The sequence below is a fragment of the Chlorocebus sabaeus genome, chromosome 21 (genome assembly GCF_047675955.1).
Source record: "Chlorocebus sabaeus isolate Y175 chromosome 21, mChlSab1.0.hap1, whole genome shotgun sequence".
In the NCBI taxonomy this organism is placed as follows: Eukaryota; Metazoa; Chordata; class Mammalia; order Primates; family Cercopithecidae; genus Chlorocebus; species Chlorocebus sabaeus.
In genome coordinates, this window is record NC_132924.1 from 9,217,252 (window position 1) to 9,289,340 (window position 72,089).

Genomic DNA, 72,089 nt, shown 5'->3' on the forward strand with positions numbered 1-72,089 from the left:
AAACAGATTACTTTTCAACCTCCAAAACTTCACTGCTAAAGCAAAAAAGGTGGGCTGATTAATAGGTCCAAGTGGAAAATATTATAGTAATGCCACAGTTCAACCAAAGGTGCAAAAAAGGGATATGAGATACTGCACTGTCCAATATGACAGCTACTAGCTCCATGAGGTCATTGAGCACCTACAATGTGGCCAGCTCAAAATAATAGTTGTGGCAAATGTAAAGTAAATAACACGTTTCAAGACAAATGACAAAATCAGTTAGATGTTAAAATGGTAATACTTTGAACATCTTGGATTAAATGAAATACATTATTTAAGTTAAATTTAACTATTTGGTTTTCTTTTACTGTTTTAACGTGGCTACTAGAACATTTAAAATACATTTATCACTTGCTTCTATTGGACAGTGCTACTTTAGAGAAAGGAGGGTTGGAAAATACATTAAGGACCAAAGTCATTTATACATATATATAAAAAAATGTATGTGTGTGTGTATATATATGTATATGTGTATATATATGTATGTGTGCATATATATATGTATATGCATATATATATGTATGTGTGCATATATATATTACATATAGATGTGTGTGTATATATATATTTTATATATATATATGCTTCTATGAAATCTACGAAGACTTTCACTTCCCTAGGTCATATCCCTAATAAATACAGTGACCACAGAGTTTAATATCAAATGGTGACTGTTTTGGGAGATAATGGAGGTGCTATCATTTATCTGGGACCTTAGGCACAAACTGCAAATGTTCTTGGAAACAAAAGGATGCATTCATTTCCCTAGACGTACCCCCTTCCTTCGTGATCTCCTTTAGCCATAGTGCAATTTCCAGTTCCTTGACTGCTCTCCCCTGCTTCAAGTCCTTCACACATGCTCTTCTCTCCATTCGGAACCCACTCTGCACCCTCGTGTGCCTAGCTAACTTCCACCGTGCCAGGCCTTTGAGCACACTGATGTATTTAGGCCCTGCTGTCTTATACTATACTAACAACACAAACCTCCATCCTGAAACTACACACAAATTAATTCTTATTCGGTGTCTGTTTTCCTATTAAAATGCAAAGTTCATTAGAGCAGAAGTCATATGTGTTCGTATCTACACCAATACCTAGGCAGCTTTAAGTGTGTAGTAAGCACTAAAGAAATATGATCTACATGAATGAATAATTGTATGGTCCTTAAATACCTATATGTACCTGATGGCTCTCTTATTCCTAAGGTATAGAGTAATTCCTGAATACCCACTTATTTTCTCCTCCAAAGGATTACCATAAAGCTTTAGATTTTTTTTCTTTAAAAAGCAATTTTCATTTGATATTATGTAAGTAAACTGCATTTTAAGAAGTAAAATTTACATTGATAGTAATGGTTATTTTATTTTATTTTTTCTTTGATACAGCGGAACTGGTCACATTGTCTTCCATGGGTTTTGTCAAAAATAATGTATATGTATATATTGAGATTAAATAGTTTCTAACTATGGAATGTTCCACTTATGAGAATTTAAATAAAAAAAGAAAATCAGAAAAATAAAGAATAAGGAGTTTCTTCATATGCCTTTACTTTGGGTCTCAATTCATTAGAAACCAAACTAATTAACAGCATGGGACAAAGCCAATATATTGGCTTTATTCAAAATACAAGTAAGGTTTTTATATTAAATTGTCTTGTACCTTAGTAAAATGCTCCTGTACTTTGACACATCCTGGAAGAGTCTTGGAGGAAATATATATTTCCTAACAACAAAATCACATAAGTTATGAGAAACAATCACCTTCCAATTTATATATATATATACACACACACATGCACACACATGCACACACACACATATATATATATATTTAAATAAAAGACCCTATTGCCCTTTAAGAGTAGTGAGTTTTCAGTAACAAAGCAGGAATTATCAGTTATCTAAGAGATATATTTTAAAAGTTAAGTATGTTTTAGAACAAGTAATTTTATACATTAGAAACTGTTTCTTACTGTTCATAGAATGGTAATGAAATGGTAGAGCATATGTACCATTATAGGAGCTTCAAAAATATAATGTCACTGCCAAATTATATTACTTCTCTTCTTCAGTATTTCTTCATGCTTTGAAAAGAGCTGATCTGAATACAGTGATATGTTCATAGCTATAAAATAATTCTTACTCTACCCTGCCCTAGCTTTTATCAAGATATAGAATTTTTAAATTAAAATAATAATATCTAACATAAATAGGCAACATTTCTTGAGTGTTTGCTGTGGGCCAGATACTATTTACACCATCTGTACACCTTTAATCTGTGAATAATTCTGTGCAGTAGTTTGACTGTTACACCTATTGCTGGATGACAAGACTGGGGTTAAGTAACTGTCTCATAGATGTAGAAACCCATACAGTAAGATTTTGGATCTACACATAAACATTTAAATAAGACGTTAGGGTTCAAATAGAAATTTTATTGTTTACATATTGTATTGTATTGAAATCAGGGAATAGAAATTTTGAAGTCGCACTACGGAGTATTTAGGGAAAGGTCATTGCTGCATTGGAAAAAGCCACAAATCACATTTTAAAAAATTACATCAGACTTGTTTTCATTGTATCTTTCCTTGGAATCTCATCATGCACCTTCAGTCTCACCGAAACCGAAGCTCAGTAAATGCAAAGTAAGTGAATGACTAGAAGCATATCTCAATGTTGACTTCACTGTTACCTCTATCAGCTAGTTAGCTGGATTACAGAGTCTCTAATAAATGAGCTCTCTTCCCACTTGATAAAGCACTGATAAAATTGTTATATCAAATGATAAGAGAGCTCATTTATGTCATTTTTATGTTATCACTGAGTTGGAGGTCTTCACACCACTTATAAGGTATATTCATATAGAACATCTACAATATAAAAAATGTATTAATACTATACTCCAAAGACCCAGCACTTACCCGGAGATGGGTCTATCCCCTCACAAGCGTATTTCCATAATCACTTCTTCCTGCTTTCAAACTAGGTCTTCTTTCAAACTGTCGATACCTTTAAACATGTTTCCTGGCTTTGATATGCAGTGGCTGAATACCTACCCTTCCAGAATCAGTATACAATCAATGATGAAACATTTTACTTGGATGTATAAATTCTAAAATTATTACATGGAGAAAAAGACAACGTATGGCAAACATTTTTCTGAAAATCTCTTAGGAAGGTACCATTTTAGATAACAACATACTTTCTCTTTAGTAAGTCCAGCAAAGTAAAGTTTCTTACAAGTTTAGAAATGGCCATTGTTTTTGCTGCTTACAAACTGCAGATTTACTTGAGAGGATTTTCTTTGAAGAAAACACTTTAAATATTAGACTTATTAAGACTGGTTAGAAGCACAGATTTTGAAAGGCCCTTGGAAGCTGAGACCAGCTGCGACAACAACTTCACACTGTACACCTTAACTTCACTGAGCAGTCATCTCCACTATCTGCATCTCTATCTCTAGCTAACTCTACATGTCTCTATACTTTTTTGTGATTATTTTAGATTGTATAAAGTATGCTCAAAATATGTCATTCCAACACATCAATTTCCACCTGATGCTTTTCCCTACCTTACCTGGAATAATCAAGCCCTTTTTCTTTATACTGTTATTGTAGCACTACCAACTATTCCTCATCAACTGCATCCACTACCGCCCGAGAGGCAGTGTAGATGCATCCACTCCTGATGTATGCATCAAGGCCCATGGGACTTGGAGAGTTGACAACATTTTTCGTGAGTTGCAAACTTTCCTCTACACCTTAGACTAGGAGTCAGCAGACTATCAACCTTGGCCTGATTAATTTTTAGACCCATGAGCTAAGAATGGAGTTTATATTTTTAAAGGGTTGTAAGTGTGTGGACACGCATGTGAGTATATAACAGAGGCCATACATGATCACAAAGTCAAAACCCTTTACTATTGCGACATTTAAGAAAAATTTGCTAACCCTTACCTTAGATCACTATCTTCACAATTTAATTTAATTGTTCAAATATTTGGCATTCCTGTAAGAAAATATTTGATTTGAGGTGTGATGAACAGTTTTGCTATTTATTTTCACCATTGACTGCCAGCCAGGGGTGGGTAGACAACCCTGAAGACCTCAATAGCCTGGAAAATATTGCTTATGGACATCCCCAAAGCACCTGCAGGAAGCTCTAGTTAGCATTTATTTATATATAAATTCTTGTCCTTAACTTATTGTTTTCGTGCTTTTCTATTTCACTAAGAGTCCCCTGAAGGTACAGATTGTAATGAAATGGAATACCTCCAACATGGCTCACTCTAGAATGAGTTTTCTCTTCCACCCACATTGTTTAGGGATAAGATTCCTATATGACTCAGTGTCTCAAAAACATGTCATAGGCAATGTCAAAGTCAGAAAACAGAAAGGAAAAAATTTTCCTACCACATGAGGATAAAGTGATGTACGTCAAAATGCGCTAATTAAAAATTTTAGAACTGGGAAAGAACCAGGAGGAAATGTCTATAGTAAGACAGAAAGAGTATCTTAACATTTGTTGTAAGTAAATTCTCTATCCGGAGATATGTGTGTGAAAAGTAAAAATGAATTTTTCTAGAACCCAGTTTTAACACCCGTGCTGCATGTGTGATGGAAATCTACACTCCATCATTTGAGGAATTGACCTTTCTTTAAAGGATGATTTTTTCTCAGGTCCTGGGCCTTATGCAGTGCCAGTGCAGTGTAGATCCCTGTGCAGACACACACAGTCCTGCCTTGCAGGTGCCCTCAGCCCAAGGTGCCTTCTGCTGTTCTGGACCAGGAATGCCCACGGGAGCCCTTTGTGCAACTTGTGACCTGTTTGTGACCTGGAAGTTTGGAAACCACTGGTTTTAATTTTACTTGCTTTGATTGTTAAACTTTTTCAACAGCAACACATTTAACATGATTATCTGTGGCCTGCTGTGATAGTACCATTGATTTATTTTGTAGTTGGTTTTTTTTCTATTTCCTAACTATTTTCATTAAAAATATTGCTTGATAAGAACACTAGAGCTAAGAAAACAAAGGCCAAATAATAACTCCTCCCATATGAGGAAGAGCTCAGGCATCCTGCCTTTTTCCCACCTCAGAGGAGACTGCAGTACTGTGTGTTCGAAGCCCGCTTCTCTGCACAATCCTGTGAATTAGAGGAACAGGAAGTCTCGAGGCACAAGTAATGCCCAGTTCGTATGAATCCTAGTCCTGAAGCATCACCTTACTCAGTGTGGGCCTGTTCAAATGCTGCAGTCGCTTCCCCACTGATCCCTGGATCTTTCTCTAGCCATGTTTCTCAGAGTCATTCATCTTTCTTGCTGATTCATCCTTCCCCAAACCTCAGATTCAGATGAGTTCCACTTGTCAATTTCCTAAAACTTTAGGAAACCAAGTTCTTTCAGATACTCAAATTTATCTGTTTAGGTCACAATGGCTTTCTATAATCACTCTCAGAAGATAATTTATCTGTAAAGGTAGAGATCCACGTGCAACAGAAACGCAGGAGCCACTGAGATGCCCTTCAATGTCATTAACGTTTGTCTCTTTTCATCTCATTGTTCTGTTCTTATAACATTTATCTCATGGAAAATGGGAATAATACCTAATTTAAGAATATATTTTACATATTAGTCACACTTTAATCAATCACGGTTTCTAACATAGTTAAGTTATTGATGCTGACATGAAAAATAAAATCCGTATCGCCAAGAATGACCAAGGCATCGAAGGTTCTGGTTACATTTGCTTTGCTCTAATCAGATAGAAATTTTCGTCAGAGATGCGCCATCTCAAGAGTGTGAATTTCGGTAGTTTTCTTAAAGCGAGGTCATGAGGACAGAAGGTCGTAATTCAGATAGTTTATTGTGTTGTGAATGGTATGAATTTTTTCTGTAGATTATGAAGTTTTGATATCTTTAAAAAACCTTTTCTGGCTGGGGAGAGACTGACTCTCTTGGAGCTGGAAGCCTTTGATATGTAAACTAAACAGTCACCAGCCCTCCCTCCTCTCTCTGACCGTTACACCCCAGGGAGCAACACTCCTCTGCTTTAGTCATCGCAGGATCAGGTATCAGGCAAGCATGAATCCCCTCTATAATCCAAAGCCCGCCACCATTACTCAGACTAGCCATTTCTAAACTCTTCCGCCTCCTTGCCTTACCTTTCCCATGGAAACACAATGAGGCACTGGCCTAAGCCTTCTTGTCCTGTCTTTCAGCTGCTGACCACACCCGTGCCTTCCCTATGAGGAACCGCATGGTGCTGTGCCCGCTGTTCCGAGGACCTGTCAGCATAATAAACTTTGTTTTTTCCCTCAGTCTATTTTGTTTCTCCTCTTGTGGCTGCATGTGACTCTCTCAAACAATAATATAGAGCATGTCTAAGTTATTTGCATTTTTTTGTTAAATATTGAAGAAGTTCTACCTGAAAAGTCTCTGAAGTTGTTATGGCCGAAGACTTAAGGTGCCCCCCTAAAAATATATGTAAGCACATATTTGTATTGCAGTGTTTATAGACAGTAAACTTGTGTGGGATTATGTATTACTGATTGATTTACTGAACATAAATGTAATGTAAGCGAAGAGAGAACTGCTAACTCTCTGCAGACAATGCACTGTGCCTAGGATGGGGTGCTGGATGAGACACAGTTCTGCCCTCATTAAGTTCACAGTGGAGCAGGTGCTATACAGTGAGTGTATAATAATTCTGAGTGTAATAAGTACTTCAAAGGAGCAGTTCGAGGCATCACTGACAAGAATGTCCAAATATTCCATATTCCACGTATGTGTGAGTCCACATAGGTGTTCTGTGTGGTCCAGCTTCAGCTTCCCAAGGTCTCATATGTTCCTGGTTCTTGCCAATAGCCATTATCTTCCAATTCTACTTATGTTCCTGGTTCTTGCCAATAGCCATTATCCTCCAATTCTACTTTAGGTAGTTTATTAGTTTCAGTGGTAGCTTAATGCTTCCGTTTCTTATTGATCTTCTCATCTCTTTGATCTTCTCATCAGTTGATAGGATTTGCTTCTATTTCAAAGTAAAAGCAAAGGAAAAAAATAAAGTTTATTTTGTTTTGTGTGGTGATTACTAAAGTCAAGCACCTTTTTCTATACCTGTGAGCCATCTGTATGTCTTCTTTATAGAATCGTCTATTCAGGTCCTTAGCTCATGTTTTCTTAATAGAGTTATTTCACTTAGCATAATGTCCTCCAGGTTCTTCCATGTTATAAGTGTCTTTTTCTAAGGCTAAATAATATTCCAGTGTACACACACACACACACACACACACACACACACACACACAATGACATTTTAAAAGTCTGTCAAGGGATATTTGTTATTTCCTTATTTAGCTATTGTGGAAAATGCTGAAATGATGGGAGTGAAGATATCTGTTTGAGATCCTCATTTCATTCCCTTAGGATATATACCCAGAAGTGAGATTTCTAGATCATAAAATAGTTATATTTTTAGTTTTTTGAGGAATCTCTGCACTGTTTTCCATAATGGCTGTACCAGTTGACATTTTTTCACCAACAGTGTACAAGCATCTTTGACTACCATATCTTAGCAGAAACACTTCAGTATTGTTTAGTTTTTTCCATTGATTGTGATGATAGCTGTGAGATTTTCACATGTGACCTTTATTATGTCGAGATAGTTTCCTTCTATGCCTATTTTTTGGGAGTTTTATTCATTTACAGATGCTAAGCTTTGCAGATGCTTTCTCTTCATCTATTGAAGTGATTGTGTATTTTTTTCATCTTGTTAATGTGTTATACCACATTGATTGATTGAAGTGTGTGGAGTCTTCTTTGAATCCAAGGGATAAATCCCACTTGGGGCTGGTGAATGATCCTTCTAATGTGCTGCTAAATGTGGTTTGCTAGTATTTACTGAGGATTTTTCATCTGTATTTATAAGGGCTGGTGTACTGTAGTTTTCTTTTTGTGTGCTGTCCTTGGCTGTGTTTGATATAAGATTAATGCTAACCTCATAAATGAGGCAGACAAATGATCAGATGAAAAAAATGTAAAGTTACATGTCTGTATTAAAAACAATACAAACAAACAAAACAACTAGATTTTAAATGGAGAATATGTTAGTCTGGTGGCATATAAATACGTATGTAAGAGTATGTCAAACAAGAAAGATTACCATGGGAAAATCACATCTTTTGCTAGTGACAGCCTAGTTCAGTTTATTTAGACCAAAATTCTCAAAAAGAACAACTTAAAAGCCAGAAAATTTTAAAATCATTTTTAAAGACGTTAAATAGCTAACAGGGTAATTAACAATTATCTGACCAGTATGTAGGGACAGTTGCCAAATCCTGAGAGAGAGCTGAGAAGAAGAGGCCAAGTCACTCCTTTAGGAACCACAGCTCAGCTTTCTATCACCAGAATCCCCTTTTATGCACAGCTTTGCTTTCAGTAGTGTGTTACCCATAGCCAAACTTGGTTTAAAAATATTGCATGGGGCCAGGTTGCTGTGGCTCACGCCTGTAATGCCAGCACTTTGGGAGGCCGAGGCCAGTGGATCATGAGATTGAGACCATCCTGGCCAACACGGTGAAACCCCATCTCTTCTTAAAATACTAAAATTATCCGGGTATGGTGGCATGCACCTGCAATCCCAGCTACTCAGGAGCCTGAGGCAGGAGAATAGCTTGAACCTGGGAGGCGCAGGTTGCAGTGAGCCGAGATCGTGCCACTGCACTCCAGACAGAACGAGACTCATTCTCAATATATATATATCGCATGAAAAATTCCAGCTGTACACAATTCATATGTTTTTAATTGTGCACCATTTTGTGTAGCGTAATAAAGTCTCATGCTGCTCTGTCCAGCCCTACGCATGAATCATCCTTTGTCCAGTGTGTCTGTGCTGTGTGTGCTACCTGCCCATTCTTCACTGACATCATCTGTGTCTGACATCCAGCCATCCACATCATCACAGCGTGATGATCTGGGATCTCCCTAAGCAGATTATCCTGCTTCTGACATATCCTATGAAGGTCAATAGTAGCTTAATGCCACATCACAGTACATGCAATATTCACCCCACTTATTCACATCACACAGGCATTTTATTATCTCATATAATCACCAAAATAAAATGGAGAGCACAGTACAATACATATTTAGAGAGAAACAGAGAGAGGGAGAGAGAGACCACATTCACATAAGTCTTATTAGAGTATATGATTGTGATTCTTCAGTTAGTTATTGTTGTTAACCTCCTCTGATGCTAATTTTCAATCACACCTGGTCATAGATACATATGTATAGAAAAAGCTAAAATATATATTGAGTTCTATACTCTCTACAGTTTGCAGGCATCTGCTGGGGATCTTAAGACATATTCTGTGTTGATGGGGGAACTACTGTATTCCAGTTGCTAAAATAAGATTGAGTTGATGATGAGTATTATTGTTTATTGTTACTGAGTGCTTGCAGGAAAATGTTTTCTATCCTAGTTTAACATATATAAAACCTGTTTTACAAATACAATTTCATCTAAAAATAAAAAATAATAAAGTATAAGGGAAACATCAACACACGCTGCAGAAACACCAAATGAAACACAACCACAAGAGACTGGGTATAGGGATTATCAATAAAGGCTTTAAAATGAGCATGCTTCCTACGTACAAAGAGACAGGGAAAATTTTAAGAGTTTTGGTAGATAACTGAAAGCTATGAAAATGACATGAAATTAAGAATTTAATGGACAGGTTTATAGCAGATGGAACAAAGCTGGAAGAAGAATTAGTAAACTGGAAAACAGATCACAAAAATATTCAGAAAAAATCACAAGGATAAAAAAGAATGGAAAATTAAGAAGAGGAAGTAAGAAACATAGAATAAGCATGTCAAGAAACATGGAATTTGAAAGAGAGGAGAGAGCTGAAGATTCAAGCAGTGTACATTTTTAAATTATTCACAATTCGTCAAAGTAAAACTTTTGATAACCAAAGACAATTAGGAAAGTCCTCAAAGCAAGCAGAAGATGTGAAAAACAAAAAGAATTATCTTCAAAGGAGTAGTGATTAGAATTACTACTTCCTTTTTAACAGAAATATTACAAGTATAAAGATAAATGAAATTTAAAGTGCTGAAAGCAAATAACTGTCAATTTAGTATATCTATATCCATAAAAAATATCCTCCATGAAGAATGTGAAACAGATATCTTTTCAAAAAATAAGAGCATTCTTCACTGGCAAACACCGACTAATATTCAGAAAGAACAAAAGGACATCAGTGTACATCCCTCAGCTGTTTAAATGATAAGATAATATGCATGAAAATTTAGTTAAAATCAAAACAGTTCTAAAATATTAAAACTCTGTCAAAGTGACATAAGAAATACTTGAAAACTTAATGAAGATAATTGCATACATTATTAATTTTTCATATAAATAAAAGTTTATAATTCATTGAAAACTGTATAGATAGCATTTAAAGAAGAAATAACATTAATAAAAGAAGCTGCCAAAAAGAAACATTGAAGGTGTTATGAGGTCAGCGTAAATGTGACAAGAAAATCTGAAAACAATAATATTAGAAGGCGTATGTCCTCATTTATGAACGTGGCAGAAATTTACAACCCTCTCCCAAAAATATTCAGGTCCTGAAATCTAAAATCTGTGTATATATATTACTTTTCACTGCAAAATTAACTTTACAGATACAAGTAAAGTTATAGATCTTAAAATAGATTTTCTTGGGCTACCTAGCTGGACTCTATCTAATCACATAAGTCTTCAGAAGCAGATAAATTTCTCCAGCTGAAGTCAGAGAGATTTGGCAGAGGGTGAAGTCAGAGAGATGTGAAGTGAGAGACTCGACCTGCTGTTACAGGATCATAGCCACACGGAAAGCATGAGAAGGAATCAGGCAGGTCCTAGGAGCAAAGACTGGGCCCCTCCTGATTATCGGCTAGCAACAACCACCTTTATCCTACAACTGCAAGAAACTGAGTGGGCCTACAACCTGAATCAACTTGAAAATGAATTCATCCCCAGAGACTGCAGAAGAGAATGCTGCGCCAACACCTTGATTTCAATAGCTTGAGACTCAGGAAGACACAGCAGCTGAGTCACACTGTACCTGGACTTCTGACCTACTGGACTAGGAGATAACAAATGGGTGTTGTGTTAAGCCAGTGAATTTTGGTCACTTGTTATGGCAACAGTAGAAAACTAACACAGAGACTCATGTATATGTATATACGGATGCTAGATTTATGACAAGGATGGCCTTGCAGATCAGTGGTGTGGAAGTTATTTCAAATAAATGTTGCCGATATAACGGTATACCTATATAGAAGAAAGAAATGAAAATATGTTTCCAATCTCATACCATGCATACAGTTCCACAGAGATTGCAGATCTAAAGATGAAAGCAAAACAATAAAGCATCTCAAAGACAATGTGAAAATACACCTGTCATTTGCAGATATGAAAGACTTTTTAAAAAGACACAAAATCAGCCGGGCGCGGTGGCTCACGCCTATAACAGCACTTTGGAAGGCCAAAGTCGGGGTATCACAAGGTCAGGAGATCCAGACCATCCTGCCCAACACGGTGAAAACCAGTGTCTACTAAAAATACAAAAATTAGCAGGGTATGGTGGCACATGTGTGTAATCACAGCTATTTGGGAGGCTGAGGCAGGAGAATCGCTTGAACCCAGGAGGCAGAAGTTGTAGTGAGCCAAGATGGCGCCACTGCATGCCAGCCTGGTGACAGAGCAAGACTCCGTCTCAAAAAAAAGGAAAAAAAAAAAAAAAGGATGCAAAATCTATAACTGCAAAGGAAAAGATTGATATTTTAGACTCTGTTAACGTTAAGAATTTCTGCTCATTAAAAGGAAGCAAAAAGGAAAGGTGCAGACTGGAAGAAAACAATGGTAACTCATATAAGAGACAAAGGACCAAGACAAAAGTCCTACAAATCAACAAGGAGAGACAAAATACTCAATACACAAAAAAAGGGGGGCATAGACTTGGATAGAAAATTAACATAAATAAATTACACACCAGGGACAAGGTGCTCAATCTCAGCTGTAATCAGAGAAAAGTTAAATCATACTACATTGAGGTGCCAATATATATACCCTGAAGAATGGCTTGAAGAGGCGATCTGATGTGTAGGAAAGGAATTTGATTGTCATACGTGGCTGCAGGGAATACACTTTTATGCAATCCCTTATGAAGAAGAACAATTGAAGAAGAATTAAGTGGGCAAGAAAGTGTTAACAAAGATGCCAGGTAGTGGTGCCTTTGTGGGTGGCTTAGGAATGGTTACAGAGGGGTTTTGTGTTGCTATCAAATATTCTATTTTTTTTATTTAATTCATGATTACAGAAGTGCCTGCTTCTTGGTAAATCTTTAAGCTTTTGATTTTTGTTCTGTACCCTCGTCTGTAGGCATATATTACTTCATAATTAAATAGAAAAGAAAAGTTCTTTCACATGACCTACAAATAATTTTTGCAAATTGCAAAGTATAATATCCCTTAGTATATCTGTGCTAATTTCCTTTGGAAATAAGATGGTATGATATACATTGGTCACTAATATGATACATATTTTGTCTCAAAATTGTTTGGGGATCTTTAGTTATAACTAAAATTTGGGGTCACATTGATGTGAGGGTAGTCATCACTGTTAAAGAAAAATCTCTTTAAAAGAAGATCTCCACTTTAATCCACAGTCTCACTGGAAGGTTTTGTAAAGATCACACTGGGCAACAGCTTTCAGGCCCTGGATTTGTGGATGAGAAATTAAGTTTAGTTAATCTAGAAGGAAAGTTTTTTCTCAATTTATAAAAAGAGAATTACCAAAAGGCTTAGGTAAATGGGATTGGTTTTGCTAATTTGAACTGGGACTGTTGTTAAAGATAATGGTGAGTCACACTAAATCAAAGTAGAAAAAAAAATACAGCAAATTTAGTTTTCTTGTAATATTAAGATGTTCTTGCTAAAACGGCAATGAGGTATATTTAAAATATTTGACATCCAATTCTCCAGGCTCATGCACTATTTTTGCTGATGACTGGGTTGTGACTACAACTTCCTAATTTTGTGTTGTTGTTTTTAGTCTTTCCTTCCTTCAGTTCACTTTTGTGTGTGTTTGTGAAACATAAAACATTGACAAAAGTGAATTTATACACACATACACAGAGAGTTTAACAAATATTTATAAACTGACACCTGTATAACACTCACACATGGTAAAATACAATAGTTTAAGCTCCTGAGAAGATTCTTGTTTCCTTTTCCAATCTCAATTTATTCATCATTACAAATATAGTAATTCTTATTACTTTCACAGAAAATATTTCCCCTATTTTCTTCACAGTTTTACCATCTGCATGTGATGTATTTGTCAGCCTTGTCTAGAGACAGAAGCAATAGGAGATAACCACAAAGATAAAGTTGTAGATGTAGATATGGATGTAGATATATATAGATAGATGATATAGAGTAGATATATAGAGATGATAGCTATAGATACATATAGATATACATACAGATATAGATGTAGATATAGATATCTAGATAATAAAGATATAGATTATAGATATAGATGGTGATATATATATAGGTGATATAGATGATATGGAAGGGAAATCATTAACAGAATTGGCTCACATGACTAGGGAGGCTGGGAAGTTCCACCACAGACCGTTTTCAAGCTGTAGACCCAGGGAGCCAATGGTGTAACTCTCAGACTGAGGTTGAAGGTTGAAGAACCTGGGGTCTGTTGATGCTCCTCCCAGAGTCCAAAGACGAGAGAACCTGGAGTGCTCGTCTACAAGGTTAAGAGAGGAAGGGGCTGGATGCGGTGGCTCACGCCTGTAATCCCAGCACCTTGCAGGGCCGAGGTGGGCGGATCACGAGGTTAGGAGATCGCAACCATCCTGGCTAACATGGTGAAACTCCGTGTCTACCAAAAATACAAAAAAATTAGCTGAGTGTGGTGGCCGGCACCTGTAGTCCCAGCTACTTGGGAGGCTGAGGCAGGAGAATGGCGTAAACCTGGGAGGCAGAGCTTGCGGTGAGCAGAGATCCCGCCACTGAACTCCAGCCTGGACGACAGAGCAAGACTCCATCTCAAAAAAAAAAAAAAAAAAAAAAAAAAAAGGGCAGCTTCAGAAGAGAGAGAAACTTTGCCTTTCCCTCACCTTTTTGTTCTATCTGGGCCCTCAGCTGATTGAATGTTTCCTGCCCACACTGTTGAAGATGGATCTTCTGTACTCAGTCCACTGATTCAAACTTCAGCCTCTTCCAGAAACAGCCTTACAGACACACGCAGCAATCTCAGATTATCAGCTACCTGGCTCTCCCCTAAGCTACTCAAGTTGACACCTAAAGTTAACCATCACATATGGCTATATCCCTGAACAATATAGCTTAGATTTGCTTGTTTTTGAAGTTGATATAAATATTATCATACTCTATACATCCCTTTGGATCTCCTTTTTCTTTTCTGATGTGATTGTATGATTTACACATGTTTTTACTTATAGTTGTAGCTCATTCATTTTCATTGAAATACAATATTCTATTACATAAAAATATAAAATTTTAATTATCTGTGTTATTGTTGGTGACTATGTGGTGTTTTTCCATTTTGAGAAACTCTGAAGAGTGTTTCTATGAGTCTTTTTACACATGTATCCTATCACAGGTAAAATCAGCCTTTGTAAAGAATAAACCTAATATTTGAATCTCCAGGCATAGAGTACAGATGTCTTTAATCTAATAACTAATAACACACTGCTTTCAAAGTGGTTCAACAAATTCTTCTCACAGTAGCAATCTACAGGAGCATCTGGTTCTCTAAATCTTGGCCATCACTTGGTATTGTATAACATTTAAGCATGTATCACTCTGAAAAGGATGTAGAGGTATTTGTAGTTTTATTTGTACATCCATGAAGATTGTGTTTATATGCTTATTAATTATTTGGCTTTCCTTTTCATAAAGTGCCTGTTTATGTCATTAGCCTATTTTCTTTTTCTTCTTTTTTATTCTTATTTCTGTCTCATTCTGTTACCCAGGCTGGAATGCAGTGATACAATCACAGCTCATTGCAGCTTCAAACTCCTGGGCTCCAGTGTTCCTCAGGCTACAGCCTCTTGCATAGCTGGGATCACAGACATATGCCATGATGCTCAGTTATTTTTTTTAAGTTTTTTAGAGACACAGGATCTTGCTATGTTGCCCAGGCTGGTCTCAAGCTCCTGGTCTGAAGGGATCCTCCTGCCTCAGCCTCCTAAAGTGCTTGGATTATGGGCATAAGCCACTGAGCTTGGCCATTGGCCTATTTTCTTATGGGATATGTTAACTACTTCTTACTGATTGGTTGTGGTTCTTTTTTACATACCAGCTATGAGTTATCATTGTCAATAAATACTACAAAATCATTTTCTGACTGTGTAGGTTATCTTTCACTTTACTAAAACCATATTTTTTACAAGCAGACATTCTCTTGTGTTTTTCAATATATCGGTAGTTTATTTTTAGTAGTTTTGTATTTTATTTTAAAAATGTGTTTCTATTTACCAGAATGTATCAAGAATATATTCTCAGATCTTTCCAGCAAAAAGGTTTGGGAATTCCTCCGTACAGGATGATGGCACGAATGTACTTTTCACTCTTCCTACCACTAAAAACAACTTTCAACTCTTGAAATTTTATATAAAACCAATGAACGAAGACTCTGAAAGGTGGAGAGAAGAAGATAGGCAAGCTAGGGACCTCAGGACCCTATAAATGGCCGGTGGTGAATTCTGTTTTTGTTGTTGTTGTAACACTACTGGGTGCAGACAAGAAAGCCCCAACAAAGCCTCATCTTTATATCAAAGGAGAAGGCAAGAGGCAGCCCAGAAGCACAGAGCACTTTAGATAACAACTGCTCTACTGCAACTAAACTGTGACTACACACTCAGGCACAATAGTGGAAGGGGGTGGGGACTCTGGATATCTCCCATGCCAGGCTGCAACAAGGGACCCAAGACCTCCTGCCAGAATGGCGTCAAGAGAAGGCCAAGTGGGGATCCAAGCCTTCCTCCCCTCTAGCCACAATGGAGCCACTTTCATTCATGGTGTCTGTGGAGACCATGTGGAAACATTGTTTCAGTGGCTTCCGGCAAGGCCAGAGAAGGCCAAGTGGAGAGTCAGGGTTTTCACCACTGCCAAGTGCTAAAAAGCTCATTTGGGCCGCAGTGGTTTTGCTGGAGAATTTTACCAGATGTTTATGTTGCATGTGCAGAGCAGGCAAACACACTCGGCACACTTACAGACAGTTGTAATGTGTAGTTTCCATCACATTTTATTGTCTTTGATTGAGGCTTATGTAGATAAACTAAATTTTATCCACATAATTATCATCTTTCATCACACCCAAAATTCCTTGTCCTGTGGTAGGAACATGATATGTCATCAAACAGGATTTTTTTCTCAGTTAGTAATCAATATATTAATTTTAGAACAGTTTTTGAGTGCTCACTATGTGCATGCATTGTTCTAGGAGCTTGGTAAACATTCATGAAGAAAACAGAAGATCTCTCTCTCTCTTCAGGAGGCTCTTGGTCTAATGGAGAGGGGTAGGAAATATTCCATAACATTACATTAGTCATACAAAATGATAAAAGAGGACAATCAATATGGCAAAGCAAACCCATAGACAAGGGGCCAGGTGGCAGTGCCTCAGTGTGAAGAGGCTGCCTGGGCATAGGTGCCAAGCTGGAAAGGAATTCCACCCTGAGGATGTTCAGATGAGGATGGCTGGCAGTGAAGACAGGCATTCGGCCTGAGGATGTGCAAATGAGGACGACTAGCAGTGAAGACAGGGATTCAGCCCTGAGGATGTGCGGATTAGGATGGCTCGCAGTGAAGACAGGGATTCAGCCCTGAGAATGTGCAGATGAGGACAGCTCTCAGTGAAGAAAGGCACTCAAAGACCCCAAAGAGGGAGGACCAAAGGCTAGTTTGGTATTGTGATGAAGGGAGCAAGGGTTGGGGTAGCAGGCAATTTGGTAGAAGGATGACTAGGGCCAGATCCCAATGGACAGGAAGTCATGGTGAGTTCTTCAGCTTTCACTTGCAGGAAATAAAGTTATGGCAGGGTGTGCACAGAGGACTGATGTCATTTGACTTCCTCTGTGAAAATGAACGGAGGAAAAGGGCAACCAGGTGAGAAGCACTTACAGTTATCCAGGCAACATTTCAGGAAAGACATTTCAGGCCAAGCAACATTTCAGGAAAATGGACAATTAAATATATTTAACCATAAATACTTAAAACAGAAACAATTTCTGTGGGCAAATAAACTCAGAAGAAAACATTTTTATGAAAGTAGGATTTGCCTGTTAGTTCTCTCATTTCATTTCATTCTGGCTCACAAGCACGCATCAAAAAAGAGAAGACAAGAGACGCAGAGGCAGCAAATACTATGAAGGATTGCGTTCCGTGCTTGACTGCACTTACCTTACGGAAACCCGATAGGTAATCCACTCAAGTCAGCCTCTGAACTAGTGAGAGATTACAAGTACAGGCATTGGAAGATGAAAATGCTTATAATCATGTTTCCTCGTGGTTGAGTTTTTGATCACTTGTTTCTAACTCCCCGACAGATGTGGATTAGGTCTTTCAAGTGCAGAGATGCAAGTATCATATCTAAGCCTGGTCAAGGAGATTGAAATGATGTGGGATGCTTTTGGCCATCACTTCTCAGAAATTCGCAGCATGCATGGGCTGGCTTTTGATAATGGCAATGGCAGCTCCTGCAGGCATAAGTACTATAACTCTCTGTGTCTTTGAGGTTAGTCAGTGGGAGTATTTCCTCTCAGACTAAGCCACTGATCTCATATTTAAATGAGACTGATTGTCCCACCCCTGGAGTGTGTACTGCAGTAACTGTGAACAGATCGCCCACATATTTATTGATTTCACTTCATAATGTCATCAGAAGCAAGTAGACCAATGTTTTAAGTATTTATAACTGCCTGCTACAGAGATTTTTCTCCTGATTCAGAGTTTCAGAATGCACACCTGTCTTTTGTGTGACGTGTGTTTACTTGCAGCCTGCGGACTTGCAGGTGCAATCTCAGAACTGGAAGGAAGTGCAGTAGAGTTCACTAGGCCATGCGATATATGATCAGATCTCTACCTTCTCTGCCTGGCCATCTTCCAGTTTTTGCTTTGGCTTTTAATGTGACAGAGGCTTGAGGTCTTTGCTATGCAGTGTGTCCTATTTACCGATTCTTCCAGTAGTTGGACATAATTTTTCATTGGTCCTAATTCTGAGTTCTGGAATCATGTGGAGTATTCGAGCACTTCCTCTGTTTGAAGGCAATAGCTCTCTTATCCCCCAAGTAATTAAAACGTTTGTTTAGAAATCATGTTAAATAAAATTCCTATGGCCTGGTCATTCCTGTATGGACAACTTTTCGTCCTCTAATGACCCTCTTAAGTACTGTGGATAGACTGGAGCCAGCCAAACCTCTGAGGGTGGAGTCCTGTCCGGCCTTATTGCCGGGTCTTGAATTCACCCTCCTTAGGACTGAGGCCCCATGGCCTCCTGTTGGCTGGGCTAACAGCTGAGTCCATCAGGTGGCCCCGAGAAGGGACATGGGACATTACTGAATCTCTGCACCGTGTCTTAGGACTCAGGCCTCTTTGGTTAGATCCATCCCGCTAGAGAGTCCATAAGGAGAGGCCCTATTCATGTTTTCTTTTGTCTCCCATTCAGAGGATAAACATTAAAAAGAATCCTGTAGTTTCTGAGCACTTTTGAGGCTCCTGCTCAATATTATACCTGTTTTTCAAATGAGAAAACAGAACAAAGTTATTGAGTTGCTACATATAGAAACAAAGTTTTAATTTCATTCTGCATACTTGCAAAGGTTGTCTTATAATTTTATCCCTGTGCCTCCCATTCCTAAATTGTCCTGCCAGCATTTGCAAAGTATCTCATATATATTATCTACCTCTTTCTTATTTTGCATACCTCTTTAATTTAAGAGTAGATACTTTGTATAGTATCATCGTTTATAACTTTTGGAAAACAATTGTGTATTCTAATGTTAAAAATACCTAGTCATTGTTATACATGTGACAAAATAAAAGGCTATCAATACTGGGGAGAAAGGGGACCTTGTGGTCCCTGAAAGCACTCCACCTCCAGCTCCAGACTCCTTGTCCTTCATAGCCACCTCTCAAAAGAGCCACCCATACTTACTGTCCCTGGCTTCACCCCATCCCTGCTCATCCGACCATGGAGGCTTTCCAAATTCAACAGTGTTGCCAAAACCAACATTTTCTCTTCTCATGATCCTTGATCGAACTGCTGATTCAAAACATCTGACCTTTAAGAAACATACACTTATTTTGTCTGTGCCTCCTTTCTGTTGATTTCTCCTTGTCCAGTTTCACGCTCTCTTCTCTGATCCCTCCTTTTTTCTCCTCTGTGGGCTTTCTCTCCTGAACGTTTGGTAGTAGTCAGCCTTGCTAGCCTTTATTCTCTCCTTGGGCCATCTCATGCATGGCTTAAATTTCAGTTATTACGTGTATTTAGAGAATTATTATAAAACGTGGTGACTTCAGTGAACAACCATGTATTTTGAAAATCACTAAAAGTGTAGATTGTAAGTGTTCTTACCACCAAAATGATGAATATGTGAAGTAATATGTATGGTAATCAGCTCAATTGTAACATTCCAAAATGTATGCATATATCAAAATATCATGTCGTGCATGGTAAGTTTATGCAATCCTTGTATCAACTATGAGACAAAGATTAACCAAAACATAAAGAATTAAAAGAAATGAACAAAGTCTCCAAGAAATAGGAGATTATGTAAAATGGCCACATATAAGAATCATTGGTGTTCGTGAGGGAGAACAAAGATCAAAAATTTGGAAAATGTATTAGAGGCAATAATTGAGGAAAACATCCCTGGCCTTGCTACAGATTTAGACGTCCATATACAAGAAGTTCAAAGAACTCCTGGGAGATTCATTGCAAAAAGGAAATCAACAAGGCAGAGTTGTAAGTGTGTCTAAAGTCAACATGAAAGAAAGAATTCTAAGAGCAGTGAGACTAAAGCATCAGATAACCTATAAAGGAAAACCTATGAGACTAGTAGCTGACTTCTCAGCAGAAACCTTACAAGCCAGAAAGGACTGAGGTCTGATCTTTAGCCGCCTTAAACAGAATAAGTCAGCCAAGAATTTTGTATCCAGCAAAACTAAGTTTCATAAATGAAGTAGAAATAAAGTCTTTCTCAGACAAGCAAATGCTGAGAGTATTTGTCAATACCAGCAAAACCCTACAAGAAATGCTAAAAGTAGTTCTAAATCATGAAACAAAAGGTTGATATGCACCAAAATAGAACCTCTTAAGAATATAAAATTCACAGGCCTATAAAACAATGACACAAGGAAGAAAACAATGTAACTAGGTAACAATCAACACAATAACTGGAATAATATCTTACATCTCAGTATTAATTTTCAATGTAAAAGGTACAAATGCTACACTTAAAATATACAGATTGGCACAATGGATTAAATACATCACAAGCCAAATATTTGCTGTTTTCAAGAAATGCACCTAACATATGAGGATTCTTATAGACTCAAGGTAAATGGGTAGAAAAAGATAATCCATGCAAATGAAAACCCAAAGCAAGAAGGAGTAGCTCTTCTTATATCAGATAAAACAGACTTTAAAGCAACAACAGTAGGAAGAACAAAAAGGTTATTACATAATGATAAAGGGTTCAATTCAACAGGAAGATATAATAATCATAAATATATATGCACCTAACTCTGAAGCTCCCAGATTCACAAGACAATTACTACTAAACCTAAAAAAAAAAAAAAAGATAAACAGCAACACAATAATGGTGGGAGACTTCAACACTCCACTAATAGCACTCAACAGATCATTGAAAGAGAAAGTCAACGAAGCAACACTGCACTTAAACTACATTCTAGCACAAATGGACTCATAAATATTTACAGAACATTCTACCCAAGAACTGCAGGATATACATTCTTCTTATCAGCTCATGGAACATTCTCCAACATGGATCATATGGTAGTCCATAACACAAGTCTCAATAAATCTGAAAAATATTAAATTATATCAAATATCTGCTCAGACCACAGTGGAATAAAACTAGGAATCAACTGTAAAAGGAACCCTCAAAACTATAAAAGTACATAGAAATTAAACAATCTGCTCCTGAGTGATTTTGGAGTTAATAATGAAATCAAAATGGAAATAAATAATTATTTTAAATGACTGATAATAGAAACACAAGCTATCAAAACCTCCAGGATACAGCAAAAGCAGTGCTAAGAGGAAAGTTTATGGTGTTAAATGCCTTTATCAAAATGTTGGAAAGATTACAAATCAACAACCTAATGTCCCACCTCAGGGAACTAGAAAAAAGAGAATAAAACAGTCCAAATCTAGCAGAATAAAAGAAATAACAAAGATTAGAGGAGAACTAAATGAAATTGAAAAAAAAAAATACAAAGGATCAATGAAATGAAAAGTTGTTTATTTAAGAAGAGAAACAAAATTGATAGATTATCAGATAGATTAAGAAGAGAGAAGATTCAGGTGAGGTCAAATAGAAATGAAAATGGGTACATTACAACTGACATCACAGAAATACAAAAGATCATTTGAGACTACTAAGAATAGTAGTCTATGCACACAATCTAGAAAATCTACAGGAAATGGATATATTTCTGGGACCATACAACCCTCTTAGCTTGAATCAGGAAGAAATAGAAATCCTGAAAACACCAATGACAAGCAATGAGATTGTAAAAAAAAAAAAAAAAAAGACCGGGCACGGTGGCTCACACCTGTAGCCTGTAATCCCAACACTCTTTGGGAGGCTGAGGTGGGCAAATCACAAAGTCAAGAGATTGAGACCATCCTGACTAACACGGTGAAACCCCATCTCAATTAAAAACACAAAAAATTAGCTAGGTGGGGTGGCGGGCTCCTGTAGTCCCAGCTACTCGGGAGGCTGAGGCAGGAGAATAGCAGTGAACACGGGAGGCAGAGTTTGCAGTGAACCAAGATAGTGCCACTGCACTGTAGCCTGGGCAACAGAGCGAGATTCCGTCTCAATAATAATAATAATAATAATAATAATAATAATAATAATAAAATAAAAATTTAAATTAAGAAAATTTTAAAAAATAGAAATAAAAATAAAATAAAATTGTCACCAAAAAAAACACAAAAAAACAAAAAAAAGCCCAGAGCCAGGTGGATTAACAACTGAATTCTACTAGACATTCAAAGAAGAATTGGTACCAATCCTAATGAAACCATTCCAAAAGACTGAAAAAGAGGAAATTGTCTCTAACTCATTTTGTGAAGCCAGTATCACCTTGATACCAAAGCCAGGAGTGGACATAACCAAAAAAGTAAACCACAGACTAATATCTCAGATGAATAGAGATGCAAAAATCCTCAACAAAATGCTATCAAACTGAATCCAACAGCAGATCAAAAAGATAATTCACTGTGATGAAGTAGATTTCATCCCAGGCATGTAGAGATGGTTCAATATATGGCTGTCAATAAATTTGATTTTTCACATAAAATTTTAAAAAACATATGATCATCTCAACAAATGCAGAAAAAGTATTCCATAAAATCGAGCATTGCTTTATTGCTCAACAAACTAGGAAAAGAAGGAGCATACTTCAAAACAATAAGAGCCATGTATGACAAACCCACAGCGAACATAATACTAAATGGAGAAAATTTGAAACATTTCCCTTAAAAACTAGAACAAGACAAAGACATCCACTTCCACCACTTCTATTCAACATAGTAATGGAAGTCCTGACCAGAGCAATCAGGCAAAAGGAAAAAACAAAGGGCATCCAAATTGGAAAACACATAGTCAAACTATCTCTGTTTGCTGATGACATTGTCATATATCTTAGAAAACCTTAAAGAATCCTCCAAAAGAATGCTTACATCTGAAAAATAAATTCATTAAAGTCTTCAATTCCAAAATCAAAATACATAAATTAGTAGCACTGCTATTCATCAACAACAACAAAGCTGAAAATCAAATCAAGAACTCAATCCCTTTTACAACAGCTGTGAAAAATAAATACCTAGGACTATACTTAACTAAGGAGGTAAAGTATTTCTACAAGGAGAACTACAAAACATTACTGAAAGAAATAATATATGATACAAACAAATGGGAATACATCACATGCTTATTGACTGGAAGAATCAATATCATAAAAATAACTATACTGCCCAAAGCAATCTATAGATTAAATGGAATTTCTATCAAAATACCTATATCATTTTTTACAGAATTAGAAAAAAATACTACAATTCACATGGAAACAAAAAACAGCCTGAATAGACAAAGCATTCATAAGCAAAAAGAACAAATCTAGAGGCATCACATTACCTGACTTCAAGTTATACTACAAAACTATAGTTATCAAAAAAGAATGGTACTGGTATAAAAGTAGATACATAGACCAATGGAACACAATAGAGAACCCAGAATTAAAGCAAATGCTAACCAACTGATCTTTAATAAAGCATACAAAAACACAAACTGAAGAAAGAATACCCTATTCGATGAATAATGTTGGAAAATCTGGATAGCCACATGTAGAAGAATAAAACTGGATCTCTATCTCTCAGTGTGTACAAAAATCAACTCAAGATAGATTAAAGACTTAAATCTAAGACCTGAAATCATAAGATTTCTAGAAGAAAATCTAGGAAAAACTTTCAGACAATGGCGTAGGTGAAGAATTTATGACTAAGACTCCAAAAGCAAAAGAAAAAAAAAATAAATAAATGTATACACATTTATACAATTCATTAATGTAACCAAAAATCACTCCTCCTAAAGCTATTGAAATAAAAGCTAACAATAAAAATCTAAATAACCTACCACTTTAAATATTTATAAGTATACACACAAGTATGCACATCACTTTGGACATATCTTATTAGTTAAACCCTGAATTAGCATGTCTATTACATTTAATAAAACATTTCACATATAATTATGTATGTATTACATATTAATGGTTGCAGTATTTTTATTCTACATATATATACACACATATATACATATATACACACACGATAGTTGATATCAAACAATTCCTTATGAGGGGCACTTAGGGTGCTTATAGTTTTCCCATCATGAAATAACACTGCAATTGAAAAATAATTGTCTTAAAATTTTGCATATGTCTCTGATAATCATAGAAGTTGAAAATTTTGTCAAAGAATATAAATATCTTCAGAGATTGAGGATAATGCCAAAATGACCTTTCAAATATTTATACTAAATCACACTCCTACTTATAAAATATGAAGGTCTATATCTTCCAAAATGTTTGCATCTCTGGTTGATAAAATTTGTCTTCATTTTTTCTAATTTAACAAATAAATTTTAATTTTTGTTGTTCTAAATTTTGTGTGCTTCAATCAGGAGTTCTATTAATACGTTTCATTTTTTAGTTAAAATTATAAATTTTTTAGATGTACTTTTCATTATTAAGTACTTTTGTTTTTATTAATTATAATCAATTTATTAAGGATATTAGCCCTACACACACACACGCACACACACACACACACACATTTAAAGTCATTATTTGTCTTCACAATCTTTTCTTGTTTACTTATTTATTGAAGTTTTTATACTGTGCATTTTAATTGGCTTGGGTATTTTTGCCATTTTTTTTTTATGGAGCTAATTATGTATAGCATAATGTAGGGACTGTAGACTATAAATATAAATTAAACGAGTCTGTTTATACCTGAGGCAAGAAACTAGGGAAGATGATGAAAATATGCCCAGCATCATTTGCTAGTGAAAGTGTGGGAAAAGTGCCAGTTCAAAAGCTTTACAATGGCACTAGACCTTGACATCTCTTGTACAAAGACTCATTGAAGAGTACTATTGCAAAAGTGCCCTGCTGCTCCAGCAGGCAAATCCCAAGTGCTTATTAACTTTGAATTTTGTGCTGAGAGGAAATATTGCACAAATATACTGAGAGTCTGTTGAATCAACAAACAGAAGTTTATTATATTTGGTACAATTCAATCCATGGCCCTTATCTCAGCCTGCATTAATTACACGTCTACCTCCAGTCTAAACTAAGTTTAGTTCATTTGTTTTTCTTTTTCTTTTTTTTTTTTTTTTTTTTTTTTTTTTTTTTTTTTTTTTTGAGACGGAGTCTTGCTCTGTCGCCCAGGGTGGAGTGCAGTGGCCGGATCTCAGCTCACTGCAAGCTCCGCCTCCCAGGTTTACGCCATTCTCCTGCCTCAGCCTCCTGAGTAGCTGGGACTATAGGCGCCCACCACTACGCCCGGCTAGTTTTTTATATTTTTAGTAGAGACGGGGTTTCGCCGTGTTAGCCAGGATGGTCTCGATCTCCTGACCTCGTGATCCGCCCGTCTCGGCCTTCCAAAGTGCTGGGATTACAGGCTTGAGCCACCGCGCCCGGTCAGTTCATTTGTTTTTCTAATGTAGTGCTTGTAAAAATCTGATCTTGTTTATAACACATTTTGTTTGTCATCCACTGATGAACACTTGGGTTGTTTCCACGTTTTGGCAATTGTGAAAAATGTTGTTATGAAAATGATGTATAAATATAAGGTAAATGTGTTTTAAAAATCTCTGCAATAGGTATACTTGGCAACTTCCATTCATTTTTTTAAATGTATGTAACCCATAAATACATTTTTGTTCTTCAAGATTTAAACGATATAATGTATAGACAGCAAAACATAAAATTTCCATTCATTCTCTTACCCCACACCCATCTTCAATAACTAAAGTTAAATTTGCCGTATGACCTTCCACCTGTTTAATATATCCTTTTAAAATATTATTTATTTTAATGGATCACACAGCACATCTTGATCTGCATTTTCCTGTCTTTTATTTAGTAATGTCTTAGAGATCTTTCCAATCTTATTTTTGTTTTCTGTTTTTAACAAATGTGTGTATTGCACAATGCTGTGTTAACTAACCATGTGCTTATATATTTACACACATTGGACTCTTTCTGCAGATCAGATTCCTAGAAGTAGAATCCCAGGCCCAATACTTTATTAAACTATCAGATTTTCTTCCTTAAGATCCCTTGTGGCTTGATTATTATTTTTCTTCAAAATGTATTATACAGTTCTATAAATTTGGAAAACTCTTGGAAATCGTGTTCTGAAAAACTTTTCTGATGGTGTATTTGTTTCTGTTGGCCAACATATTGTAAACCATGAGTTTTATAATCTTAATGAATTTATTTGTTTTAATGAAAATTATTTCTTACTCCAGGCCCTTTAGCTGGCACATGGGAGATATGACCCTTATCTATGGAACAATCTGGGATGATTTTGAAAGTGTAATGAGAAATGACTCTTGAGAAATGTATTATAATGAAGAGGCTATTTTTACAGTGGAAACAGCACCTTATCCAGTGAACAAGTTAACATCACATGCAATAATCTTGTTGATCTCGTGCAGTGAGATGGGGCATGAGCTCTGTGATATTTATTCCCTAGAACCTATTACCCCAGTTCAGTCATGAGAAAACATCAGGGAAGCCCATTTGAGAGACATTCTAGAAAATAATTGACCAGTACTCTTCAAAAGCACAAAAGTCAGCCAAGACAAGTAAAGACACAGTACCTTTCACAGATTGCAGCACACTAATGAACGAGCCAGTGAGAGCTAAAGGCACCATGATAACCTGGGTTGGACTCTGGGACAGAAAAAAAAATGCTAGCGAAAAAAGTGATGCAGTAGGAAAGCAGTCTGTAGTTTAATACTGTATCAACGTTAAATCATTAGTTTTGTTAACATACCATGGTTATATAAGATGCTAACATTTCCTTTGCTTTTATTTTATTTATTTTTTACCTACCTTTCTATTTATTTGTTTAGAGACAAGATCTCATTCTGTTGCCCAGGCTGGAGTACAGTGGTGTGATCATAGCTCACTGCAGCCTTGGACTCTTGGGCTCAAGCGATTCTCCCACCTCAGCCTCTCAAAGAGCTAGGATTACAAGCATGATCCATCATGCCTGGCCTGCTTTATTTTTAGAAAAAACTTTCACTAGAATGAAATTGGACAGGTATCTATATTTTTCTTACATTTTAATCTAGTTTTCTTTTTATTTGTTCTTATAGTTAGCTCTTCTAAACATCTAGATAAGCAATGATGAGTCAGTATAAATGTTCAAAAATGTTTATATTGAGGTCTTTATTTTAGTATGCTTTAAAATATATTTTCATTTTCCTGGAATAGAAAAGGGAAAGTGTGATGTAGACAAGTTAATTGATTGTCAAAAAATTAGACATTTAGAATGTTATTAAACGAAGTGATTTAAAAAATCCAAATTTAAATAACAAATAAAAAATACATTTAATTCAAACTGAAGGAAATTCTACTTTTTGCTATAAATATGTTAATGCAACAAGGCTTTATTAAAAATCTCTAAGGCTCAGTGTGATGCAGTTAGTGTACAAAAATGTAAGGCTCAGTATCGCCCCAAAAGTATCAAAACATGTGGGGAAAACATAGTTAATATTTGAATAGTTTGCTGTGTTTCACAAAACTGAGTTTACACATATTATCTCTGCGAATTTTTTTGTTTTGTTTTGTTTTGTTTCGTTTTGTTTTGAGACAGAGTCTCTTTCTGTTGCCCAGTCTGGAGTGCAGAGGTGCAATCTTGGCTCACTGCAAGCTCCACCTCCCAGGTTCAGGCAATTCTCCTGCCTCAGCCTCCCAAGTAGCTGGGACTACAGGCGCCTGCCACCACACCTGTATTTTTAGCAGAGATGGGGTTTCACCATGGTAGCCAGGATGGTCTTGATCTCCTGACTTCATGATCCACCCGCCTCAGCCTCCCAAAGTGCTGGGATTACAGGCATGAGCCACTGCACCCAGCCTGTTAATTTTTATAAAAAATACTTGACACATTATTGTTTTTAGAATTACTTTTACAGATGAAATTGAGGCTTAGAGACATTCTAAGTGATTCACTTACGCTAGTTACTTAGTATAAGAATTGAGGCACAGGTCACATTTTTAACCAAATTACATAATTCTACTTCTGCACTGCACACAGAAGCTTCTCCTAAATATTAAATGTATTCATAATATTATTTTTGAGAATAATTAATACTATGATAATTAGGTATTTCTAAAAAACTAAAACAATCAAAAATGCAAATACTCTGATGGGGCATATTCCAATAATGCAACAACTAATCAAAGCTCCTGAAAGAGAGCTTTGCTAGCAATGATTATGGCAGGGGATTTGAACCCCTGCACTTTGGAATCAGTATTCTCTGAAAGACTTGCTTTTTAAAATGAAATAATTCTTGTTATAGATACATTGGAAATACTGTCTGTCTCGCTTTTAGCTCAATGTGATGCTTGTCAGTGGTTCCAGGTTAGGTAAAGCTAAGCCAGCATGTTCCTGGGGGTGCCAATTTGGGGGATAATTCATGGAAAAAATTAATTTGTTATTGTGGTGACAATAAGTTCCCACCTGTGTATTTCTGACAGGAATATGTGAGAATATACAAATAGCTGAGTGGTGTCTTTGTCCATCTTAACAGCCAAATTGGATCAGCTGCACAGATTGTCTGATTGATTAGGCAGGGATTATTTAAGACAGCCAAAAAAACCAATTTGGCAAAAACATATCAATTTAATGGCCACGGGGCAAGACAGGTGGGAAGGATGGAATCACTAGAAGATGTGAGAAGCCCTGAATTCCAAGGTGCTCCTTTAAATCTTTGTGAAAGTGTGCCATGTTGGTCTCCCTACAAAGATAAATTATGGCTGCATTGATCTGTTGCCAAAATAATGGCTGGAAAATAAAAATAAGTTTAGTTACTTGAAGCCAACTAACTGTTTACACTGATTTTCGTACACTGTTCTTTGACTTTCTGAGGGGATAGGGTGTGGAACTCTCCTGTGTTTCTGTCTGATAGTGAGGGTTAGGAGATCCGGCTTCAGGCTCCCCCAACCTGGCTCCCTGTACACAGGGCCCTAGGAAAAGGAGCAGATGCATTTCCCTAGTCCATGGCTCTTTGGTACTGATAATGGTGACTGGTGTGAACATAAGCCATGTGTCCAGTCTCCCTACCCTAGTCCCGGTCTTTCTCACAGTAACCCCCTTTGCTGGTGTTACCGTGCATTCTATTATGGGGACTTTATTAGATCTACTGTTACTTTTCCTCTTCCTTCGATTGTTGTGCAGTTATCACCTGAGAAGCAGTCTGCTTTCCCAGGAATACTTCCTTGTTTGGAACGCCAACAGTAATGGTTTCCTTCAAACATGTAGAAGTCATTTTCAAAGCCCATTGTTGTATGCCTCATAATCCATTTTTTAAATGTGAATTTTCTCCTTTCATTTTGTAAGACTTAACATTTCTTCAAGCATATACTTTCTCACCCTGTTGTAAAGAGACCTTCTGTATATCTTTAAGACCACAGGATCTCCAAATTGTTAACTACTGGTCGATGAATCGCTGAAGAGATAGAAGAAAGGAAAGAGATGCCAATTAGATAAAGAAGGAGCAAAATATAGGAATTTAGATAAATTGTTTTTTAAATAAAATTGGACTGTAAAACACTTATAAGAAAAAGGGTATAACCCAAATTCAGTTACAAATAAAGGTGTTTCTTAAATATTGCCTGTAAAAGCAAAACAAAAAAGCAAAACATCTTTTTGAGACATCTTAGCTTCAATACCCTATGAGAAACTACTTATTTTGCATATTTTTGTGAGCTTTGAAACACTGTAGTAAAGTATTTCGCATGGTTATTTGCATTCAGTGAACTCACAAAGCCTATTACATATTATTATTATTTGAATTATTATTATATTTCTGTCTTAGCAATGTTTTCAGCTTATAATGGAATAACTTTTTGTTTACATAATTAGTGGCCCAGAGAAAGGAAACCCAGAGAAGTTTAGGAAATGCAGGAATGTGTCCAGACTATGGCAAGTTCCATCTTTCAACTCTATTGCACTCAAATGTCGGTGTTGTACTAAGGATTGTTGCTTCTTGGTATCAAGAAAGCTTCCACAGTCCCAGAAATCAATTTCTAAAATGAATGTGTCCAGTATAAGAAGGCAGGCAGAAGGGCAAATGGGCTTTCTTATTGCACATCTGTCTCTTATATGGGAGGAAATTATTCTCAGAAATGGAACCTATGGGCACCCCTAGGATTTTGGAAAATCAGTTTGCAGTACCTTAAAGACTCTAGCCACAATGTCAGCAGCTTGAAGAAAGAGAAATAAGTTGAGACTGGCAATTGTATAATCAACCAGCAATATTTATATTTTATTGGAAGTAAACAAATTTTATCTTCTAAAATCATTTACCTTATCTTCCATCTTTCTATTGTTTTCATTTCAGTTAATGAATTGTTAGTGTCTTTTAAAATGTTTTTCATTCTGATTGTTGCAAACTCAGGTGAATTACATGAAGTGGATACCACACGTTATTAGAATACAGAATAAGGTTTATTTATTGAGCAAGGTCAAATGGCAGTTGATTGCAAGGCCAGGGATAAGTTCTTTAGGGTACAGAGGTTTCAGTATTAGGCAAATTGTCGCATTGGACACTTCTCTGCCAAAGCGTGCATGAAGAAGTGTTGCAATAAATTTGAAGGATCTAGGAAACAATAAAGTCTATCACTTGCCCTTATTCGCATTGAATAAGGAACTCTCAATATTCCAGGCTGACAAAATAATATAAACTGAATTATGCACAGGGAAATTATATTTTCATCAATGCTTCCAAGTGCTGTTTATAGCCTAAACTTATCTCTCACATACCTATTTTGTCAAAGACACTTAACACATTTTGAGGGCTCAACAAAAATTGCTTAATAAAAGAATGGTAGATTTTGACATAAAAATATTTTTTCTTCAGTGGTTATAGAGTAAAAATAATTAATAATTGTTTTTAAAAATCGAATTTTTTAATTGCCTTTGTTTTGGCATATGCTGTGTATGTACAATGTAAAGCTTATTTTTCTATAGCCAAATTTCCAAGTGATCTTAAATGAGAGGTTTGGTTTTTTGGTTTTTGGTTTTGTTTAGGTCTGCTTTTCTGGTAGACTTTCCTACTTTAGGACACCTATTTCATGAATTGATTGGAAACTAGGAAAAATGAGAGACAAGAGCGAGAGAATTTTAGGAACAACACAGAAATAAAGAACATGCTAGTGTTGGTTTCTTAGACTGGCCCCAGGCACTATTTTTTACCCACATAGAGAAAAAGTAATAATCAGGATTCTGTAGGAAAGTTGTCTGGCTTCAGTGGTTTCAGGTGGCAAAAGAGAACACTGGGCATGGAGTAGTCCCCATTTCTGTGAAAAGTATGGTGCATAAATAGAAATAAGAGATAAGACTGAGGCATGCCGCACCTTTTCGTGGCTCAGAGTCTGAAGCTTTGAATTACTTTTGATAGGAGATAAGATATTCTCTGCCATTGCAAAATACCACTACCAAGTGGATTTGATAATGTAGATACCAAAAAAGTTGCCAAACTTTTTTTGCCAAAAAAGTGAATGAAATTGACAGGAAAGGTTATTCATATAGAGAACAATTTTGATACTTCCAGAAATGAATGTACACACTTTGATGCTGTGCTGTGGCCTGACTCATAGGTGTGCACTATACTTAGTCAACTTTGGTTTACTGCTTATTGGCATGCTAGATTTGAACATGCTTAGTGAACTTAGAACATTAACTTAGAACAATATGGTAACATCTCAGTGTATTTTTCCTATAATTCTTCATATGTTTTGAGTTACATTGATTTATATGTTTTGAGGCTATGGTGTTTGACCTACTAAGATTCATACCTATTTAACTTTCTTGCACACCCATTATAAAATACAACAATGGTTTAAGACTCTGGAGTCACACTCTTCACCCCTGAGAATCCCTGAATAAGTTTCTTCATCTCTGTGTCTCTCATGTTTCATGCATGTAAATTGGGGCTAATACAATTTCCTTCACAGACTAAGAAATGAGCAAAGTCTTAGCTTAATTCTTGTAACGTCTAAACACAAAATAGAAGTTAGCAATGATTCATATTACTATTATTAATGTTAAAATTAGTATGGCATGATAAAAGCAAACATGTTGAGATAAGCCTGACATTCTTGTTTCAAAGACAGTTTTCCCATGAGACAGGGAATCTTGTCACATACAAATAAAAGTAAAGGTAGTGCTGTGAGACTTACGTTGCCTTCTAGTGATTGCCTTAGTTGATGAACCTGCTTTACTGTGGTGTGTGCCAGCAGTATTCAGTACAATTACATGAAAAGACCCGGGGTGTTGACTATGCAAAGTCTTAATTTTATGATGATGAGCTATGCTTGGCAGTACTTTTTCAATTGTGCAGGTACACCTTCTCATTACCTAGAATAATGTTCACGAACCTTCTCTACGCTCTTCTGATCTTCTGGGGGGAATCAACCATTTATAATAAGGAGACATCAAATAACAGATTTCAATTTCAGAAGATGTGTCAAAATGGCTAAGATTACTTTGCTCTTCAAAGACTTGAAAAATAAGACATGAGAGTTACTTTGATAAACATAAACAAGTCAACAGTATATGCTCAAATAAATATAACATCAGTACTCTGTGGATCACCACTGAAGACGAGCTCCATCTGATTGCACTACTCGTAAGGCTATCTGGGGGGCTGCAGGGGTAGAGCCCATGACAGCATATAATGGACCAAAAGAGAAAAATAAAAAGAAAGAAAGAAACCAAAAAGGGAAAAAGCCTGCGGGCTGATATGATGAAACATTCATTACTTTGTGGGAAAGCAGCCAAAGTGATTTATACTTCAACACTCCATGCTGAAATGAAAGAGAATGGGATAGAAATGTCGATGAAACTCTGCGTGGGGAGCTCTTTGAAATAGGGCTGTGCAAAAGAATATTTTGATTGAGACACTTAATGGCAATTCAAACAGACTAATTATGAATTAAGGTACTAAAAATGCATGTGATTTCACTTCTGAGGCAAACAGCTGAATTTTTATTTCTAGATGCAGTATTTGGCTACTCATCCTAGTATGATTGGGACAATATAACTTTATTGTGTAAGTGATTTTGAGCCAACAATGTGAAAACTGATTTTCAGAGCCTGCTTATATACAAAATGGAACACATTCAAGATATTGGTTATTCTCTTTTGGCTCTTTAACATTTAGAAGCAAATCACAAGAGAACTAATGTTTTTTATGGTTTTCCAAAAATATTGTTATTAGAGAACATCATTCTCACAAAAGTAAACATTTTAATCTTGACTACATGCACATAATTCATCATGTTCAAATTTAGTTCCCTTTGTGGAGAATGTTTAAGGAACAATTATGATTATACACCACGTCTAGGGCAATAATAGAAACTGAAGTTACTGGAAATTTATATTTGAAAATCTCTTGTTATCATTTATTTATCTGTAATTTATCTTTAACATAAATACATAAATTCACATATTATATAATATAGTTATACAGTTGTCTATTTAGTTTATGTCAGTGAGGTAGAAGGTACGTGTGTGCTTGAGGTATGATGATTCTGTCTGTGACATGCCAGTTGTCAGAACAGCCACATAGAGTCTTAATCATTTTCATTCTAAAAATATTTTAAAAATATCTCTTGGCTTTCATATGTAAGTAATTCTTGATGTTACTCTAGTTTTCTCTCTTTATTTTTAAAATTATGTTCTCATCAATCCTTACTAGATTTACACTTTTCCTGAGTTATGGAAGAGAAAATGTCCAAATCGAAATTATTGCATATCAACTTTTGTCTCATGACATTATGAAGACAGAAATGAACCATAGGTTGTACAGCTATTCATACAAAATAAAAGTGCACTGAAATTGGTTTAGAATAGTAATTTGAATATATTTTGACACTGACTTGAAAATAACAAACTTTAATTTGGATCATGATGTCACTTTTAAAGAAAATGCTATGTTAATAGAATAAAACTGTAGTCAGTATTCTAATAAAGGTAACATTTCTTAAATTACCCCATTAATGGGCCTTTTGTGTAAAATAATGGACTTTTTATATTATTTAATTGTTTAGATATTCATAATATACATTAATGTTACATAATACATATTAGTATTACGTATCAAACAAAGAAATGAATGCCAATTTTAGGGAGGATTTAAATTTATCTTTTCATGATGAATAGAAACATTTCAGTATGTATTAGATTACTCCAAACTTGTATTCATGTGTCAAAATTTCATAGAGATAAATCTAATTACAACAGAATATTTCCCATGTAAACAATAAATCTATTTGTGTATTTATAGATGTTTGGAACTTACTAACTTGAACATTTTTTAAAGTATTTGTCAACAGCTAAGCCTACAGAAGGTCACAGGTATTTTAATTTTAATTTTTAATGCTTAAAATTTGGTTAAGAAATATTATTTTAATAAAATATATTTTAAAAAACTTTTCTTAATACTACCTATGAAGATAATCACGAAGACTAAAAAACATTTAAGTGTAAATTCAAAAAATCCAATTAAACATGAGTTAATTATATTTTGAATCACCTGGCTTTATAATTGGAATTTCATTCAAAACTCTGTTCTTGAAATCTTCCTACACAGCGGACAATACTGAAGATAATAAAATGTCATCACAAATATGGAAGTTTTTGGAATCAAAAGACCCCATCTTGGTATCTTAGGATTCCTTTACACGGGTAAATGAAATGCCTTTTCTGTCTTGTTTACCTTATGAAATCCTATTGATCCTCTAATATTTTACTTGAATACCATTTACTCAAAGACACTTTTCCTTATCATCATCTCCCTGCTTGTACAACAAACATTGTTTATCACACTCTCTGTTGAGCTACAAATGTACCTTATTCAAGACACCACTCTTGTGTTTTATGGCATTAGCAGAATTTTTATGCATATCTGCTCCTCTGATTAGACTTCATTTTGATGAAAGCAAGAATTATGACTCCTTCAACATCACATTTTGTTCCTTTAATATAATACCCAGCACAGTGTAAATGCTTTAGTAAATATTTGTGAATCAATTAAAGGCTAAGAGGGTGGGAGTGGTGGCTCATGTCTGTAATCCCAGCACTTAGGGAAGCTGAGGTGAGCAGCTCACCTGAGGTCAGGAGTTTGAGATCAGCCTGGCCAACGTGGCAAAACCCTGTCGCTACTAAAAAATACAAAAATTAGCTGGGCATGATGGCATGCATCTGTAATCCCAGCTACTTAGGAGGCTGAGGCATGAGAATCACTTGAACTTGGAAGGTGGAGTTTACAGTAAGCCAAGATCATGCCACTGTACTCCTGCTTGGGTGACACAGCAAGATTCCATCTCAAAAAAAAAAAAAAAAAAAAAAAAAAATTAAAAGCTAAATTAGCTCTTTCCAGAGACTTTTGTCTTTGAAGAGAATATTTCCACTGAGCAAAATGACTGTGTTCCTCAGATTCCTTAGTGTTTAAATGCTGCTATGGGACTAAATTCTGGCCAATAAGGTAAAATAGGAGTTTTTTTTTTCGACTTTTAGAAAGCCCTTTGAACAAAAAAAGGGATGTGTAATTATGTGTACTCTCCTCTTAGAGCAGGACTTAATTTGGTGCTAAATATGTGGTTTGTAATAGCTAGAAATTCAGCTGTCATTGTGCACCATGAAGAAAAGGGATCTACTCTGAGAATATTAGAGAACTGAGCTTGAAAGATTATGTGTGGATTTTTTTGTTTGTTTTTTTCCCAACATATTAGGCCGGTGTCATGGGCTGAATCATGTCTTCCAAAAATTCATGGGCAGTCCCCTACCCCGGGCACTTCAGAATTTATTTGAACATAAAGTCTTTACAGAGGTAATTAGGAGGAAATGAGGTCAATAGGGTGGCCCTAATCTGATATGACTGCTCTTTGTATAAGAAGAGGGAATGAGGAGACAGACACACACGGGGAGAAGAACAGTGAAGACACAGGGATAAAATGACCACCTGCAAGCCAAGAAGAGAGGCCTCAGAAGAAATCCTGCTTGTGGTGACAACTTGGTTGGAAACTTCCAGCCTCCAGAATCGTGACAAAGGACATTTCTGATGTTTAAACCACCCAGTCTGTTGAACTTTAACAGCCCTAGCAAACTACCATGGATTTTGGTGCAGGGGAGTCCGTGCGGTTGTAGCAAACACCTACTATGTGGGTGTGGCGTTGGAACTGGGTGAGGGGTAAAGGCTGGAAGAATTTTGAGATGTATATTAAAAAATGCTTTGATTGTCTTCAAGAAACTATTGGTATAAATACGGAAATTAAAGGTAATTCTGGTGAGGGTTCATACAGAAAAGAGAAGAGCTGTAGATACATCTTCTACTGTCTTAGGATACGTATATATCATCATGAAAAGAGTGTTGGTAGAAATCTAAGCATTAAAGATATTTCTGGTGATGTCTCAGTCCCATATAAAAAAGAAAACATGTTTGTGGAAAGAAGAGAAAAGATTATTCCTCTTATTATAAAGTGCAAAGAACTTGGCCAAACTTTGTTCTAATGCTCTGTGGAAAGTAGAACTTGTAAAGGATGAACTTGGAAATTTAGTTCAGAATATCTCTAAGCAAAGTGTTGAAGGACATCTTGGTTTCTTTTTGCTTCTTATAATGAAATATCAGAGAGGGAAAGTAAAGAAGAAATTATTAAGCAAAAAAGAATTAGAACTTGAATATTTGAAAAATTCTCAGCTTAGCCATGTTTCAAAAAAAAAGGGAGAGAAAACGTGTTCTGGAAAGAACATCTATGTGTGGATGGACAACAATTTGCTAAAGATATTATGGTGCATGATGTAAGGACATAATCAGCCATCTCAGCAGAAGTCAGGACTAGAGATGGGGGATATGCAGGACAGATGCAGGGAGGACCCTCTTTGATAGCTTGGACTCTGTGAATTGCATGGGAGGCCATCAGGGGTTTGAGCCAGCAGAAATCTGCTGGCTTGAACTAAAGGAGATATAAATGGAGTGAAATGGAGGCAGGTTTTCAGACTTCTGGGATTCTACATAATGAATCACTGGAGTTCCCCAGTTACAAACTTCCATTATCCTTCAAGAATGGAGAAGAATGACCCCAAAGTTAGTTCAGAGGTTGACAGAGCTGCCAATGGCACTACAGGGTATACAGGCCCGGAGGGACTTGATTACTTCCTCCTTGGTTCCAGGGAGGTTGGTCATCTTTTTAATTAACGAGGGCAAGAATAACTAGCCCATGGCCAGGGAGTCAGGGCCACCTGCTGGCCCCAGAGGACAGATTATGGAACCAATGAAGTTCATTCTCAAGTCTTAAAATGTAATGCAACTTGCCCTGCTAGTTTTCAGACCTACTTGGAACCTATGATCCTTTTCTTATTTCTACTTTTTTCTTTTTGGATAGAAATGGCTATCCTATGTCTGTCCCACAACCATGTTTTGAAAGCACGCAACTTGTCTGGTGTCACACTTTTACAGATGAAGAGAAATTTTGCCCCAGATGAATCATACCTTGAGTCTCACCCATAGCTGATTTAGAGGATAGTAAGATGCAACTTTAGAGATGATGCTGGGATGGATTAATACTTGGAATATATTATCATGGAGTGAGTGCATTTGCGTGAAAAAATACATACATCTTGGGGGACAGAAGTAAGAAAGTGGTAGGCTTACCTGTATCCTCCAAAAACTCATATATTGAAGTCTTTACACCCAGTAACTCAAAATGTGACTGTATTTAAATATAGTAACATTATACAGGCAATTATGATTAAACGAGCTTATCAGAGTGGGCCTTAATTTAATATGATTGATATTCTTATAAGAAGAGAAGCTTAGAACATGGACATAGTGACTGAAGATCATGTAAAAACGTGGGAGGAAGATGGCACTCTGCAAGCCAAGGAGCTAGGCCTCAGGAGAACCAACCCTGCCCGCACCTTGATCTCAGTCTTTCAGTCTCCAGAACTGTGAGACAGTACATTTCTTTTGTTTTAGCCACCCTGTCTGTTGTACTTTTTTATATAGCCCTGACAAACTAACACTGCTCACCTCTGTAGTTCTGTTATATGAAAGAAATGCAATTATATCCTGTTGAGGCCATTAGTGTTATGTTTTGTTTTGTTTTCAGTGATAGACAAGTAAACAAAACTTAAATATCCTGGGAGTTGGAGAATGAGCAAATCACAAAAAAAGTCATCAGACTTCTCAATGAAAACTGAAAGTCAAAGGAAAGATTACATTCAAAATAATAACAGAAAATATTTTCTAATCCAGAAATCTACATCAACCAAATTAAGAGTTAATCATAATCAAAATAAACATAATAATGTTTTAAAGTATGCCAATGTACCCTTTCTCAAGGACTCCTGGTGGCAATGGTCCATGGAACTAGGGACTAAAACAAGAAACAAGTCATGAGATCAAGCAACAGAGGGTTTCCATCTTGATGCTGAAGAGGAGCTCCATGGCAGAACACAAGACCTGGTTTGTAGCGCCATGGGAAGAGTGTAGCTAAAGAATGAAAACACATTTAACAAGGTATTCAAACAACTTAACAAGGTGCATGTCATCGGCATTGAGCAATCAGAAGCAATGACAGCCCAATCCCAATGCATGTGGACTGTAAACACGATGAATAAGTCGATTGTTTTAAATGAGTAGATTTTAGTTCTAGTCAGGGCGGGTTTCTCGTGCTTGTGATTGAGCACTCTCTTAAGGCTCCAATTCTGGAAGGGACCTGCAACTGCTTTAGTGCTCTGTTTTTCAGTCAACCAATTCTTCAGAATTTTAGCTCTGAACTTGTGTTTTGCAAGGGAAGTCCAACAGAGCCGTGGAGCATGTGTGACAGCAGGGGAGGTACAGGCAAGCGGGGGCCACATGTGAACACTCAGCATCGGCCTCTCAGGCATGACAGAAAGCCAGGGCAGAGGCCAGTGTGTACACTGAGGCATTGGACTGGAGGCCCTGCAGGCACGTGTAGGAGCAGCCTGGGACACTGGACCTAAGTCCAGACTGGTAGTAGTAGCAGCAGCAGCAGTAGCACAAGTGGCATTAGCAGAGGCAGCAGCCTTGACTGGAGAGAGAGGGCTAATTTTGGAAATAGAGATTAAATTAATAGACTGTTGTTACATTTGATAGAAAAAAATCTCAGTTTTCATATTGAAGCATTCTTGCAGTAGGAGATACAGCAATAAATGCATAAAACAAATTTTCAATTATTTAAAAATCATAAAGCCATTTTCCATTTTTTGTGAAACCACCAAAAGTTAAGGAAATAAACAAAAAAAAATTATATAAATTTACATTTAAAATTAAACGCAGACTTACATTAAACTGGTTTAATAAGAAGAGTTAAATCTTTTTAGAAAAATTGTCCCATAAGAATCATCCACTCTAGATATACTACAACTTACATCTAAATTAACTTATCAGAATATATTAATGTATTTAATGTTCTTAAAGACCTAAGAATCTTAGCTCCCATAGCATTTGCATCAGCAGAAAGAATTTTTCAGATTTAAAAATGATCAAAAATTACTGAGATCTTATATTTGCCAAGAATGACTAAAGTAACTTTTAACAAAATTGACTGAAAATAAAATACTAAAATAATTATTTTTCAATTAATAAGTGAATTTATGGGGAAAAGGAAGCCATAGAATTTTATGATTAATCATGTTATCACATTAATAAAATAATATTATTAATTATACTATTTTAAGTTATAATACTTTAAATCTTATTTTTGTAATTTGTAAGTTTAAGTCTTTATTACTCCTACTCCTACCTTGTTTCATAAGTAGTAAAATATCTTCTGGTGTAAAGGCTCAATATTTTAGTAGCTTTAATCATACTTTTCATATTTTTTAACAAAAGGATTTGAATTTTCATTTTGAACTGGGCCTGAGAAGTTATACAGCCGCCTTAGACTAGCTGCCAAACAAGCAAAGAAAAAACAAAACACTACCAACGTTCTCGATGCTTTTCTACTTATTAAAAGAAGGGTTATAATTGTGTTAAAGTACTTGGAGATGCTTTAATAAAAGATCAGTAGAAAGCTAAGCAAACAATAAAAACAAGGCAGAAAGGAAACTGAAATGCACTAGAAAGAAAATGTAGACTACAGTTCATGTTTACCATGAACTTGGTTTATACTGTTGTAATAATTAGAAGATTTGGTATAAAAACTAAAAATTCTGTATAACTGTAAAAAGGACATAATCATAAAAGTGAGAGGTAAAAGTGTGTGTGTGTGTGTGTGTGTGTGTGTGTGTGTGTGTGAATGAAGGTACAGGTAAGCTAGATCATTTCATTTTTCAAAGTAGCAAATTAATAACTATATACATAACTTCAAAACTAATGACATTTTTAGTAGAAGCATGTTAATTAAAATTATAAGTTTAGATACTGGCAAACATTTCTAACAGTGTTGAAAATTATGTACCTCTATGGAGCAGGCAGGAGAGAGGGTTGGAGAAATTATGATGTTGCTTTTGTGTGTTAAGTCTTAAGTTATTTTTTAAAGAAATTGTAACTGTAATATATACCACTTTAATAAAAACTTAAATTGAAAAATAAATACTGCAAGATAATATGAAGAATTACTAAGTAAATATTCAGTGAAAATATAACAATCAACTGTTAAACAAAAAACATTAATATTTGTAGGTAGGAATATAGAAAAATAAAGTTTAATATGTTTAGGGGGTCACTAAAAAAATAGTGACTCATTTGTAGTTTACCCTTTTTCACTCTTCTTTGTTATGTTTTCTTTTTTCACCAATGTTATCATCAAATGTGAAGTTTTTAAGGCTGCAGTCTTGCCTTTATTTTATTTCTGTAGGGTCCCCCAAAATGTCCTCAATGTCTTGTTCAAGGGCACAAAAGAGTTCCTAAGCACGGAAAGCCCCTGTCAGTGCCATCATTATGTTTTGTAGCAAACATAACTTTGCCCAGATATGCTTTAAAAAAAAACATCGAACATCTGTGGATTTAGGGTATTCATTACGTTTAGGAGATAAGTGTGTACAGATCAGTGAAAATTTTACAAATTGTAAAAAGCTGAAAATAATCTTTGAAGAAGACCATGGACGGACAGTAAACAATCTGTTGTATTTTTATGTGCATTTTGCTGGATTTCTCCATCTTTTTTTTTTTTTTTTTTGAGACGGAGTCTTGCTCTGTCCCCCAGGCTGGAGTGCAGTGGCGCGATCTCGGCTCACTGCAAGCTCCGCCTCCTGGGTTTACGCCATTCCCTGCCTCAGCCTCCCAAGTAGCTGGGACAACAGGCGCCCGCCACCTCGCTCGGTTAGTTTTTTGTATTTTTAGTAGAGACGGGGTTTCACCATGTTAGCCAGGATGGTCTCGATCTCCTGACCTTGTGATCCGCCCGCCTCGGCCTCCCAAAGTGCTGGGATTACAGGCTTGAGCCACCGCGCCCGGCCAGGATTTCTCCATCTTAAGTGAATAATTAGAAATAACACAAATCAGTTTATATGCGTCCAACTTGATATTAATTAAATCCGCAGTTCGCAATAATTGCCAAGAAAGCATTTAATCCCTGAAGTTTAATTACATAAGGTTGTTCTATATCTCCAAAAAGACAGAACTGGTCAGACAATTGGGTCTTCGAGGGAACCAGTTCCTCTAAATAGTGTGTAGATGCATTCTCCTCCCAGATGTTACACAAACCAAAAAAATTAAACTGTTATTAATAATAAATTTTAGAAAAAAATTACGGTCTAGTTAATGACTTTATAGAGAATTCTCTGTTGAGGGTGAAACATGGCACTCTGTAGTTTCATGCCAGCAAGCCTGCTCTTACATCTTTTTAATGTTAGCCAAGGGGAATTTCCAGATATGGTGGAAAGGATGCAATACATCACTCTTCCCCCTAAAGACCATTAAAATGCTCATTAAATTAGTTATAAAAGAAAAATAATAGAAAAACCAACACCAATGAAAAATAATTACCCTAATTCATATAATAAAGTTTATGTATCTTCCAGAGTCTTAGAAAATAGTCGCAGAAATTGTCTTTATATATATACATATATATATATTAAAATATCTAAAAATAAGTGTTCACTTTCCCCTGAAAAAGTTCATGCAACTGAAGAATACATAGGAATTCTGAAGTATATTTGACCAAAACACAAGGCTCACTGTGGAGAAAGGTATAATGTTAGGGTCATTATGATAGTGTTATGATATCCTTTGATTGTATAAATGTTTGATAAAATACATACCTCTGAAATACGTTTGTAAAAGGTTGACTGAAGAGGTGGAAATGACTACTCCGGGTTGTGTTCATTAATATTTTTTTTTCTCTCAGTTTCACTTTTTCAAACTAAATATATTAAAAAGGTTATAAAATTTGGATTGCAGATAGAGGTTATGGAATGTTTTGTATTACATTTCTATTGCTACTGTAATTACTGTAAGCTTAGTGGTTTAAAACAGCATAAATGTGTTGTTTTATACTACTGGAGACTGGAAGTCTGACATGGATCACACAGGGCTAAAATCATGATGTTGGCAGGGCTGCTTTACTTTCCGGAGCCTCTAGGAGAGATTTCAGTTCCTGCCTTTTTTGGCTTCCAGAGATGGAGTGCGTTCTTCAGCACCTGGATCTCTTCTTTCATGTTCAAAGCTGCAATGGTGGTTTAAACGAATCCCTTTCATATCACATCTTTCCTAGCAAACTGAAATAAGTTCTGCATTTAATAATTTTTTTGACTAAATTAGGCTCAATGATGCAAAATAGTTTCTTATTTTCAAGGTCCTCCACTTTAATCATGTCTGCAAAGTCCCTTTTGCCCCATAAGGTAACATATTCACTGGGTCTGTGTATTAGGACATGGACGCTTAGTGTGGGTCATTATTCTGATACCATATACATAAATATATAGAATAAAACCAAATACTTACATGTTTTAAATATAATGCAAGCATTAGAAGAAACTGTTATAATAGCAAATGGTAAAAGGAACACAGGCATTTATTTCACTTTTCTTTATATCAGTGGTCTTTAAATTATAATTATTGTACAGCAACATCAGTTCCATTGGGAACTATATTAAAGTAGTTTGAGCACCACGTCACACCAAAACTACTGTAAGAAAAGTTAGAAGTGAAGCTCAGTAACCTCTGTTTTACTAATACCACAAGGAAATGCAAATACAGGCTAAAGTTTAGGGCCAAATGCTCTATCTTGTGCAATTGCAGGTTAGGAGAATCTTTCTAAAAATAGTTTGTAAAACACCCTTATTAATATCTCTGATTGAAGAATAACAACACGCTAAATATTGCCTACTTTTTAATTGTGTGGTTATTAAAATAATTATTAATCATTTATTATTAAACTGCATTTTAAACTATTAAAATAATTTATAATCATTTGTTACTCATATATTATGTCTAATATAATAACATATCACATGCATCGCTTCCCAGCTCTCTCTTCTGATAATAACCTATTATAAGCTTCTCTTCCTAACTAACCAAAAAAATTCATTCATGAAGACTAGTAGGATGTTCAAAGAAATGTAGATTTCACTCAAAATATAACGAGATGTCCAGAAAAGTGAAAGCAGCCAAGAAATAGAAAACAAAATGAAGAAGTATAAATAATTAGAAATTGATGCATTATGTGCATTTACATGCACGTGCGCGCGCGCGCACACACACACACACACAGAGTTGTCTTTCAGTATCCATGGAGGATTGCTTCAGGACTCTATGTCAGATACCAAAAACCCAAATGCTCAAGTTCCTTATGAAAATTGTGTAGTATTTGCATATAACATGTGCACATCCTCCTGTGTACTTTAAATCATCTCTAGATTATGTATGGTTACTAATATACTGTAAATGTTACATAAATAGTGCTAATATTGTATTGGTCAAGTAACAATTACAAGGAAAAAATGTCTACATGTTTTATACAGACACGGTCTTTTTTTTTTTCCAAATATTTTTGATATGTGGTTGGTTAAATGCACAGGTGTGAAACCCTTGAGCAAACTATATATGTTATAACCTTATATAAATAGATTGCATGTGTGTGTACATATAAATACACTTACAGTCAAACGTATAAGCAAAGATGATTCAACATAACTATAATTGGAGCCATGGAGAAAGAAGACTAAAACAATGGAGCACAACAAATATACTAATATTTTGTCACTATAAGCCATGGTATCATAGAAGATGACAGAGCAGAAAGCTCCAGAACCCATCATTTTATCCAGAAACTACTGTGCTGTTGAAAGCTATCTGAAGTAACTACTCTGGAACTCTTGTAGAATGTGGTTGAAACACGTCCAGTATCCAGGGGGAGAATGTGATGAAGAGGCTAAGTTTCAGTCACTTTCAGCCTTTTGCATAAAAGCTACCCCATGTCATATATATGATGAGACTAACATTTAGAATACGTAAGAACTTCCAACTCCTCAACAGTAGAAAAACAACCCAATAAAAAATGGGCACAGAACTCAAAAAGTGGATATTTCTCCAAAGATACACAAATGGTCAAGAACATGAAAAGATGCTCAGCATCTTTTAGTTATTATAGAACTGAGAATAAAAACCACAGCGATATACCTCTTCACTTCTATTACGATGATCATTATTTTTAAAAAAGACAGTAACATGAGTTGGTGAGGATGTGCAGAAAATTGGTTATTTGTGTATTTTCGGTAGGAATGCAAAATGGTATGTACAGCTGCTATGGGAAACAGGCAGTTCCTCAAAAAGTTAGGATTACCATACAACTCAGCAATTCCACTCTTTGGTATATACCCAAAAGAACTAACCTCAGGGACTCAAGCAGCTATGTGTGGACCAGTGTTTATAACAACAATATTGAAAACGCACAATGGTAGAAACAAACTATTTGTTCATTAAGATATAAACAAAATGTGATATATAGAAATAGTGGAATACTATTCAGTCTTAAAAACAAATGAAATTCCAATATATGCTACAACATGAACTAATCTTGAAAATATGCTAAGAGAATTAAGCCAGACATAAAACACAAATATTGTGTAATTCCAATAAACTTGGGATAGTCAATTTCTTAGAGACATACAGCATAACAGAAGTTACTTAGGCTGAGGATAGACTAGTGTGGTGATTATTCTGTAAAAAGTACAGGGTTTATAATTCTGGAAATACGTAGTGGTGATTGTTACATAAAATTGTGAATGTATTTTGTACCGCTGATCTACACTTAAAATGATTATATATATATTGACACACTAAACATACAAAAAATGCTACCACACAAAAAATTTCTATAAATAAAACTGTTGAACTTTTGCTTCAGATCACACATGCACATTGATGGACTTTGTTATTCAAATCCTTATGTGTCCGGAATTGGAGGGTTCTTCCCCTCACTGACTTCAAGAAAGAAGCCACAGATCCTCTCAGTGGGTGTTACAGTTCTTAAAAGATGGGATGGCATGGGATGTCCGAAGGGTTCCTTCAGAGGTTCAGATGCATCTGGAAGGTCATTCTTTCTGGTAGGTTCGTGGTCTGTAGTCTAACTATCAGGAGTGAAGCTGCACACCTTCGTGGTCAGTGTTACAGCTCTTAAAGGCAGTGCCTCTGAAGTTATCCATTCTTCCTGGTGGGTTTGTGGTCTCACTGGCTTCCCGAGTGAAGCGCCGCAGACCTTCACACTGAGCGTCACACCTCTTAAAAACAGCGTGTACTCAAAGAGTTTGCAGCAGCAACATTTATTGCACACAGCGAAAGAACAAGGCTTCCACAACTCACAACAGGTTCCCAGCAGGTTGTCACTGTCTGCCTCCGGCAGCCTGCTTTTATTCCCTTATCTGGCCCCACCCACATCCTGCTGATAGGTCCATTTTACAGAGAGCTGATTGGTCCAATTTAACACAGTGCTGATTGGTACGTTTACAATCCTTGAGCCAGACACAAGAGTCACAGAGTGCTAGTTAGCTAGATACAGAGTTAGCTGGATACAGAGTACCAATTGGTGTGTTTACAAACCTTGAGCTAGACACAGAGTGCTGATTGGTGTATTTACAAACCCTGAGCTAGACAGAGTCACAGAGTGCTAGTCCTCCAAGTCTCCACTAGGTTAGCTAGATACAGAGTACCAATTGGTGTATTCACAAACCCTGAGCTAAACACAGAGTGCTGATTGGTGTATTTACAAACCCTGAGCGAGACACAGACTGCTGATTGGTGCACATAGGATCCTCCAGCTAGATATAAATGTTCTCCAAGTCCCCATCCAGTTCAGGAGCTCAGCTGGCTTCACCCAGTGGATCCTGCACCAGGGCTGCAGGCGGAGCTGCCCGCCAGTCCTTAGTGGGGCTTGCACTCTTCAGCGCGTGGGCTGTGCATGGGACCCGGCTCCACGGAGCAGGGGGCGGCGCCCGTTCGGGGAGGCTCAGGCCGCCCGTGGGAGCCCACCGTAGGGGAAGGAGCTCAGGCACAGCGGGCTGCAGGGGCCGAGCTCTTTCCCGCGGAGAGGTAGCCAAACCCGGGGAGAATTTGAGTGCAGAGGCAGCAGACCGGCACTGCTGGGGGACCAGGCACAACCGTGGCAGCTGCTGGCCCAGGTGCTAAGCCCCTCACTGCCCTGGGCCTGTGGTGCCAGCCGGCCACTCCGTGTGCGAGGCTCTCGGAGCCTGCGCCCACGGGCGCAGCGCACAGCCCCGGTTGCCACCCACGCCTCTCCCTCCACACCTCCCCGCAAGCAGAGGGAGGAGGCTCCGGCCTCAGCGGGTTCAGAGAGGGGCTCCCACGCTGCGGTGGCGGGCTGAAGGGCTCCTCAGGCGCTGCCAGAGTGGAAGGCAAGGCCTGAGGCCAAGGAGGCGCTGAGAGTGAGGGCTGCTAGCACACTGTCACCTCTCACTTACAACAGGGAAAAAAGTGAAAACAAGACAAAACAGAGCACATATAAAAGCTCATGACTGTTTATGAACCCATTGGAAAACTGAGATTGCAGGACATCTCCTCTCCAGAAATCTGGGGACACAGGTGCATCCAAAGAGTCAGGTACAACAGCAGTCCCAACATTTTTGCCACCAGGGTCTAGTTTCATGGAAGACTTTTTTTTCACCGACCAAGGTGGGGGAATGTTTCGGGGTGAAACTGTTCCACCTCAGATCATCAGGCATTACATTTTCATAAAAAGTGCACAACCTAGATATCTTGCATACACAGTTCACAGTCCGGTTCACGGTCTTATGAGAATCTAAGGCCACTGCTGATCTGACAGGAGGCAGAGCTCAGGTGGCAATGCTCACTTGCTGCCACTCACCTCCTGCTGTGCCGCCCAGTTCCTAACAAGCCATGGACATGTACTGGTCCACTGCCCAGTGGTTGGGGACCTGTGATGTACAAGATCCTCCTATCTAGAGCTGTAACTACTCAAGTCATGTCCTGGTAAAACACTTAAAGTTTTATTTTGATTAATTTCTGGAAGCTGAATGTGAACTAGTGTAAGTGAGAATCTACTAGGGACTTCAGTCTCTTTCTGAGGATTTACTTCCAGGCTCTTTAAAAGTATTTATAGTAAAAGGGCTGGGATGAACCCTTTATGGCTCTAGCACAGAAGGGGTAGGGTTTACATTGAAGACATTTTGAAATACGCCCATCCTGTTTCCATAGGAAAGGTCTAATCTCCAGAGGAAAAGACATCCACCTAAGAAAATGAATTTTCCCCCACTGCAGTCCCCTCTAGCATTCTTGTTTCCACTAAGGGGAAGGCAGGGTGAGAGGAAGCTGTATCATTGGAGAAACTCTCATGAAACCTGTAATGCTTTGAGATACAAATCCTCTAAAAGATTGAGATTTGATCATAACATTATGGAATAATTAACCCTCGCTGCAACTTACCACCAAACCAGCAAGACTCCAATATAATAAGAATGAATAAAATTGAAAAAGTGGTAAGACATAGACTAAATCTGAAAATAATATTTAGGCTAAACTAAATATAGAGGGTAGATAAAAACGATAGAAACGTAATATCTTCAGGCACTTAGAGCTACAGCAAATGTTTAACAAGCCTGGCTCCTCAGCAGAGTAATATACCTCCTTACTGTAATGAGGTTTACTTTGTTCATTTTTTTAACCTAAGCTTCTATTTTATGTTACATTATGCCTTGCTTTCAAGAAAATATTACAAGATATGCCAAAAGGCAAGAGAAAGCAGATGGAAGAGATAAAGCAAGCATCAGAACCAAACTCAGATATGAGATAAATGTGGGAAATATTGAATAAAAATTAAAATAACTATAATTAATATGTTAAGGTCTCTAAAGGAAAAAAGTAGACAACATAAAAAAGTAATGAAAACAATTATATGAAAATTCTAGAAGAGAATCAAGGGGGAATTGCTTGAAATCAAAACACTGCAACAAAAATTAAGACCATCTTTGATAGACTCATAAATAGATTAGACATAATCAAGGGAAGAATCAGTGAGCTTAAAGATAGGTCAACACAAACTTCCCAGGCTTAAATGCAAAGAGAAAAAATAATAATAATTTTTTTTAAAGAATGAAAAATTCAAGAACTGTGTGATGATTTTTAAAGGTACAGCATGAGAATACTTGGAAGATGAGAAGGGAACAAAAAATAGTAAAACAAAAATATTTGAAATTACAATTTGTGAAAGCTTTGTAAAATTAATAACAATCACCATCTACAGATCAAGAATACCTGAAGAACACTGATTCAGTTAAAAAAAACTTGTGCATAAATATATCATATTTAAACTGCAAAAAATCAAAGGCAAAAATATATACATTGAAATGGAGGGGATATGCGGCTGTATTAGTCAATCCTCATACTGCTATAAAGAACTGCCTGAGACTGAGTAGTTTATAAAGAAAAGAGGTTTAATTGACTTAGAGTTCCACATAGCTAGGGAGGCCCAGGGAAACTTACAATCATGGCGGAAGGTACCTCTTCACAGGGTGACGGGAGAGAGAGTAAGAGTTGAGTGAAGGGGGAAACTTCTTATAAAACCATTAGATCTTATGAAAACTCACTTGCTATCATAAGAACAGTATGGGAGGAAACCACCGATGATTCAGTGATCTCTACCTGGTCCCACCCTTGACACATGGGATTATTACAATTCATTGTGAGATTTTGGTGGGGACACAGAGCCAAACTATATTAGTTGCCCATGGAGGAACATAATTAAGAAGTAGAGTGAACTTCTCTTCAGAAATAAAGTAAACAAGAAGAGAGTGGAGTGAATTATCACAAACACACACACCCACACACCCACACACACACTCACACAGCAACCTTAAATGCTACATGAAATAAAATTATCCTTTAAATGCAAATGAATGTGAAAAAAAAATCAAACAAAAACGTAAGAAACTCATTACAAAACAAATCTTTCCTGTAAGAAATGTTAAAGAAGTTTGTCAGGGAGAATAAAAACAATATAGGTAAAAAACCTGGATTTATATATATTTTTTAAAGGTAAGGCATTGAAGAATTTAAAAAAGTAAATTCTCATTTGTATTCTTAATTGATATAAAGGGTTATTGAGGTTAAATTGATAATAGTAACAATACACTGGGTTACTATATCTCATGGGTGAGTATAATGAATGAAATGATGTCATAAAAGGTAGAAAGGAAGCAGTCGGAATACTGCTACAAGGTCCCTGCACTACATGAAAGCAGCACAGTATTATTCGAAGGTACACTCAGATGATGTGAAAACATATATTTGATATTCTGGATAAGTCGGTAAATTTTTAAAAACTGTATAATTGATAACAGAAAAAATATACAAAATGCTCAAATAAAATCTGCAGAGAAACAGAGAAGAATGAAAAAAGTACAAAAAATAGAAAAGATAGAAACATGGCAGATATTAATTTTAATATTCAATAATCTTAATCAGACAGTCTATACACACTACTTAATAGGCAAAGATTATCAACGTGAATAAGAATAACAAGACCCAATGATACGTTTCCTACAAGTAACCCACTTTAAATATAAATATTCATATAGTTTGTAGTTTAAGAGACGAGGGGAGATAAGCCATGTTAACACTGAGCAAAAGAGAACTGGAGTTAGTGATATTAATTATAGACAAAGTTGACTTTAGGATAAAGAAAATTGTCAAGGATACAGAGGGACATTACATAACAACAAAAAAAGTGTCAAATCCCCAAGATAGTATAGAACATAATGATTCTTAGTGTGCATGTGCCTAAAATAGTGTGTAAAAATATGAGGCAAAAAGAGATAAAAATAACAGAAGAAACATACAAATCCACTAATATAGTTAGAGATTTCGAGACCACTCTTTCAGTAATTATATTCCCACATAATTATTCACAGTGACTGCATTAATCTCAAAGTGTCCTATCTGGACCATATGGTCATTCTGCAAAAGACCAATTGCAGACATTTAAAAGAACTATCTATCTATCTTACAATAATTTTATAGCTATGTATGGAACAAATGAGCATCAAAATTTCTGACAATAATTAAAAATGTTATATATTATGTAATATAGTAAATAAAGAAAAAATCAAAACAAGTGAAATCTTTCTCAAAAAGGGAAAAGAGAAAAAAATAAAGTCTTGTTACAGAACATCAGCTTAGAAAAAATAATAGAGGTAGAAAAATCACCATTTTGTAACCACAAAGATACCACAGATTCTATTAAGGATCATCAGTATATTAGAAAACCATTAGGTTAATGCTATTGGATAACAAAATCAATTCAAAATATCACCCAGGAGATTACTTCATAATTTACTTTGTAGTGAAGCTATCTCACAGTTGCTACAGAAATATCTCAGAATATTGGGATTTGGTTTTTGAACACTGCAATAAAGCAAATATGGCTATACAGTGAGTCACATTTTTTCAAAATTACCAAGTGCTTATAAAATTTATGTTTACACTATATTGTAGTCTATTAAGTGTGTGGTAAAATTGTCTGAAAAATATGCATACCTAAATAAAAAATACTTCATTGGTAGAAAAGTGTTAACTATCATCTGAGCCTCCAGCAAGTTGTGATCTTTTTGCTGGCGGAGAGTCTTGCCTTGTTGGTAGAAAAATATTCAAAACACAGTAAAAGGATTTTCTTTACATTTGAGGAAGACAATTGATCTATTGGAAGAAAAAGAAAGAACGGGTGGTATGCAAATGGAAATATGTTTGTGAAACCGACCCAAGAGTCCCATTGGCTGTTCTTTCAGATAAACATAAAAATTGACATTTCTGATCTTAAAGCTTGAAGCTTACATTTGTTTTGTCTGAGTTCTTTCCTCAAGAAAGGAGCTTCAGTCCTCTCAAAAAAAAAAATGTATCAAAGAACTGAAACTCACCAGATCACCACATCCAGACAATAAGATGCTGCCCACCTCATTCATCATGATTGATTCCTTATCTCTTCCTAGTTCCTGTTTTCTTACACATTGTTGCATTTCTTCCTTGCTATATAAACTCCTAGTGTTAGTCAGTCAAGGAGATGGATTTCAGGCTAAGCTCTCTATCTCCTCTGCTTCAGCACCTGATTAAAGCCTTATTCCTTGGCAATACTTGTCTTCTCAGTGATTGGCTTTCTGTGCAGGGAGCAAGAGAACTTAGACCGAACCCTTGGTGTTTTGGTAACAGATTTTGGTTCCCTGACCAGGAAAGTATTGCTTATGGTTCAGCTGCCACAGACTGGGCGTCTCTGAAGATCTCCTAAGCAGCTACCCACCCAGTTTTGGCTGGCGGTGAGTTTCCGTGTCTCTCTGGCCCCACCACAGCTGACCCCAACTATGTTCCTGACTGCCTTGGAAGAACTGCTTTTGAAATACGACGTCTGCATATGGATAGGTGAGTGTCTTTGTGGGCCCAGACAGCTGAATCTGCTCCTCTCAATTTGGGAAATTTTTAAATGAATTTCCATTTGCAGGTTGAGCAAGCCCAACTGACTGAGAGTGGAAAGCACCTTGACTGTTTCAGTATGGACACTCTTGAGGGCTTGCTTGTAATTGGGTGTTGTGTCTTGGCAAGTGAATATCCTTTGTGGGTACCAGATGGTGGGATCAGTTCTTCTCAATTTGGGAAATTCCTAAGAAATTTTTGTTTGCATTCGATCAAGCCCAACCATTGAAGAAAAGGCACCCTGACTGTTTCAGTCTGGACACTCTTGAGGCTTGTTGCTGCAGCAGTTGGATTTTGTTGTGGTGATTGTGTGTGATTGATACAGTCATGAGGAATTCAGGAAACTTGTTAGTTTTGGAATACTATTTGCCCTCAGTATTGCTCGGAATCTGGAGTTTGCAAGTGAATGGGAAAGTGGGATGGAGTTGCATGTATCCAGGCTTTTGTGCTGCTGTTCTAAGCAGGGTCAGGCCTGGTTAGTATGTGATGTTCTTCTTTGGTGCTCTTTGGCCCCAGTGTTCTTTTGAGTCTGGGGAGATTTGGCCTTTAAAAATCAAACTGCCATGAAAACTGCTTTATCCAAAACTTTAGTTCACAGCTTTCATTGGATTACCTATCAGGGCAAACAAAGTGTAAACATGTAAACCCAGCGAGTTTATATTGCTATCTCATGGCTAGAGTTACAAGGTAAAAGCTACTGGATTTTCGTTTGTGCATATGTATACATGTGTAGATGTGTTTATTTATATGCACTTTTTTTTTTTCAAGATGGAGTCTTGCTCTGTGGCCCAGGCTGGAGTACAGTGGTGCAATCTCAGCTCAGTGCAAGCTCCGCCTCCCAGGTTCACACCATTCTCCTGCTTCAGCCTCCTGAGTAGCTGGGACTACAGGCACCCACCACCAAACCTGGCTAATTTTTTGTATTTTTAATAGAGACAAGGTTTCACCATGTTAGCCAGGATGGCCTCAATCTCCTGACCTTGTGATCCACCTGCCTTGGCCTCCCAAAGTGCTCGGGTTACAGGCGTGAGCCACTGTGCCCAGCCTGTATGTATATTTATTGTTACATGTTGTGCCTACCAAATTGGCTTATAAATAAAAGAGCACTCATAAGTTAAAGTAAATATGTCCAGGCAATTTTTAAGTTCATGTGACTTAAGTGAACCCTTAATAAACAAGCTGGCTTTAAAGTTATTCATAAAATGAAAGAGAAATGTCTTCAGAATTGTCAGCATATATTTTTGTTTGGGTTATATATTTGTCTTTGTGGGGTATTTTGAAATATCAAGGCTTGGCACAGAAAGTTATAAAACTATAAGCCTAGCCAAAACAAAATGGTCTTTATGTGAAACTTTTTATAAGTAAGACTAATTTAATGTTGTTGGTTTAATGCAAACAGCAGAATTTTCTGGCAAAAGATTTTCATTGGTGAAAATGCCTATGTGGTAAACTTTAAGGTTCTTATTTAGGTGAACACCTGATACTCACAGGTTATAAAGTGGGTAACAAGGAAGTGATGCAAAAATAACCTAGATAAACTGTTAAAACTAAAATGTGAATGGGTAACAACTGGAGATAGACTTTTGTATAATTTAAAATATGCTCTTTGGATATCTGGATCATTTCCAATTAAGAAATGTTATGATATGGAGAAATATATTTCTAAAAATTGTGGAATTGTTCTCATCTATAAAACACTAGTACCAGATAGGCAGCTCAGGATTTCTGGCTTCCTGGGTTTTCACTAAAATTTAAGGTTACTAAGGATAAAAATTATAGTTCATATACAATTCTGTATATAAAATGTGCCAAAAAGATGTGTTACTAGTGAGAAAAATAATAATTTTGCCTAATCCAGAAGTTATATATGAAAATGAATTTAAATTAGGAACTTTAAAAGTTTATTTATAAAGCAAGGTAGTAAGGAACCAGTAAGTAGGGGAGAAAGATGTGAAGAAAGGTATGCAAATAACAATGTATTTTTGGTAAAGAAGGTTATAAAGAAATGGTAATTTTGTATGAGAAAGGATCTTGTATGGTATGTGTTTTGGCCTACAGTAAAATGACTGATTACTTTTTTTAAAAAAAGAAGAAAAAAAAATTGGTGACTGAATGGAAAGCCCAGGCATGTCATGGATGGTCTGTGTAAGTCAGATGTAGTTTATTCTGTTTTTCTGTGTATCTATCTTTATGCACATACAGAGAAAATAGAAAGTTGAAAAAGTTTAGATAATAAAACTTTCTTTAAAACCTGATAGAGAATTGGAGAAATTTGACTAATTAACATTTTCATAGTTAAATTTCTTACTCTTGATTAAGATAAAATAAGCAATATTGCAAAGAAATGCACTGACAGTTTGGCAATTCCTTTTCAATAGAGTTAAGCATGAAGCTGGATTTAGTGTGAAGCCAAATCTCACATACATACTTGAAATGTTTCACACTGTGTTTAACATTTTGCATAGATAGTGCTGGCACTGGAGTACTTACTGGTCGTGTTCCTAGAGTGAATTTCTTGAGTGCCCAAGCTGTATGGTGATATTGGTAGAGTTAAGAATATTGAATTGTGTGTCAGGAATTAGATATTCATCATGTGGTTTTTTTGGGCTCTAGGTAACACTTTAGCCTCCAAGGTACACTGAGTAGAAAAAAAATTAGGGTTGACTTCCTGTTTGGTTTTGCTTCTACTTTTCATTTCTTTGCTGTTTGTTCTCCTTTGTGTTTGGCTTGTGCATGCATATATAAAAACTATCAGTTTTTTTAGTTTCTAATAAAAGACTTTTATTTGGTTCTATGAATACTTTGTTTCTTGTGCATTTTTAGCAAGTCATCATTTGTTCTATCTATCTGCAATTCTTATGCTGCCTTTGTCAGGCCTGTAGGAATTGATGGAGCATGCTAACAATTTGGAATTTTGTTGGTTTTGCTTACCTCTGATGATCTACAGAGCTATGAGATCTTTACTGTTCCTGGCAAAAAAAAAAAAAAAAAAAAAAAAAAAAAAAAAAAAAAAACACACACATAAAAGACCTTTTAAATTAGTTCTGAACAGAAATAATATGTTATTTTATTTATTTATAATTTATTACTTGAAAAAAATAAATAATAAAATGTTTCAATGATGTTTATCTCAAAGACAATTCTATTCATTTAATAATTTGAATAGGTTTCAGATCTTTTCCCTTAGGTAATACGGAAAAACTATGGTATTGTGATTTGAGTATAAAGTTTTAATGTTCAGAAAAGATTGGTCTTATAATTAGGGCAATTATATTGACTGGGATTTTATTCAAGCTAATTTAGTTGTGTTGACCATTATTAAAACTAACTGATATACACCCGAATTAAGTAGTAACTAAAAAAAAAGAGGGACTTTATAGTACTGTTTGATCTCAAGCCGTTTATCACTGATAGGCCTTCATGTATGTACTTGAAAACAAAATATGTGCAAGTGTTGCACTGGTTTGAAGATTTTGGTTGTGAAAGTTACCTAATCAGTTGTCAGTAATGTATCTGTAAACTAGTCTTGGGAATATATGATGATGCTCTTTAAAAATAGCTGAAAATAAATTATTTTGTGTTTGTTCTTACTTTGTCCTCATTTTGTTGTATGGTAGTTAAGAGAAAGAAGATTATTTATACTTATATTGAATTTCCAAAACTAATCTTTGCATTTACTATTTACTGTTTACAGGCACACGCCACCACACTCAGCTAATTTTTACATTTTTAGCAGAGACGGGGTATCACCATGTTGGGCAGGATGGTCTTGATCTCCTGACTTCATGATCCACTTGCCTCAGCCTCCCAAAGTGCTGGAATTACAGGTGTGAGCCACTGCACCCAGCCACATTTACTATTTTTTAATGATGGAGATAAAAGTTAGTTGTCTTACTATGATAAGTTTGGCATAGGACCCATGACATTTTTTATGCTTTTGGTCGTACTTTTGTCATTAGAATGCTGGCAATTAGCTATATGTGATGAATAACTTAACTACTTTAATACAGTGGTTTGAAGTACTGCAGGCAGTAGCTCCTAAACATCTAATCACCATATTTTAATTTGTAATATGATAGAAAGAATTATAGGACTTCCTGTAGGATAAATATCTTACTAATTAATGCTTGTGCTATTAAGTTACAGAGCTTTGACTCCTGGGTTGAAAAAGACACTGACCCCTGTAAATTTTGAGCATTGACACCAGTTGAAGAATCATCATCAGACTCACGTGAAGGTGACAATTAAAATGAACTGCTTTTGTAAGACACAGGACCAAGAATTAAAGCTATTCAAACCCTCTAGGCCCAGGGACCATTGCAGAAAAGGTAGGCATGTGAGACTGTAAGGACCAATTTTTAAGCGATAAGAGTAGTTCAGAGTTTTTCTATAAATTAAACATTAATATCAAAAGCACTCTGAGGAAAGGCCAGCATCTGGCCCATTATCAGAATAATAGGGTTTTCTTGGAGTATCGATCTGCCATTTAACAGAAAATTGAAAGATTATAAAAAGCTTATGGAAGTCTTATGGATATCTACCTGATTAAAATTAGGTAGATTTGTTTACCAGGTTTTAGTAAGATTAGCCTCACATTAATAATACATCATACAAAAATAAGCTTTGGTTTCCTTTTTTGAACAAAATATTTGTGTAATATTGAGAGATAAAAGATTTGTTTACCTACTGAGTAAACTTCAGGAAGAAAGAGGATTGGGGAGAGACAGATACAGTTGGCCTCACGCTGAGTGTATTAGATCTTATTGTTTGGGAAACTAAGTCTCCTCTCTATCAAAAGGTAAACATTTTTGTTTTATCAATTGCGGTAAATGAATGACTCTTTTGTAGTGACCTGTGATCCTATTTGTGATATCAAGTACCTTAACATTTTGATATTTGACAGAACTTTCAATAGCAAAACTTTAAGTTCTAAATTCAGTCTTTTTGACCTTAAAATCACTTTTTGAATATTACATTCCCTGAAGTCTGAGAGAGACATATTAGCCTTATGGGGTTTGTTATGTTTGTTGCTATTATGCAGAAAACATTGTCAAATCTGAGGTAGCATTTAGCTTCCTTTTGGTTTATTTTATACATTTGTTAATATGTGTTTCAGGATTCTATGACTTTCCTGAAATTCTGATATATCTTAAATAAATGTTGTAATTATTGTTAAATTGTTGTGTGCTACAGCAAAACCAAATTTCCTTGTCTACTGTGTCTTTAACTAAGGCTGTCTTAAGACTTTTGTCATTCACAACTGGTGTTTTGCTTTGATCCTTCTGAAAAAAGCGAGTGACATAATCTGCCACAGTCGATGAAAAAGACTCTTGAATGCAAGTTTCTAATAACTTTGAAGATTGTGCCACTGGATTACAGAGAAAACTTCCAGGGCACTAATTGAAAGGATGATGTGTTCATAAAGATTGCTAACCCAGTATGAAGCAAAGCAGGAGTTGATTACATAGACTGAACCAATAGAAGACTAAGATAATTTTTATTGCTTTTTAAAATTTGAAATATTGCTGATTCTTTTTGTGTTTTAGAGTCTGAAGAGATTTTTTTGAGCCATTTATAGACTTGAAATACACTTTAAGTGTATTGAGTAGAGCATATTTTTGAAAACAGAATTTTAATCATATTTCTCTCCCTCTCCCTGCCTAATTTCTCCAGAATTTGTAAACTATTTGTGCATATTCTTAATTCACGGCATTGTGTGTGTCTGCATACAGTTAATAACAACATGTTTTTGTAATGGGATACATTGAATAAACTGGTTATTTTCCCAGGGCTTTGACAGAAAAGGCCATGTGAGAGGTTCCAGAAAAGCCAATTTGGAAGTCTATATGGACAATGACTCTCGTTGCACTTTGTGTGGGTAATCAGGCCAATTATATGTGACTGAAGTTTATTTTGCAAGTAGATTGATCCTGCTGTGATTTGTCTTTGATAGAAGTGGAGGACTAGAGGGATGAATATTATGTGTCAGAAGAAAACTCTGTATCAGATTAACCTTTGACTCCTGGGTGGCCACATGATCACTCATGGTATGTAGCTGCCTATGAGAGCCCCTCCTCAGCATAAAGCAGCCAGAAAGATGATGACTTGATTCCTTATGATTAAGGGATTGACAAATAGTAAAGGGTGACTGAAATGCACCCAAGGGCCCCATAGGCTGTTCTTTTGTATAAATATAAAAATTGACCTAGCCAGGTGTGGTGGCTCACACCTGTAATCCCAGCACTTTGGGAAGCTGAGGCAGGTGAATCATGAGGTCAGGAGATAGAGGCCATCCTGGTTAACATGGTAAAACCCCATCTCTACTAAAAAGTACAAAAAATTAGCCGGGCATGGTGGCGGGTGCCTGTAGTCCCAGCTACTCGGGAGGCTGAGGCAGGAGAATGGCATGAACCTGGGAGGCGGAGGTTGCAGTGAGCCGAGATAGTGTCACTGCACTCCAGCCTGGATGACAGAGCGAGACTCCGTCTCAAAAACAAAAAAAAAAAAAAGAAAAGAAAGAAAAAAAAAAGAAAAAAAAGATTGGTGGCGTATAAACAACAGAAATTTGTATCTCACATTTCTGGCAGCTGGAACATCCAAGATCAAGCGGCTGGCAGACTTGGTGTCTCCTGGGGGCCTGTTTTCTGGTTCATGTCTATGTCACTGTGTCCTCACATGGTGGAAAGGGCAAACAGGCTCCCTCATGCCTGTGTTATAAAGGCACTAATCCCCAAGGCCATATCTCCAAAAGGCTCCACTTCCTAATATCATCACCTTGTGAATTAGGTTTTCAACATATGAATTTGGGGATACACAAACATTCACAAATAACATTCCACCCATGGTACCCCCAATTCATGCCCTTCTTGCGTGCAAAATACATACATTCCATGCTAATAGCCACAAAAGTTTTCTCTTGTACCACCGTCAACTCAAAAGTCCAAAGTCTCATCTAAACAGCATCTAAATCAGACATGGGTGACTTAAAGTAAAATTCATTCCAAGGCAAGCGCTCTCAGCTGATAACCTGTGAAATCAAACATGTTATGTGCTTCCAAAATACAGTTGTGGGCAGAGACAGACTAAATATTCCCATTCCAAACGGGAACAACAGGAAAGTAGCAAGGACCAACAAGTCCTGAGCAAGTCAGAAACCCACGACGGCAAACAATATTAACAATATTTTTGAGAAAAATCTTTGGTTTGATGCTCTGCACTCCAGTCTCATTGGGGCAGCCATTTTGCCTTCCAGACACTCTAGGGTGATGGCCCTGTCCCCACAGTTTTGAGAAGCCCAGTATGGTGGGTTACTCTGTGCCTGGAGACAACCTCGAAGGCAGTTCTCCGAGTTGGCCCCATCTTTGCAGTGGCTCTGTGCCTGGGCTGCATTTCCATGGCCTCCTGTGACTGGAATCACACACTAGTAGCTCTTCTTGTTCATGGTCAGTGGGAGTGGCTCCATCCCTATGACTCCACTGGGCACTGCCCTAGTGAGAGCTTTCTTTGGTAGTCCTTCCCTTATGGTATTTCTCTGCTTGGGCCTCACAGTTCTCTGGGACATCTTTTGAAATCTAAGCAGAGGCAATCACGCCCCTTCAGCTTTTCTGGGTTCTGCAAATGCTGCTCTGGGACCCACCAAAGCTGCACCTGAGAGGAGCAAGGAGAGTGGTGTTGGAGTACAGGAGGAGTACAGAGGGCTCAGCCTGGGATGTGTGCTGGTGTCTGTCAGTGAAAACCATCTTTGAAATTGTTCTACTCCCCCAGGTCCTTGCATTCTGGGGTGGGATGAAAGAGACAGCCCTGATGATCAGAAAAGCCTTCAAGGTCATTCTTCCATTATCTTGGATAATAGGTCCTGGTTTCTCTTTACATCATGGACTTATTTCTTTATCACATGGTTGCCCAGCCCTTGCCCATTATTAATTCCTTGGTTTTCTCTATTTTTCCTCAAATAATTTACTTGTAGTGACACTATATAATAAACGTTTTTGCATATAGACATATTGTTTAGAATAACACAGAGACACAGAGGAATTACTTTCGTCCCCTCTTCACCATGGTTTCATTTTCTCTGGTTTGTTACCAGTGTTCAACTTCAGTCTGAAAATATTCAATAGAAAACTCTAGAAATAAACAACTCATGTTTAAGTTGCACACTCTTCTGAGTAACGTAATAAAATCTGGTGCCACCTTGCTCCCTCTTGCTAGGGATGTGAGTCCTCCTTTTGTTCAGTGGATACATGCTATAGATCTATGGTAACCACAAATCTTCCACCATGAAATTGTGAAAAAGGAAAAAGAAATTTATGCTAGTTTTGCTGTCAAACTTCAAGCTGCAAAAGTTACAGTCATAGTGTGTGATAAGGGCTTAGTTAAGGTAGAAATGACATTGCATTTGTAGGTGGAAGACATGAACAGAAATGTGTTCCAATTGCAGCAATTGGGTTCAGTGCTATCTGCAATTTCAGGCATCCACTAGGGGTCTTAAAATACAACTTGCTAGGGTAAGAGGGGACTAACATATAGTGTGAGAAGAGAAATGAGCTGAAGACAAATCTCTAGATAGCACCATATTGTGTGAGAGAGAACTAGAAGTCACAAAGAGGAGTTTCAGTGATAGGATGTCACAGCTGAACATCTATTTTAGAAAATAACCAATTGATAACATTTACATATTTAATCCCCTGGGAGTCCCTTAATTAATTATGGTGATATTGGTGGTGCTATGTGTATGTGTGTGTGTGCACACATGCGTGTGAGTGTGCATGCGTGCATTTGGGTATTAGATTGGAGAATAAAATGAAAGAAGTGACTTACTGGCTGTATAAATTCATCAAAAATAAATTAAGTTAAAAACATACAAGATAAATAACATGATAGACAGCATGACATTCAAAGTGTTCCTACAAATTACATTGAGGATAGAAGCAAGAGACTTCATAGCTTCAGAGTTCAGATGGGATTGGCCAGCCAAAATCTAGATTTTCTTTTAGAAAACAGAAAATTACATTATCTTCTATGTTATATCTATTTAACACTTAATTATGTCATACTTTACAATAAAGATTGTTCCAGGAAGTGTACCACATTCACATATGGCAGTGGGTAACTCCTGGAAGTCAGCCACCTATCCAACAATGGAGAAAGGCATACCTCAGGTTTGGGAGTTTGGGCTCACTACAAATGTACATACATAAACTATCCCATGCACAAACATAATGATCCTCATTTAACTTAGATTCGTAATCACTAGAAAAATAGAAAAGTAGTTAATCTGTCAGTGACTGTCACTGTCAAATTCTGTGTGCTGCTAATGAACTGCTTCTAGAACACTGCAGCGTATAGAAGAGCTCCTCAAAGTGTGTGTCCTCCAAGAATCAAAATTCCAAATGACACTTGCTTTGACATAATGCATCAGTGTGCATTTTTATGAAAACAGGTATTTATATCTATTATTAGTCAATCATTGTATTAAGTGTAAGGTAAAAAGCACATAGATTGCTTTTTATATAATCTCAGATAGTGTATATATCAAATACCTCTAACCTATAGTCAAACACAAGAAAATAAGGGATAGGGTGAGTAGATGTTATTGATATTTGAAAGATCATTCCTATAGCAGTTAAGGACATTTTCTAAAATGAAGGGAAAACATTCCTAACATCAAACCCTTACCTGAAAATATATGGACTGGGATGGGGGCAGGGAGGAGTCACCATGATGTGTATCAGTGTGTCATTTCTTTCCCTGAGTTCCAAGGTAAGTTAACTTATACATTGAAAAGTTAGTAACTTACATGCTACAATTTTGACAATATTTATCTTGCTGAGCTTTGAGGTCATCTTATTCCACTGTAGCTCCCTGTCTCCCTGGGAAAGCCAGGTGGGACTTTCTCCTCTGATAGACTTGAAGCCACCTTGAGTGGCTTGGAAAACAGCTATGCTGTTTAACACATCCGTCGTTCCCGTCTTCAAGAATATGGTTTTATGTGAAACTCTTTTTTCTACTCTAGCTTGTTTTCTACTCCTTATTTTGTCCTTCTCTTTTCTTCTAATTCTCATGTTTCATCAACAAGCACTAAAGCTTTTGACTTCACACTATCTTGGCCATCAGGCACTTAGTGCTACCAGATATACTATACTAGGCCCTGAACTCCTGCCTCCAGCTCTGAGTTTCTTCATTTTAATAGACTCTATCCCTGACTACCAACAGAACAAAACATACGAGTATGCCAGGCATGCCCCCTTTAAACTGAGAGTCTTCAAACATTTGTTCAATGCATTGAGGAGAGGCAGGTAAGAGGATGGAAGACAGAAGGGGCCCATGGTCACAGAGCAGTTTCATGTCCATCCATGCTTTTGGATAGTCTAGCTCTGGCCCCAAACTTACTGCCACTTAGAAGAAAATCCTCTGGAAATATATGTCTTTTCTCATGGAATAAAAAACAAAGTTCATCCACAGAGGATTAGAAGAGGGAGAATATGGCCAGGTGCAGTGGCTCAAGCCTGTAATCCCAGCACTTTGGGAGGTGGAGACTGGTGGATCACGAGGTCAGGAGATCGAGACCATCCTGGCTAACAAGTGAAACCCCGTCTCTACTAAAAAATACAAAAAACTAGCCGGGCGAGGTGGCGGGCGCCTGTAGTCCCAGCTACTCAGGAGGCTGAGGCAGGAGAATGGCGTAAACCCGGGAGGCGGAGCTTGCAGTGAGCTGAGATCCGGCCACTGCACTCCAGCCTGGGCGACAGAGTCAGACTCCGTCTCAAAAAAAAAAAAAAGAAGAGGGAGAATATGTTGGTTGGAAAATGTGCTTGCATAGACCCCTCTCATAAAGATTCATTATTGATTTTCTTCTACCTTCCTATAATGAAGGCCATTATCATTTGAGCCTTAAATAAAACATGTCTAGCATTTTGTTTAACCAATCAATGGTGTTTAATTTAGGAAAATAGAGTAGACTTTTATAAAATGTTTTTATCCCACTGGGTGGTTATGGTGAAACCTTGAGCTGTTTTTTTTTTTTTCTTTCCCATAGTGATTAAAGCAGCTGTAGAGAGATGATGGAAGGGCCAGAGCAAGCCTTTTGAGTGATTTTAGTACTCATGTGCGTTGACTAAACACCAACTCTTATTGCACTTTCCAGATAGGAACTTGCTTTATCTTTGTAACAATCCTATGCATTTTATTGCTCTCCCTATTTCACAGATAAGGAAAAATCAGGAGCAAATTGTTAATTAAAACTTGCCCAGAGTCACAGAGACAGCAAGTAAGGGCCAGCTTCAAATCCACAATGTGGCCTGCGAGTCCAGAGTTGAATCTAATCATAGAGATTTAACTTTTTGGAAAAAAAATTTAAAACTCATTTTACTCTTTATGGTCAGATGATTGCCAAAGTAATATGGTGTCACATGCTTATAGCTGACATACATTCTTTGATTCTTCAGTGTTTTTCAGTGTTTGAGTTAAGCTATCAATTTTAGCAGTGTGTCATGGAATCCAATACTTGTGCCACCTGCAACTGTATTTCCTCCTGTCAAACACAGCCATTGTTTACCTCAGTGACTTATAAAAACTTCTCATAAATTCATTTTTAAAGCTGTCAAACTCCACTAAAAACTACTGTCTTTAAAACTGGAGGGGATTCATTTCGTCAAAATAATTATAGAAGTTGAAGGTAGAAAGAATTGCGACATCTTTCTTTATGTGCTGAGATCCTTTTCAGAGTGCCAATTTCATTTGTACCTATAAACTTTAAATGATACTTAGCTCGCCCGAACTTTCTGGCTGACACAAAATAGAATTCTCAACCCCTGAATTGCAATCTCAGAAGATGACAGGCTCACTCTGTGCACCTTGTACCGTGATTGAGTTTCAGATGCTCTTCAGCAGTCCACTTGCTGTTTAATTGAAAAAAAATTCTCAAATTTTTTTCAGACTGTGTAAGGTGCGAACTTAGAGCAAAGTAGATTTTCTCCTGATTAGAAAGAATCCAAATGCATTAGAGAATGGGCATGAACAAGAAGCACTGGCTAAATGCAAGCAGTCTAGCCCTGGGTAGCTGAGATCATTTTTTTTTTTTTTTTTTTTTTTTTTTTTGCTAGCACAGTGGTTTCCAGAGTTAGGGATTCAAAATCAGTAAAGCTTCAATAAAATATTTAGGACTTACATAGCATTGTCAAATTTGTATTTTCAAGAACACTTCAATACATGCACACACACATGCCCAGACTGAGTCCACCACCACTATACCACATACACAAATATTATCATTTACTATGACCTTCTTTTTATAAGTGAACAGCTATTCTAAGTGAATTTGAAAGGACATAATTTCTGAGAAAATTGTAAAGAATAAAGCAATTGCTTTAAATAAAGCCATCTAGCTTCATGGAAGTTTTACTACAATGCTTTTATTTTCTTATTTTTTCACGAATACATGACAATGTCTTAGTAGAATTGGAATGATCGCAAGAATGATTATTTTGTAGATCATAAAATCTCAAACGGAATTCCAAATTTTGCTACCAAGAGCAATCCAATACCTGGACATCATCTTTTGAACATATCAGACATGCAGATACTTGAACATCTTTTCCTGCAACAAATATTTGTTAAATTTCTCCTCTGTGCCAAATTTCTATATCCAAGCCAAGAAATGACAGGTATATACATAAATAAGCAACAAATTATTATAGGTATACATATATGAGCATTACATATATTCTATGTGCATAATCTATTGTGCAACAAAAACATCAATTCAATACAAAATAAAATCACTGCAATACATTTGTCAAAGATTACATTTCACATTTAATTGGAATCTTGAGGCTGAAATAAATCTGGGAGAAAATAGCAAGAAAGAGAAGTGGTAATAATAGGATATTACATAGCTTGCTAGGTATTAGATGAGAAATGCATTCGGATTCTGGTGTTGAAAAATCCTAGTCTAGCGGTTATTAGGAATCAAGGAGAGACCAGTATCCATTAATTATGTCATCTGATTGGACCAGAAGTTACAAGGAGCACTATACTAAAGCAATACTTTAGGATCTGAGATGGTTTAGGAAGCATGGTATAAGGTGTCAAGAAGACAGAAAGGGGAGAAATGTTTGTCTTTAGTATATGTGTTAATATTTTGCAGAAAATGTGTTGGGTTGGATATCAACAAATATAAATTCTATTTCCAGATGTCTTCTGTGTAAGTTAATCTGCCTCAATTTACCTTTCTGTATAAAGAATAATGTTTACCCCTTAGTCTGTCTTTTAGGGACACCATGTTAATAAAATTGTCTAATAGAAAAGTATAGCCAAATACACACATAGGTATCAATTTGTGCTGTGCTCACAGCAGGTGTGACAAATGGATTTCAACCTGCGTGTGACCACCAATATTCTGAATAGTAATCGTCTCTGGGAGCAACACTGTGAAGTAGCAATTCAGGAGCTAAACAAGATACCAGATAGCTTGGAATCTATTCCCACTATTATTAAAAACAACTCACAATTGGGGAATCCACTGCAGAGGTCAACAGTACCATTTTCATATGTTAAAATCATATGCAATTCTTTTCAAATACTTTCTATTTGTTTCCCTTTTGCTCTGGTTGTAATAGCTGTGGTCCATAAGTGCCTTTTTTTTTTTTCTTTTTTAATGATATAATGAAACCTGATTGCCTTCTATTTAGGTTTATTTTTCAATGGTTCTTTTGAGCTATCTACTTGAGATCTAACAAAAGGAGAACTAACTGTTGCTAAGGGCAACCCAAAGAAATGAGTTTTCTTGTATGTGAAATAGGCTCTCCCCTTGGAAAGACTGTCAGTAATGACTTCCAGTGTGGGCATCTCCAGCAAGTAGATAGTCACCCATCAATAGCCCTATCATTCCTGTGCTCCAATTTCAGGCTTCCATGTGGCACCCCTTTCAACCAGCTGAACAGATATGAGTGTGCCAGATTTCCCATCTCCCTACCCTCCCAACACTCTACTGATAGTTAGATTAACAAGAGCAAAACTGACTCTGTGTCAGGAGTCATGTCAAGCACTTTACAAATATTAGCTAATTAATCCACATGACAACTGCATGAAGGAGGACTATTATTATCTCTGTGTTACAGAAGATAAATGTAAGCAGCAAAGAATGTGAATTTGTCTAGGTCTGTACACCTAATAATGAGCAGATCTGGGATCCTAACCCAGGTAATGTAGATATATTGTGCCTATCCACCTCACTAGGCTGACACCCAAGACTTGGAGTGAGGATTTATGTAAAATGAGTCATAAATACATATGATTATGTTTAAAGTTCTTTAAAAAATTATCTGATGATGTAAGCTTCTATCATTTCCATTTTTGCTTAAGTTTAACTCTTTTGTTTAAGCTTACTGTGTTTGTTATAGCTACATGATGTCAAATCCAGTAAGGATTGAGTTTGCAGCAGCAGATCGGGTCAGGAGAAGCATGGGGACTTGCTTGTGGCAAGTAGCACCCTAGGATGCTGCTGTTATCTGGACACACACACCTTCACTTCTAGGAGAGCTTTTAGAATACTAAACAACAAACCCTAATGCTAAATCTGTAAACTTGTGAAATTAAAATATCCCTTTGTGGCTAAAGGTAAATTTTAGGGGACTTGTCCTCATCTTCCAAAATGGCGGAGACAGGCATTCCTGTATTGCAATTGACTTGATTGATAGAATGCAGAAATGCAAGATGGGCCGCCCTGGGCATCTTCCCTAAACTCTCACACCTCCCTCTCCTTGAGCTTCCTTGAACCAGCAGTGCTCATTTGCTGGGATTAGAGCCACTGAGTTAGCTTGCCATTTGTTTACCTCAAGCAAACTGGGACCAAAATCCCTAACACAAGCTAGAAAGCTGGCTTAGTGGGATCAACATCTGGTAGATAATACTTAAATTCCCTGCAATCCTACTTTTACTTACTAGTAGGGTAAAATCAGTCTTCCCTTTACTGGGAAAAAATACAATAAATTATAACTTTCTCATCGTCAGTTTGTTGGTTTTGAGATTTTTAAAACTAAATCATAGTTATTTTTCCCAGAGACATGTAGTAACTTTTGAATTGGTTTGTCACATTATCTTCAGAAAAACTGGGAATATGATGAAAATCTGTCAATATCATTTTACGGCTGCTGGATCAAGCACACATTTTAAATTGAGAAACAGTACCTCAATAAACTTTTACAGTATTTTTATTTTTGTTACAAAATGATGAACATGATGCAATAAAAAACTGGAAAGTAAAGCAGTATTTGTTCCCTAACATAGGTGTAAAGAAAGTTGCATCAAAAATTGTAAATGATAAGAAAAATAATAAAATAAAATGACATTTTAATCTGTATTTGCCATAATTAAGGATTTGATTTTAAAGGATTTTTTAAAACAACACGGGCCTTTCATACTTTGAAATGAATCTCAGCAAGTAAGAGTTATTATCATAGTGAGTCACTGCTGCTGATGAAACTGTGCTAATTTGGTGTCTTGGGAAAGAAAATATTTGAGAACTACTGACTTGAATATCCTATGTCTTCATTAGAGGTTATTGTTATACCTTTTGTACCTTTATCTATTGTACCTGGAAAAAGATACAAGTAACTAGGAAATATTACACTGGGAAGAAAATAGAACCTTATGATTTTCTATAAAAATAACTTGTGCTCAGTATTTTCAGGCACGTATGATTATAGGAATATATAATTTGGAATGCAAAAACCAAACTAAATATCCTTAAGATGAGAGTATCGAAATCGATGTAGCATAAATGATAAATGGTAGATAAAATTATTTAACCCAAAATTTATTATCTTTGTAATTTTCAGTTATAAAAAAAAGTTGATTGCACCCCTACACCAACATAGCACACCTGCACTTAGATTATTAATTGAATAAATATTACCTGTACACTCACTATTTTGAATACAACTTGTTAGGTTAACAGACAGTGTTATCACACCATATAAACCCGCTGTTTTAGAAAACATTTTTGCGTTTGGTCACCCTTCTTGGAAAAACAAGATCTTTGTGCAGTTTCTGAATAGGAACTAAATGACCAGGCCAATTATTTTTCTACCTAAATTTCTATAGTATTTCAGTAAGTTTGGATTTTACATAGGAAACACACATTGTTTGGGGATAACTGGACTTGTGTAATGAAATGAGAAGCATATACAATTACAATGTAGTTAAAGTATAATTATGTTAAACACAAACCCAGTACAAGCCTATTATGGCGCATAACAACTACAACACCATATACTACATATTAGCATTCCAGCACTAACTTCTAATACATTCAGAGTTTGGTGACAACCTTGGGGAAACATGGCCCTATGACCAAGAAAACCTCTGTTTTTCTCTCTTGTTTTGTCAGCTATCTTCTTTGTAACCTGCTTCCCATACCAATGGAAGGACAAGGTCTTTCTGTGTCCCTTATGGCTAACTATAGGGAATTCTTTATCATTTGGATTGCAGTTGCTCCATATGTGACTTTAGTAAAATCCTTATGCAAGATTTATTTTTGAACACGTTTTGAAAGTACTTGTGACCTCTTGCTCAGAATATGCTATTGCCAGCCTATCTAGGTATACCAATTTCATGGAAAACCTCTCCTTATCTGTATATGTTTATCTTTCTCTTAATTGTAAGGCAAGAAAGAAAATGTTCAAAAATATTGGATTCCACACCACTTCTTGAAGAAGTCAAATGCTGCTTCACCCCTTACCTGCAGCCTGGCTGCCCAATGGGTAAAGGCCATAATCTCTGAGTCAGCAGGAATCTGGTGAGAAAGGTAAGATTTCTGGGTGCACTTCTTACACCCTGGTGCTCACTACACTGCCTTCGCTGCCTTAGCTGATAATTGTCCCCTTGCTGCTCTTGAAGGCCCGTATGCCTCAACTGAAGCAAAATAATTTGATTGAAGAGTATAATTTTCTCACATTGTACTTCAGTAGAGTGAGAAGTAGGTAGTACATTCTGGTACTTGCCCAAAATCTGTTTTCTGTTTGACAGCACAGTTGTTACATTAATTTCTCTCTGCCTAATTAAAAACAGATGAAGGTAACCGTGTGATATTAAGGACTACCTGTGAGGGAAGTAAACCAGTATGGGAAACTCAGGCCTATACCAAGACACACTCCGCTAAAAAAATGAATATCTGGAAACCATGAGGTTGACACTTAAAATGGCGTGAGGGGGTCACAACTTGGAAGCTAAGTCAGACAAGAAGGAAAATAAGTTTAGTGCTGAAAAGAAGTAAATGTGCTGAGGTCTATAAACAGGGCAATCAAGTGGCAGTAGAAGAGTGGGTGGGATGATGACATGTTTGGCAATTAATCTAATGACAACACAACTTTCATTGTTTCTTACTCAAGAATGATATATTATTATGCAACATCTTCTTAAGACTGCCAAAACATTCCAGCTATTCCAGACACCTCTCTGTCAGCTCTGGAAGGAACAGGGTCACATTGGATTCTCTAATAAAATGATGACACATACCTGAGGTGATGCTAAAAATTATTCACCGTTTATCAAGCACTTATTATGTGCTGTGTATGCTACTGTGTTGTCAAATTTAATGTAATCTGGCTGACAATCCTATGAAGTAGGTTTAATGATTTCCATTTTACAGATGACGAATGTGAGGGTCAAAATAGATAAATACCTTTATCTGGTAGTTAATGGTGGAGACAGATTAAAGTTTCCATAACTCTAAGGCTTCAGGCTTTCTTTGCTATAATGTAATGGAATGCTTCTGGTCCTTCCTCTTTTTCTTCTCCTTCTGGTATTTCCATTATGTGTATATTATACCTTTTGTGATTGTCTTTTTCCACGGTACTTGGATATTCTGCTCTTTTCTGTTCGTCCATTTTTCGTCTTTGCTTTTTAGTTTTGTAAATTTCTATTGACAGATCTTTCAGCTTTGAGATTCTATTCTCAGCTATTCCCAGTCTACTAATTAATCCGTCAAAGGCATTCTTTATTCCTGTTACAGTGCTTTTTATCTCTAGCATTTCTTCTTGCTTCTTTCTAAAATTTCCATATCACTATTTATGTTATCCTTTTGACTTGCATGTTGTCTGCTTTTCTCTTTAAAGGCCTTTGCATATTAATCATAGCTGTTTTAAATTCACAGTGTGATACTTTCAACATCACAGCTATATCTGAGGCTGGTTCTGATGCTTGCTGTATCTCTTCAAATTGTGTTTTTGTTTTGTTTTGCTTTGTTTGTTTGTTGCTTTTTAGTATGCTTTGTAATTGGTACAGTTGTCCTGGGTTAAAGTAAGTCCTCTAAAAAAGGCTTTAGTGAAGTGTAGTGGTAAGGTATGGGATAAGGGAAAGCATACTGTAGTCCTATGATAGGTCTCAGTCTTTTAATGAGTCTGTGCCTGTGCCTGTGGGCTGTGAACTTCACAACTGCTGCCAGTCCATCACCCTTCCTCCCACACCTACCCCCCTCCCCTGCCGCCACACACACACACACACACACACACTTAGGTGAAGCAGGATGGCTGGAGAGAGCTGGAGTTGTGTATTTTCCTTCCCCCATGTGGAAGGCTAGAGCAGCCAGAGGTAGATATTTACATCCCCCACGTCAGTTAGGCTCTGATACAACCCGAATAGCTTAGGTTCTGGTAAAATGATTTCTTTCGACAGCATGCCTTCTTAAGAAGAACAAAATGCTCTGGCATGTTTTAAAATAGTTAATTCCCGTCCCCTGCTCCCCGCGGCCACCCAAAGCACCAAGGGATTTTTCTCTGATGGTAACCGTGAGAATTTGTTAGAGCTTCAAAAGGTAAAACCCACCAAAGTATGGTGTCCCTTGGAGTTTTTACTCTCAGAGTCATCCATGTTGAGTGTCCAGCAATTCCTCAATTACAGTTCACATTTCCCTCTGCAGGCACTGGGTTTCTGTTGTAGTAAGTTTTGAATTTTTTATATCTGCCAGTTTGGTGGGCAGCAGTTTACTCTGGAATCTCATTTCTCTAATGAATTTAAGAAGAGTTGTTGAGTTTTCAGTGTGTTCTGTATTTTATTATTGGTACAATGAAGGGAAGAATTTCAATCTCCTTGTATGCCATCCAGAATGAAGAAGTCTTGCATTTATTTTTATTTTAGAAAAAAAGTACAATTAAACTTAAAGTTCCATCAAAATTATACTTAAACCATTTTTTAATTATACTTTAAGTTCTGGGGTGCATGTGCAGAATGTGCAGGTTTGTTACATAGGTATACATGTGCCATGGTTGTTTACTACACCCATCAACCCATCATTTACATTAAGTATTTCTCCTAATGCTATTCCTCCCCTAGTTCCCCACCTCCCTACAGGCCCTGGTGTATGATGTTTCCCTCCCTGTGTCCATATGTTTTCATTGTTCACCTCCCACTTATGAGTGAGAATATGCAGTGTTTGGTTTTCTGATCTTATGTTAGTTTGCTGAGAATGATGGTTTCCAGCTTCATCCATGTCCCTGCAAAAGACATGAACTCATCCTTTTTATGGCTGCATAGTATTCCATGGTGTATATGTGCCACATTTTCTTTACTCAATCTATCATTGATGGGCATTTGGTTTGGTTCCAAGTCTTTGCTATTGTGAACAGTGCTACAATAAACATACATGTGCATGTGTCTTTATAGTAGAATGATATACAATCCTTTAGATATATACCCAGTAATGGGATTGCTGGGTCGAATGGTGTTTCTGGTTTTAGATCCTTGCGTAATTGCTGCATTGTCTTCCACAATGGTTGAACTAATTATACATTCCCACCAACAGTGTAAAATTGTTCTTATTTCTCCACATCTTCTCCAGCATCTGTTTCCTGACTTTTTAATGACTGCTATTCCAACTATCTTGAGATGGTATCTCATTGTGGTTTTGATTTGCATTTCTCTAATGACCAGTGATGATGAGCTTTCGTTCATATGTTTGTTGGCTGCTTAAATGTCTTCTTTTGAAAAGTGTCTGTT